This window comes from Zea mays, chromosome 2 (genome assembly GCF_902167145.1).
Source record: "Zea mays cultivar B73 chromosome 2, Zm-B73-REFERENCE-NAM-5.0, whole genome shotgun sequence".
In the NCBI taxonomy this organism is placed as follows: domain Eukaryota; kingdom Viridiplantae; phylum Streptophyta; class Magnoliopsida; order Poales; family Poaceae; genus Zea; species Zea mays.
Window position 1 is genome coordinate 204,149,285 of NC_050097.1, and position 71,526 is coordinate 204,220,810.

Genomic DNA, 71,526 nt, shown 5'->3' on the forward strand with positions numbered 1-71,526 from the left:
AGGTAGTCCTCCACTAGCTTTCCTAATTAATCAGCCAAGGGCGTCCCATTATACCCTTGTGGTAGCACTGTTTTCCCGGGTGGTCGCTCCATGTTCCAATTAACATAATGATCTTATCATGAATAGTAAATAACAACAGATAACAAAAGTATAATCATGAATAATGTATCTTCATACCCAAAACCACATAAAGCACTAGCAAGTACTACCCAAAAAGTTCAGTGGTAAACAAGGTATAAAGATAGACAAACTAGGGTAACCTATTGGGTCCCATCAAAATTAACCTATGCAGATCATTATGATTAATCAGAACATGGCTGGGTAAAAAGAAGTGATCAAGGGCACAACTTGCCTGGGACTTGAGATTCCAGTTACCAGGATGATCTTCAGGTGACTCGTGTCCTCACTGCTAAACGTAGCAATACATACAAACATGGTATGGATAAAAATTAACATCACACCAAACATAAGGACAAACCGAATAATAACAATCTACGCGAAGCTACGAGATCGCGGGATCGAGAACTACTAAGATCGGAGTTATGGTTAAGGAGTTATGATTTTATAAAAGATCTGTGTGATTTAAATATTAAACTATATTATAAATTGGTTAGTATAAATAATATGAGATAATAAAATAATTAACTCACTTTGATCTAAGTTTACAAATGGGCCATAGATCATATTTTAATAGATTATAATGATAAGCAGATTAACAAGGCTATCCAACATCAGTTAAATACAGAAATTATAAAATAATGAGATGTGGTATAATAAATGTTGTTATTGCATAGTAAATATTTATATGAGACTAACGCAACCTGAACGGATCAAATCGGAGTCAAAACGGAGGATTTATGAATTTCCTAAGGTTTTATGTACTTGATACGAGGTTAATTAAGAAATAAATTTTAATACCATTTTCATGTTAAGACAGAGACACAGGGTGATAAAAAACATTATTACAAAATTATAGAAACTGGAATGGATTAATTTGGAGTTCATATAATTTTTCTATGAATTAAACAAGTTTTACAATTATTTTTATACACAAAATCAATTTCTAAATCTATTTTTCCTGTTTTATTTAATACCTGGACGGCGCCTCAAATACTGGGAAGCACAGGGGCTAATCTACTAAAATTCCCGAGACCCAGTGTGACCCGAGGTGGACGGCGGGTTAATTCGGAATAAGCTGAGGGGCTCTTATGAAAAACCGACACCGCGAAGGGGTATGGATGGATCTTAGACGCCGGATTAGAAACCAAGGGCCCAGATGAACCCCCCAGTTACTGAGCTGGTAAGCGCTCAGAGCCGCCCGATCTATATCCGATGGCCCCGAGTTTAAAGTGACGTGATCTAATCTAACGCGTGAGATCACGATCTAACGGTCCAAGATTCAGGGCGCTCGGGATTTCGCTTGCATCTAATCCGTGACGTCCGCCAACAGATCAACGGTGGCAGCCCTTCTTCCCTAAGCGATGCTAGCCCGCGGTGCCGAGCTGGCCACGGCGGCGGAACTCACCAGCCCCACGCGGCCAACAACCCGGAGCCCCCAATTCTCCCAGAACCTAGCGCAACGCAACCCAGTGATGATTGCCAAATTCAGAGAGGATTCATACCGTTGTTCGAAGTGACGACCAATCCAAACCCTGGCGCAAGGCGGCGCGGAGGTCTTCTTTGAAGTCCGGCGACAAATTCTAGCAAGACCAGTGCATCACCTCGTCCGAGCTTGTCACGATTACATTCCTAACAGCGGGTTGAAACTCCCCAGGATGAGGTCGCGCCCCGAACAGCAGCCAGGACACGGATCCATGGCGACGGACGACGGTGAAGGCGGCGCAGAGGGCCCCCACACACACCTCTCTTCTCTCCCAACGGCGGCTGTTGTCTATGAGGCGAGATGGTCGAGGGGCGAAGGATTCCCGGCGTCCCATTTATACATGCACGGAAGTCCGATTGAGGCCACAATCGGGGGGTGTCGGGCGGACCGCGCGCGCGGTTGTTGCGGCGATTTCGTTGGGAGGACGAAGATGACGATGCGGCCCCACAAGTAAGTGTCGTGAACGAAACGCGAAGGGGGTTGGAGTGGCGACTGCTCAGCGGGGCCCACCTGGCGGTGTCCTGTAGCGCGCGCATGGAGCCAGCGAAAGGGGGAAGCAGCAGAGAGAGGTGGGCCGAGCGATCCGAATTCAGCCCAGGTATACAGGGTGAGTTTTTTTCTTTTCTTTTTCTTTTCCTATTTCTTATTTTCGAATTCCAATTGAATTCACATTTGAATCCGCGTTTGAATTTTCTATCCCAAACAAAATGCACAATCAGAATCCAACATGGTGCAATATTCATTATATATATATATATCCAATCATTTATCATTCTACATAAGAAATTGCTTTTGAATATGTAGCACCCATGTAATTATTTTAAGAATAATAGTTTATATTGTATGATCTCTAAAAAAAATGTTCTCACATTAATATTTGTAAACTTCAATAAAGGCTTATTTATATAATAATCTTTTTATTGAATTTTTGTTATAAAACTTTTATTTAAGGAGATGTGACTTCAAATGTTATGGGAATTCTAAGGAAAGAAAAGAAATTCTAATTCAAGATCTTTTAAAGAAAAATTACTATAATCTCAAAATGAGATTTAGGGTGTTACAGAAGCATACTCCCAATAACCGTCAACAAGCCATCGAATGCGTCTCTACTCATGCTGTACTGCGACTTGAACGCCATTACACGCCCAATGACATCCAGTTGAGAAACCTTTGTCTGGCCGTGAAGGGGTTTCGGTACCGCGTCGAACATGTCGTAGAACGCCTTTGCAGTCGGCTCTGGCTCGTCATCCATACATCCTCCCGTGTACTGTGCCTCCTGATAGTCGTTCAACATATCTGCTACCCCCGCATCCGCGCCATAATCCTCGACACGTTGTCTCAACACCTCCTCTCTCGTACGATGCGCTTCACCATGAAATATCCACCGAGTATAGCCCGGCATAAATCCATTCTTCCAAATATGTTCTACCATGGCCTTCTTTGGTTTTATTTTCCGATTGTCACATTTGCCGCACGGGCATGGGACTAGCTTCGCCCCTTTAGCAGCTTCGCCATATGCCCGTTCCACGAAATCATCGGTATTTCTAATCCATTCAGTGGTGACATCGTTCCTTCCTCTACGGCCCGTGTACATCCACTCACGGTCCTCCATCCTCTAACAGAAGCCTAGCAACAGAAAATTTCGGCAGCACCTCCCCTGCACGGGGAGGTTTCAAAATCCTGCAAATAAAACTATTAGCACGATGGCTGACATCCACGCATAATTCAACGGCACGATGGCCGGCAATCAACAATACTACATATTAACCTAATCATGCACGTATATAATTAACTTAATATTAAAACTAATCATTTCATATAAATCATACACATATAACATAAATCAAGCAATCACTATGTAGAGGCTGTGATAAAAATTTTAGAATGTTTGGAGAAAGTCATGAAACTTGTCCACGTGTCATGATATCATATGTAGAGGCTGTGATAAAAATTTTAGAATGTTTGGAGAAAGTTGTGAGACACTATGTGTAGAAACCTAAGAGGACTACACATGAAATCATAGAGTTTTAATATGAATCTCTTAGGTTTCTACACATAGTGTCTCACAACTTTCTCCAAACATTCTAAAATTTTTATCACAGCCTCTACATATGATATCATGACACGTGGACAAGTTTCATGATTTTCTGACTTTGTTTGTGTTTTATACAATTTTTAAACATGTGCATGCCAAGTTGACGGCCATGTTTAGTGAGCATGTTGCTCGAAGTTTCCGGTACGCTTCTGAAATCGGTCGTAACTTATGCTAAGTAACATGAATATCATTTTTTCATGCACGGTTTTCCAAGTTTCGAGTGACCTGCAGTTCAAATTTGAATTTTCCGAAGAATTTCAAAAAAACGAACTAAATCTACTAACGATTGAAAACTCTATTATAATTGTCCACAAATGATACATTTAGGTCTACATAGTGTAGGAATATACCACAAAAAGTTTGGGAGACAAAATCAAAAAAATAAAAATATACTTTGCCGAGTGTGTGAATAAGACACTCGACAAAGCTTCCTTTGCCGAGTGCCAGCTGCGTGGCACTCGGCAAAGAAGCATCTTTGCCGAGAGGCAACGGTTGGCACTCGGCAAATACTAACGGCCATCAGCTTTGGGACGACTGCTGACGGCTTTTTGCCGAGAGCTTCCTTTGCCGAGTGCTGTCCTATGCCGAGTGTTCAGCACTCGGTAAAGAGTCTCTGTGACGAGAGCCTGACTTTACCGAGTGCGGCTCTCGGCAAAGCCTTCTTTGCCGAGTGCCCGACAAAAGGCACTCGGCAAAGAATCCAACACTCGGCAAAGACTCGGATTCCGGTAGTGGGTGCCATATTTTGGGTGAGGGGTGAAGCTACGTTGTAGCTTATGGGTGCATATGTACCCCTAAAAATCTAAAAAACAGTTATAATAGTTAATTTTTACCATATATACATCACATACGTTTTATCCTCATGCACCTACAAAAGAGGTACATCCCTCCTATATTACTATAGCTTCCCCTGTTTTGGACTTCTATTTTCCAATTGTGCTTAAATGGTGCTAGCGGCTTTGCCATCCAACGAGTTTAAACAATTTCTTGCACGTTGTCACAAATATGCTACTTGCATGGCAGTCGTCACCTATACTCACATACGGCGGTGCTATGATTGCGTGGACTCCCTCCAAAACTTCAACACTTTTTTCGCAGTTTCGCTATAGCGCAAAATGGCCGAACTGACCTTAAGCACATGTCGGGCGAAGAGAGCACACCGTGAAAACTCCCGCCTCCAGCCGAAAATAACCTGAACCTCACCCATAAAACAACTGACAGGATGGGCCCACTGCTCCTAACTCATCCAAAACATCAAAGCAGCTCCCGTGGCCAAAGGAAGCGATCGCCCGGATCGATGACATGGCAAAAAAAAAAATTCGAGATCCCGCGCAAATGCCCACCGCCATTGCCTTTAAATGTCGCCCCACTTCCGTCCTTGCTTCCTCTCCACTCGCACGCTAACCCTACACACTCCCGTTTACGGGCACACCTCCAAACCCTCATCACGATCCGGCTCCAAGGTACTGCGATTTGGAAATCTCAATCAAATCCCTGTGAATTCGATGCTGTTGCCTGTTGGTGTGGGTTGTTGCTGATGGTTTTATTGGATTTGGTTCGGTAGGTCTCGAGATGAAGTCGAGGGCGAGGTCCAGCGGTGGCGACTCCAGGTACGATTCGGTTTGACCACCTATTTCATCCATTATCGTGGTTTTGTCCGGTTTTGATTTTGATGGGATTTGTTTGTTTTTGCCGAAGGCTCTCGGTGAGGAAGACTGTTGGGCCCATGCTTCGTTGCGCCGAAGGTCTTGCGTGAAGAAGCAGCTTCGGCTGAAATCGTCCCCAGGAAATGGCCGAAGGTTCCTTTTTATAGAGCTTCGGCGTTGCAAACCGACATAGAGATAGAATGACCTTTTTATCCATAGAGGTCTAAGATAATGTTGTAAACTTTTGTAAAGGGCATAATTGTAATTCGTCACAGGCTGCGTCCTGTGTCTATAAATAGATGAACAGTACCCCCGTACTGTTCACGCTGACTTGGCATTTGCTTTTGCGTCACGCTTGTACTTTTTACCTTCTCTCAGGACCGAAGGTACACTTGTAATTTGAAATCATTTCTATTTTTCCATGTTAATAAAATAGAAATGATTCTATGATGATGCTTATATTATATTTCATGCTTTATATGAGTCCTTCATCATTACTTGTTATGTTTACGAAGGTATGTCTCTTATGACCTTCGTCCGAAACTCATTATTTCCCGAAGGGACATAATGCTTCGAAGGACGAAGGACTTTAACACTTAACACTTTTTATGTTGCCTTGTTCTTAACTCTTAGCATTTGAGAACAAGTCCCCAACATTGGCGCCCACCTCCGGTGAACTCACTTCCACTTTTCTGAGCTGATGGCTTCGTTCAACAATCAAACTGGAGTTGCTTCGGACCCGAAGCTGGTGCTCCCGATCACAGGTGGCTCGTCCTCAGAGCCAGCTAACAAGAAGCAGAAGAAGGAAGCGCAGAGAAGAGTACAGCATGTTGGGGTGCAAGGACCCTTCATCAAATCAAGATGGTCTCACATTCCTATTACCTTCTCTCAAGAGGACCTTCAGCTCAAAGATTACCCACACAACGATGCCATGGTTATCTCTTGTGTTATCAAAGGATTTCTGGTTCACAATGTCTTGGTCGATACAGGCAGTGCAGCTGACATCATATTTGCTAAAGCCTTCAGACAGATGCAAGAGCCAGAAGATAAGATTCATGATGCTACACATCCTCTTTGTGGCTTCGGAGGAAGACAGATTGTAGCACTGGGCAAGATCACCATGTCAGTAACCTTCGGATTCATCAACAACACTAGAACTGAGCAAGTTGTGTTTGACATTGTTGACATGGAATATCCTTACAATGCAATTATTGGTCGTGGTACTCTTAATGCCTTCGAAGCAATCCTTCATCCTGCCTATCTTTGCATGAAGATACCTTCGGACCAAGGGCCTATTGCTATCCATGGAAGCCAGGAAGCTGCTAGAAGGGCCGAAGGAAGCTGGACCGACTCTAAGGCAATCCATAATATAGATGGAACTGAAGCTTGTGAACAGTACAAATTCAGAAGGGAGAAGACAGCTTCAGCAGATCAGCCGAAGACCATGCTATTGTGTGAGGACATAGCAGAGCAGAAGGTGCTGTTGGGCTCGCAATTATCTGAAGACCAGGAGAAAACTTTGATAAGGTTTTTATTCAGCAACAAAGATGTTTTTGCATGGTCGGCTAATGATCTCTGTGGAGTAAATCGGGATGTTATTGAACATTCGCTCAATGTTGACCCATCCTTCAGACCCCGAAAGCAGAGGCTTCGGAAAATGTCTGATGACAAGGCCGAAGGGGCTCGCAATGAAGTAAAAAGACTCCTCAGCGCAGGAGTTATCAGAGAAGTGAAGTATCCAGAGTGGCTAGCTAACACTGTTATGGTGAAGAAGGCCAATGGCAAGTGGAGAATGTGTATCGATTTCACAGATCTCAACAAGGCTTGTCCGAAGGACGAATTCCCGTTGCCAAGGATAGACTCTCTAGTCGATGCAGCAGCTTCTTCAGAGCTCATGAGTCTCTTGGACTGTTACTCAGGATATCATCAAATCTGGATGAAAAAGGAAGATGAGCCGAAAACTAGCTTCATAACTCCAAGTGGCACGTATTGCTATCTTCGGATGCCTGAGGGGCTCAAAAACGCTGGAGGAAGTTTCAGCAGAATGACTGCGAAGGTTCTTCAGTCTCAAATAGGCAGAAATGTGTTGACCTATGTTGATGACATTATCGTCAAAAGCACGAAGCAGGAAAATCATATTGTTGATCTGCAGGAGACCTTCGCCAGCTTCAGACAAGCTGGTTTGAAGCTGAATCCAGAGAAATGTGTCTTCGGAGTAAAGAAGGGTAAATTTCTTGGATGCTTGGTTTCAACAAAGGGAATCGAAGCTAATCCAAATAAAATCGAAGCTATACTTCGAATGGAGCCACCAACTACAAGAAAAGGGGCCCAAAGATTGACAGGAAGGCTGGCATCTCTCAACAAATTTATATCCAGATCAGCAGAAAGAAACTTACCATTTTTCGAGGTGCTGAAGTCAGCCGAAGTCTTTCAATGGGGCCCAAGTCAACAAAAAGCCTTCGAAGAGTTGAAGCAATACTTGATAGATCTCACAACATTAACTCCGCCAACGCCAGGGGCTCCTCTGTTGTTATATGTGGCAGCTTCGCACTCAGCAGTAAGTGCGGCGCTTGTCCAGGAGAAGCTTTATGGCCAGCTCAAGAAGCAAGTTCCAGTGTATTTTGTATCTGAGGTCCTTAGTGTCTCAAAGAAAAATTATACAGAGCTGGAGAAGGTATTATATGCCGTTTTAATGGCATCCAGGAAGCTTCGGCATTATTTTCAGGCATACAATATCATTGTTCCTTCTTCGCAGCCGTTGAAGGATATAATGAGAAATAGAGAAGCTACTGGACGGATTGGGAAATGGGCTGCAGAGCTCAACGAATTTTACATTGATTATGTGCATAGATCTTCGATCCAGTCTCAAGCATTGGCAGATTTCATTGCCGACTGGACGCCAGGGGCTCAGGATGAAGAAGCAAATAAAGATGCCGAAGTGTGGACAGTGTTTTGTGATGGCTCTTGGGGAATCTTCGGAGCAGGTGCAGCTGCTGTGTTGGTTTCACCATCCAAGGTCAAAACTTGTTATGCAGCAAGACTTGATTTCAGCTGCACGAACAATATTGCTGAGTACGAAGCCCTGCTTCTGGGCCTTCGGAAATTAAAGGCAATGGGAATCAGAAGGGCAATTCTTAAAACTGATTCCCAGGTGGTTTCGGGTCATGTTGACAAAAGTTGCAAGGCTAAAGATCCGAAGCTTGAAAAATATCTAGATACGGTCCGAAGGATCGAAGCATCCTTCGAAGGATTCTCTGTCAAGAATATTCCTCGAGGACAAAATGAGCATGCTGATTTGCTAGCTAAGTCTGCGGCACAGGGGCTGCCGTTACCTTCGGATGTGTTCTTCGAAACAATAAAGGCACCTTCAGTGGAGCTCCTTGAAAGAGCAGTCCTCAACATATCTCCTGTTTACAGCGAAGATTGGAGAACTGAAATAATCTCTTACCTTCAGGGTAAGTTCCTTTCAGATGACGAAGCTTACAATAAAAGAATAGAGGCAAGAGCTCGTCCGTATGTCATGATAGAAGGGGAATTATACAAACATGGAGTTTGCGCTCCGCTGCTCAAGTGCTTATCTAGAGCCGAAGGTATAGAGTTGATGAAAGAGATACATGCAGGCCTGTGTGGATCCCACATCGGATCCAGGCCATTACTTGGGAAAGTCTTCCGCCAAGGGTTTTATTGGCCAAAGGCAGCTTCGGATGCGGCGGAGTTAGTGCAAAAGTGCGAAGGTTGTCAGAAATGTGCAAGAGATCAAAAACAACCTTCGTCTTTGACACAGCTGATACAACCCATCTGGCCATTGCAAAGGTGGGGCCTTGACTTGTTGGGTCCATTACCACCGGCTCAAGGGAATCTAAAATATGTTATAGTGGCTGTGGAGTATTTTTCCAAGTGGGTTGAGGCGAAGCCATTGGCCACAATAACTTCGGCCAATGTCCAAAAGTTTTTCTGGCAGAATATTGTCTGTCGCTTCGGGGTACCGAAGGCAATCACTGTAGATAATGGAACGCAGTTTGACTCCGAAGCTTTCAGAAATTTCTGTGATCAAATTGGAACGAAGATCCATTTTGCATCAGTCAGGCATCCGGAGTCAAATGGGCTCGTTGAAAGGGCCAACGGCATTATAATGACAGGAATAATGAAGTTAATCTTCAATCAACCCAGGGGAAAGTGGCCAGATCAGTTAATCAAAGTGGTGTGGAGCCACAATACAACAACATCAAGGTCTACAGGCTTTACCCCATTCAAATTATTATTCGGTGACGAAGCAATAACTCCGGAGGAAGCAAAAGCTGGATCAATAAGAGTAGTAGCTTCGGCAGAATCAGGTCCCGAAGATGCTTGCCTTGTGGAAAAGGATGCTTTAGAAGGGATCAGGCTTCAGGCCGTGGAGAATATCAATAAATATCAGGCTGAAACAGTTAAATGGCGAGATAGAAAAGTCCGGCTAAAAAATATTGAGCCGGGACACTTGGTGCTTCGGAGAGTGGCTAACCCAGATACAGTGGGTAAGCTACAGTTGAAATGGGAAGGACCATTCTTAGTAGTATCTTCGTCAAGGTCTGGATCGTACAGATTGAAGGACATGGATGGCAACGAAATTCCAAGGTCTTGGAATGCGGATGAGCTTCGGCGATACTATGTATAACATGATGTAATTTTTTATGTTTTTTCTTTTCTTTTTCATGGCACCCTTTTCCTTTCCGAAGGGGGAGAAAGGTTTTTAATGGGGCCATCATGTGTAATTTCCTTTTTTAGTCTTATAAGAGCAAAATCCCCCAAAAAATGTAAATGTAACAGCTGAGAACGCACCATCGAGTGCAGAAACTGAAAAAGAAAAAAGAGAAGAAGCTCCAAAGACGTTCCTAAGGGAATGCAGAGCTTATACCGCCTAAGTAAAAGGCGAAGAAACTCCAAAGACGTTCCTAAGGGAATGCAGAGTTTATACCGTCTAAGTAAAAGACGAAGAAGCTCCAAAGACGTTCCTAAGGGAATGCAGAGCTTATACCGCCTAAGTAAAAGGCGAAGAAACTCCAAAGACGTTCCTAAGGGAATGCAGAGTTTATACCGTCTAAGTAAAAGACGAGGAAGCTCCAAAGTCGTTCCTAAGGGAATGCAGAGCTGATGTGTGGTTGATTCCAAGGAAATAATGGTTGAGTGTGGCTTCGGTTATATGCTTTGGACATTCATTCGCACATTACATCATAGCATTTGCATTCATAAGCATTCATTCATAGCATTTGTGTTCCTAAGTGGTTGCTTCGGCAAAAGGAAGAAGTGGTCTTTTATGTTCCGATATGTACAAAAAAGAAAAAGCTTCGGCAAGAGGAAGAAGCGGTCTTTTATGTTTCGTCATGTACAAAAAAGAAAAGCTTTGGCAAAAAGAAGAAATGGTCTTTTATGCTTCGTTGTGTACGAAAAGAAGGGAAGGTGTTTTTTCGCCTTCGGCTCAAAATACTGATTTCGTCCACATCAAAGCGTCTCAATAAAAGGGTAAGAATATATTACAAGGTATGAACAAAGTTCCTTGAGAATAGATTAATTGTATTTACAAAAAGTTGTTACAAATTCTCCTGAGTTTTTTCTAGTCTACTCCTATTAATCTTTGTCAGGTTTCTGCTTCGGCGGCATATCCTTTAAGTATCACCTTCAGCTTCGTCATCCTACATGAATCAAGGTATCCCGAGTAAAAATCAAGTGTGAAGGAGAAGGTAAGTACAAAGTATGATTTCTTACTGGTTCAAGATGACTTCGAGCTTCGTTCCCAGCCTTCTCTCGCCCGCCTTTTGTCCATATCATTTTTATGAATCTATTTGAGATGCTCCGAGCGAGGTCAGGAATGTCGTCGAGAATTGATGGAGACAGGGCGAAGTTGGGCCTGTTGACAATCTTTCCATGCTCGCAGCCAGCCTTCAGGAATGCTGCAGCAGTACCCCGAGAAGCTACCCAGGCACAGAAGTCACCGTGCCCAGCTATAACTTCGTCAAGTTCTTCAATTTCAGCTTCGATATGATCGAAGGCTTTTGGTAAATCTTCATCCGAAGGGGTAAATTTCCCGCTGCTGGCTCCAACTGAGTAAAAGATCTTCTTTAGTTGTTGGATACAATTGTTGCTAAAATTCAAACATTTATCCTGAAGGCTTGTTAATGATTTCTTCAAATTTGAGTTGGCTTGGACTTCGGCTTCAAGTTTCGAATCAAGTTCTAGCTTCTCTTGTTCAAATTGTTTTGATTGGCAGAGAAGCTTCGAATTCAATTCTGCTACTTTGGCTTCAGTCTCTGCCAGCAAGCCTTCGGTTGATTGAAGTTCGAAGTCTTTCTTTTCAATAATAGCTGATTGTTCTTTTATCTTGCTCTCTAAATTTTCAATTATAGCTTCGTGCTTCTTATCTTCTAGATCTTGCTGCATCCTCAAAGCTTTGCTTAGAAGCATGCTCTGCAAATAAACAACCTTCGTTAAAGAATATTGCCATTATTAAAAAACAATAGAAGTTAGAGAGAAGGATGTTTACCTTGAAATTTGAATAAAATAAGCTGCCGACGATATGTTGTCGTCGGTAGCGGCTGATGTCTGTCTCTAGTTTCGGAAAACCGATACTCTTTGATAGAGTACCGATGACCTTAGCCCCAGCTGAGTCCCGGATGCAGCCCAGTTTTTCATCATCAATGCCTCCAAATAGAAGAGCTCCTGGCTTGTATCCGCAAGATTTGGCGTATTCCTTAAGCTCTTCTTTTTCGGCCTTCGACAGTTTTTGTCCGACTAAATTTTGAAAAGAGTAGGCTTCGTCGTCCGAAGTGTCTTCGGCTATTTCTTTCCCTTTCCCAGGCACTGTGGCCATGGTTTCTTCAGCAGTGGTGGCAGCTTCTTCTGCAGCCATGTCTGTTAAAATTTTGTTGATGTCTTCAATAGTAGATTCTAAGTTTACATCTTCGGCTGTAGCGGCTTCGGTAGCCGCGACCTCCGAAGGTGCGACTTCGACATTTTCTGTGCCCTCAACAGCTGGTGTTTTCTGAATTGACGCCCTCGGTGGCGTCTTGTCAATAACTTCTGTTACGACAATAATTCTTTGCCTTTTCGCTTTGGCTATCTTCGTTTTTTCCGGCTCCGCCACCTTTTGAAAAAGCTTCGTCAGTCGAGGCCCTAATGGACTTAGCTTCGTGGGCATGGGTTCAGTCATTACCTTTAGAATTTCCTCCACGTCGCTAGTAGAAGGTGGTGTGGGGGTCCCCTCTTCTTCGGATAGTTTTCGCTTTGGAGTTGATATTTTTCTCTTGACAATTTTCTTCTTTTTTGGTGGTTGTTCTTCATCCTTGTTTAAAGCTTCGGCCGCTCTTTTTCTTCTCTGGCCCTCAGCACCCTTGTTCAGCTGCGCATAATCAGGATATTCGAAACCCAGTGCATCAAGCACTCGGTTCAGCCTTCGCTTCGGACGGGTGCCGAAGGCTGCTGTCATCAGTTGATCTTCTTTTTTCGAATAATTTCCAAGAATTTCATTACACATCACCTCAACTGTATCCAGCCACTCTTGGCAGGGCTTCTTAAAATATTTCTTGAATTTGAAGTGGTAAGGAAGCCGGACAAGATCCCCTTCCTTCTTCTCCCCCTTTAACTTTGGCATTTCCCATTTTTTCAGAGTAGGGAAGACTCTGAATGCTAAGAATTCTTGAACCAGATCCCTGGTACCAATATGCTCTGCAATGATTCTGAATTCATCCATTGCCCGTTGAGTTTGACCCTCTGGTGTCATGTTGCAGTGGGGTCGGGTTTCTCCGAAAGTTAGCTCGAGTGGACTTTGCACAAGCTTCTCCTTGTCCTCATCAACCTTGACATAGAACCATTCTGATTTCCAGCCTGCCGGCCATTTGCTTCGGTAGCTGATTACAGGAAACTTTGCGGTTTTCCGGTAGGCAAAATTGTAGCAACCGAAGTTTTCATGAAGCCCATCTTTTCTGGCCTTTGTTTGATAATGCAATTCATGAACTCGACAGAAACTGTCAGCAAAAGGCTCCACTGCTTGGCTTCGGAGGGCCCAAATATAAACGCTAAGCCTAACGATAGCGTTAGGAGTTAACTGGTGAAGGTAGATGCCAAACCTCTTCAATATCTCCGCAACAATCTCGTGAACAGGGAATCTTAGCCCAGCCTTTAAAAAGCTTTTGAAGATGACAACCTCGTCCTTCTCTGGCTTCGGGGTGGTCTCTTCTCCCCCGAAGCGAAGTAGCTTCTTCTGATCTTCACTGAAAAAACCTGCTTTCACCATCTTGGCGAGATCAACCTTTGAAACAGTCGATTTTCCGAAGTCTAGGTGGCTGGGTTTGCTGGGCATGGCAATACGGTAGTCATCTTCGGAGTCGGTTTCTTCAATGTTCCCTTCTCCTTCGGCAGCTGTCGGGTTTGCTTCGGCAGCAGGCATTTCTTCCGCAGTCACCAGTCCGGAGCGCTGCATCGCTTCGGAGATGGGCACAGTCTCCGAAGCTTCAGTTTCGTCCCCCTCACGCTCAACCCTAGCTGTAGAGCGAACTCTGGCCATTTAATTATGAACTTGTGAAACTTTGATACTTTTTTCTCCGAAGCAGGCTTCAAGATGGAGCTTCGTTCAAATCTGACAAACAAGCTTCGGTGATGGTTAAAAATTTTGGCAGCAAAACAGTGCAAATAGCAGTAAATGCTGTGGTAACTTCACACCTACTCGTCTGTTTATATAGTGCTGCAGGTAAGAAGGCGAAGCGGCAGGGTTTTTACACCAGGCGGGCAGTAACTTGTACTCGCTGCGCAGTGGACCGCAAAGACCAAACAGTGACTCTGCAAGGTGGGACCGACACGATCTCGGGAAATGAATCGTTTCTCGGCAACGAGCTCAGGGAAGGTGTTTTTTGGACCTTCGGCTTCCCGAAGCTTGAGAGGATTTTTTCACGGTTCAAGCTCGTTACGAAAAACGATCTAGCGCCGCGAAAGGGGCTACTGTTGGGCCCATGCTTCGTTGCGCCGAAGGTCTTGCGTGAAGAAGCAGCTTCGGCTGAAATCGTCCCCAGGAAATGGCCGAAGGTTCCTTTTTATAGAGCTTCGGCGTTGCAAACCGACATAGAGATAGAATGACCTTTTTATCCATAGAGGTCTAAGATAATGTTGTAAACTTTTGTAAAGGGCATAATTGTAATTCGTCACAGGCTGCGTCCTGTGTCTATAAATAGATGAACAGTACCCCCGTACTGTTCACGCTGACTTGGCATTTGCTTTTGCGTCACGCTTGTACTTTTTACCTTCTCTCAGGACCGAAGGTACACTTGTAATTTGAAATCATTTCTATTTTTCCATGTTAATAAAATAGAAATGATTCTATGATGATGCTTATATTATATTTCATGCTTTATATGAGTCCTTCATCATTACTTGTTATGTTTACGAAGGTATGTCTCTTATGACCTTCGTCCGAAACTCATTATTTCCCGAAGGGACATAATGCTTCGAAGGACGAAGGACTTTAACACTTAACACTTTTTATGTTGCCTTGTTCTTAACTCTTAGCATTTGAGAACAAGTCCCCAACAAAGACCAAGGTTGAGAAGGACCCAAACAAGCCCAAGAGGCCTCCGACCACGTTCTTCGTCTTCATGTGAGTTTCAGACCACGTAGCCTTCGTTCTCCCGTTATTTGGATTTTGTTCTGACCAGTTGGGTCTGTTTTTGCAGGGAGGAGTTCAGGAAGGACTACAAGGAGAAGCACCCCAATGTGAAGCAAGTCTCAGTGGTAAGTGTTGTTTCATCCATCATACCTTCATTGATTCGAATGTTAGTGATGCATGATTCCTTCATTGGATCTGAATGTTCGTGATTTGCTGATATGAAACTTCCGTTTCTGATGTTTGTTACTTTGTGGATGGCAGATTGGCAAGGCTGGTGGTGACATGTGGAAGTCCTTGTCTGATGCCGTGAGTTTGCTTGCTCCCCGTTCCTGTTTTAACCGTTTGAGACTGCAGTTAGTTGTGATGTGCTTTGTTGTTCTTACGGTGAATGTGCCGGTCTAGTTTCGTCTGGGTTGGCCCCCCTGCGTGGCCGCGTTTGTCTGTATATCAGCATATATCAAGTGGTTACTTGCCGCAGTGTTAGTCTAGATCTATCCAAATATCATCGTTCGTTGATTTCGAAATTGGGGCTGTTTTGCTCATGATCATGTTTTGGAATTGTAATTGGTGGCTATGTTAATTATCTAGACAATTGTTTAGACTTCAGTTCAGATTTGTGGACTTGCTGCTGCGTAATGCTATCCTCTGGCACTGGCGGTTTGGTTCAATAAGTTGTGCGGGCTTACTATTTTGTTGAATTCGATGTTGAAATCTGTTCGTTCCTAGAAGGGTTTTGTTCGACTTGCATATTCACTTCAACGCTCCGATGCAGTATACGTTTGTTCCCTTGCCGTCCTTTGACGTTGTGCAATTTCTGAATCGCAGGAGAAGGCTCCCTACGTATCTAAGGCCGAGAAGCTTAAGGTTGAGTACACAAAGAAGATGGACGCCTATAACAACAAGCAGGTGCAGTATGTTCTACATCTACTCCACTCACGTTGCTCGGCATTGCCTCGATAATTCGTCTGTGTGATGTGAGTCATGTGTCGTCTCTCGTTGCAGTCTGGAGGACCCACAGAGTCTGGTGATTCTGACAAGTCCAAGTCCGAGGTCAACGACGGGGACGAGGAGGTCAAAGCAAACCCTCCTGTGCCCTGCCCGACTCTTGTTTTCCACTGCTGGTTTTACTTTGTGGATCCCAAACCTTACTGGTCCCGTCCATTTGAAATTGGTTTTGCAGGGTGATGAGTGATGGATGACGGGTGAAACTCTGGGCTGCCCAAGTGCTTGCAGTCAGCAGGGAAATCTCATCGTCGTTGGGCCTAACCGGGCTTTGCTGCTCCGTAGCGTCTGGAAGCTGTCTGTCTTCTGAGCAGCCCATATAGCTTACAGGCCCATTAAACAATTCCAAGTCACAAATTCTCAGGCCTTATGCCCTCACGACAAGCTCATGGCACGAAGCCAACCTTATCCCTTCCATGTTTGTCCCTGTATTGAGAACCCGAGCAAGACGTAGAACCAACAACAACGAAGACAACAAGCAGCAGAGGTACGAAGACTCAAAACTTCGGTACAAACCGAACACCGAACTGATCAAACCGAAGCCAAAATCGTCGGTTGTTCATATTTGTTTCCACCGATCGGTTCCTATTTCTTCCCAAACCGAAGTTCTACTGCACCGAAGAACCGAACCGAACTGTCGGTTAAAACCGATTGCCCACCCCTAGTTATAAGCCTTGCCCTTGAGCTGTCGAACACCAGTTCTTGACAGTCAGCCAAATAGGGAAAGGGGGCAAGCAGACGAGAACATCAAGCACATCTTGACCTCCTGTGTGTTTGCTCGTGAAGTATGGGCTTTGATTTTTAATAGATTGGGGCTCGTCCCTTTGGCCCCACAACATACTGTTCTCGTTATTCTAACTGATGGTAAGCCCTGCACAGTCTACTTTGATTACGCCAGTCCTGGACAATCAACTGAAATCACCAAGTCCTCTATTGCTCCCTGCCAGGGTAAGCCCTGCACATTTATATCTTCTGTGTGTTTCTCGCGGTGGTTCTGTTCAATGAGCACCTATTTAATCAAATTTGCATTCACAAATACAAGTGAATGGTGACTACAAATAACGCTAACAGCAGATAGCCTAAGAAATATTTTCAATGTGCAAAGGATGTTGTCACACCATTGTCGGAGTCAGAGGCCATCGATCTAGTTAAGGATGTGTTTGCATCTGCAACTGAGAGAGACATCTACACTGTAAGCTGCATTTGCTCATTGCCAAAATATTGCGCCTGTTTCTCTTTTATATATATCTACTCTATTGATCCACAAACATGCAAAATATTTTTTCAATATTGTAGTCAAAGTACAGGCTATTTGTTCTTCCTAGGGTAGTGAGAGGATATGGGAACAATTGATCATGCAAATCCAAGCAAGTCATAAAACATGGACTGGACTGGATAAAATGGTACCTATGCAACATAGTGAAGGAGTGGGAAATCCAATAGAAAGCTTTTCCTTGATTTTTTCCTCTGATCTCGCAAAAAAGTAATAGTACTCGAACAAAGGAAATGACAAGCAGATCATTATTTCCTGAAGATGTATAACAGGAGTGCAACTTTGTCAGCCTTCTTGATCATAATACTTCATAAAAGTTCACGACTACAAAAAGGTGAAGTTATGACCCGAGAACCTCAAATATGTGATCAGCAATATTTTCATGGATCAAAGTTTGAAGTAGGGTGCAAGTATTTACATCAGATGATAGGAAATGAAATATCAAATCTAATGTCCCTGTCTGAACTTCTAGATTAGTAGATACAACCTATGAAAGTAAGAGGTTGAACCATAACAATTAATACTGACCAGGGGCAAATGCTAAATCTAAAACCAACACCTTGAACTTATAATAAAAAATTGAAGGCTCCAAATTCCGTACCTAATGAGGTTCTTAGACATGATCCTAGGCGCCTTGATGGCGACCCCGACGAGGCTGCTCCCTGCGATGAAGATACCCATGTAGATAGAGAGCAGAATAAAATCATATTGATAGGCTATAGATGTAACAAGTTAGTGCATCATGACTGATAATCATATCAAGTAGACCTTTTTCTATATAGATTATATTTCTTGAGCAAAAATCATGAATTATACTATGTTTTTAAGGTAGCCATGATTTGCACACCATGTAAAGGCTGATAGTGACAACATCAACAACAACATGTGTTCACACCTCATTTAGCCAGAAATCCTCATTGGTCTTGTAGTAATCAGATTGACAGTCCAGCTATGTGCGAACTCATGGGCCACAACCAAAGCACATGCAACATCCCCTTTGATGACCATGGAAGTTACCGAATTTGCAAAAATCATAAAGTAAAATTATAAAAGAATGCCACAATTCACAGAACAGCTTACAGTAACAGAGCAAGAAAGAAGATTAACTAATCAGTAATAACCAGAACCGAATTTGCAAATTACCTCATATAGGTTATTTTATTAAGTAAATTTCAATTTCTCCAAATTGAATGTATCCAAAAGACATGTAATAGTAAACTAAACCAGCATAGTTGAAGAGTAGTGACTGAAAGCATACGTAACTCAAGCTCAAAAGTTATATTTGAAGCAGGCTATGTTATAAAATTTGCCTATATGTAAGCTGGGTCATGGATGGGTGTTAGGTGAAGTTGCCTTCCACTCTATTCAGTTCAAAGAATTCTGGTAATAAGGCCATGGATTTAGTATCGCAGCAAGTAGTGAGATCCAAAGAATTCTGGTAATAAGGACTACAGATCCTATTTGGAAAGGTAGTGAGATCCAAATCCCATGGATTTAGTATCGCAGCAAGTATTCTGGTAATAAGGCCAAATGAAACTGTTTAAGGTCATCTTCACTTTTCGAGTAGTTGAAGCCTAGTAACCAATAATTGAAGATAAGTGAGAATTCATCAAGTGAAAAGCTATTGTGCATAAAACATGGATTCCCTTCACACAGAAAGGCCCCAGGAGTTTACCTTTTAGATAGCAGAAATATTTGTCTTGTGGGCTCATGCGTTCAGTTTCAGCTTGGACATATGTCTATGCTCAATGATGTCATTTATAATGTTGGGTTCCAATGAGGATACCTTATTGAGAGTACCTATAAGCAACACAGATTCCACAAAACAGGCAACCTCATTCTACAATCATGTGTCATAATTGTAACAAATCAAGAATAAAAGAATGCAATAGACTTCCAAGCATCTATGCAGAATGCTGCCTCTACTCTGCAATGTAACTTGTGGATAGACTTCCAAAATTAATTAGATAGTACATGTAGAAGCTGAATGCCTGAACCCAATCCATTCACTGTTCTTATTAGGTAGGCATACTATTTTTATCAGATAAAAACTCTCAGTTACAAGGCTAGAAGCAAAAAAACGAACATTTAAAAATATCACCAATTAGGGGTTCTGCCGTTACCTCCAGTAAACAAAATGAACAAACTACTGATAGTGTGGCACCTCTCCTTATGCACAGGGAACTCATTTGTTCATAAATGATGTAAAGCAATTTGAGACATCTCACCACCAGTGTGTAGCGATTTAGGTTGTAACTTGTAAGGACTACAGATCTATTTGGAAAGGTAGTGAGATCCAAATCCCATGGATTTAGTATAAAGTTTTGAACTAAATACTAAAATTTTCTAGAACATGCCTTCCCTTCAAACATGCCATTAATTACTATGTCAATTGTCAAGTGAGTAACAACACGGTAAACAGTGATTATGAATCAAGCTAGTAGATATATAGGGTGAACCAAGAACCGTCAAGTATGAGCATGTTTCCAGGGACAACCAAATATTATCAAATCCTTGTACAATAAAAACATACAAATCAGAAGCATAATTAAAATAAGAAAGTTCTAACTATTGTGGTCATCGTGCGCAATATAGGCGACATCCACCAAGCCCGGCCGACCAGCTTAGTTGGTTAGGGGACGAAGGTAATCAGGATTATAGGAGTTCATTTTTAAGTTTGTTAGAAGTGCACCAAAGTATATGGGGCACTTACCTTGCCGAAAACAAGCATCGAGAATAAATCTCCCAAGTAGGTGAGTTTCCCTTAGGCGGTGGTGACCGACGATCCTGCCATAACTGCTGGTGACAACACCGCACCACTTCCTCGCTTCCCCTGTGTTCCCATTCTCAATCCCAATCGCTCCTCCGATCTCCCCAATGTTCTCCTCGTTGCCCATGCTGCATCAATAACATAGATAAAGTACAACTACATCAATGCGTCAATATTTGCCACATTCAGGCGTTGACAACCAAAAATGAATTCATGTACACATTCTCTTCCACATTAGCATCGATAACACTCACCACTGAGTAACGCAAACCAATAGTTGATCCGAGCGCCTCAAACTGGTACGTCGCCCCTAAACAAAGTAATTGACTAACAAATTAAACTGACCTCGTTGGCGAGAGCATGTAAGCGAAAAGGCCTGCTCACCCTCGCGGTTGCTGAGCAGCTCTTGTAGAATGGGCAACACGAACGCGCCCATTCTCCTGACCCCCGTCTTCGCCAGCACGATCAAGTCCTTCTCTGCGAAAACCAGGGCGACCAACGAATTAAGAGTCGGCAGCTATACATTCTTGAATGCATCAGAGTTTCACCCAAAAAAAATATTTAACTATATCACTCAACATGAGTAGGGAAAAAAGTGTTTTATACGACTATAAAAGGTATAAAATAAATCCGAGTTATTTTTATGGGTAAAATAAATGAATAGAACACAAAGTTCCAACATTAGAAGGTTTGATGGTAGAAGTTGAAAATGTCCACGAAAAAACCATTAATGAAAAAGGAGCAAAGTGAGACTAAATAAAAAGAACATGAAAGATTGCAACGAGGATAGTCGGTTCAGATACATATCAAGTTGTACACAAAAAATAGCACTGAAACTAAATTACAGATGTCACATCATTTTTATTCCCTATATATATTGTGGCTATGCAAGTAATACAACAAGGACATTCCCAAAAACAGAATTAATGGGAAGGGCATATTGCAATGGTACACTATGCCAGCATGAAATGCAATTCCTTTCTGGAGCAGCAGTGTACACACAAAAATTTCTGTATCCTCTCAAATGGTAAGCTGCCAAAGTCATCACTTGTAGCACTGGTATAGACTGAAACCTTGGAGGTAAAATATTTCACATTTATTCTCTTAAACATTGATGACAGTGCCATGCTGATTACCAGAAAAATTCCTGCCAATGGTTATATAAGCTTTCTTTTTGCCATGGGTCAAAACCAACAGCCCCGAGCCCCCGACAAAGAAACTACAATAAGCAGATTTGGTTGAGAATTCTCCTGTAGTGGATGGTGATCAAATGTGTTCAGTAGGTCGTGTATTCCTGGGTGAAGATCAATTTCTGCTATAATATCCCATAGATCGATGGAGGTATTCCATCAGGCTGTAGCTGACAGCCCCCTGATGTACCATACCCCAAGCATTACCGTCCAATGCATCCTGCACCATTCTTCTTTTGATTGCTCTCTTTGCCACATGTGTGAACGATAGATTTCCCTGAAACCATTTATCACACCAAAAAAGTTTTCGGCTGTCATCACCAAACACAGAATAAGCTGAAATGCAGAACATGGACATAGAATTAGAGTGAACATGTAAATCTAGAGCAGCCCATGGCTGATCAGGTTGGATCTTTTTTAACCATAGCCACCTCATTCTTAGAGCCCAACCCAAAATTTCTAGGTCCAAAATTCCTAAACCACCAAGATCAAGTGGCCTTTGGACCCGACCCCAGTGTTTCATTCAACTAAATTTGGCAACTGATCCGTGAATACAGACTACTTCAAAGTTCAGAGTAACCTGTATCAAGTATGATGCATATGTGTGCTTTGAACCTTGTAGATAGTATTCCTTATGTTTCCATCCTGTTCAACTCAGTACCATACTAAGTTAGTAGTATGTGACAAGACTTGATTGGATAATTTGCTACCTATACTGCTGTGATTTATTGATTTACCATTTTTTTCTGTAATTGTCCAACATTGGTAGAATAGATATCATAGTTTCATGCACGTTTCATGGGCACTTTTGTTATCTATGTCAGTAGTGTCATCACAAATCTTCCTGAGCTCTTTCCTCGCTGCTTTGTTAACCTTGTCATTCAAAGCTCGGAATGACTGACCCCCAATTGGGATACCTAATATCTTGTGCACCACTTGAGGAGTGATAGGCAAAATATTCCTAGAAAATTCTATCCTCAGGGGGTCTTCTTTGTATTCTTCATTAAAAACATCCCTAAGGCTCTGTCGTCAAGCTTATCATTTTGTAAATGTAAAAACTGACCAAACCCAATCTTAGACAATCTCCTCTTGAAACTATCAGACAAGACACCTATTAATCTGAATATAACAGCTGGTGAGCACCTCATAGTTGAATAAAAACCCCTTTTTAATCTAGAAAACAAACTAAAAATGACTAACTATTAAAAAAAGATGTAGTGACTCGGCATTGATAACTGAACTCATAACAAGGAATGATCGGCACAAAAATAAACTGCAATAACTGAATACAATGAATTAGTAAATAAAAAATGAGAGAGCATACATCAGTTGTAAATCTCACTATTTTCCCTTCACCTGTAGTGGAGTTGGAAAATCACTGTCATCATCAGAAATTGGAACAACTGCTTTGCCTTTTGATTTGATTTTTGAAATTACTCTGCTGACAGGAACCTTCCTAACAACAGATCTAGTCTTCATTTGTATATCGGATGGCTTATCACTGCCAACTGTAGCCTAAAAACGTAAAAAAAAATAGAATAACTGACTACAAAAATTGTAATGTATAATATGTTATTAGAATGGTTGACTACACCTATTTTTGTCAAAAATACTCAACACACTTACAATGACTGACAACGACTAAGCATAGTTTACAATGACTAACTGCACAATTACAATGACTTAGCACACCAAAAAACATTCACAAATAACATTTATGAAGTCAAAAAACAAACTGATCATAAAAAAGTTCATGGTAAAAACCCTACACACAACAATGACTGACACACTAAAAAACAAATGTCTGAGTACAAAAAGGCATAAAAACACATACAAAAAACCTGCAAAAAATATGTAGTACTGCTATTCCAATTAGTTGTCACAATCTGCACACATTTCAACTGGAACCGAAGCACCAGAATGATTCCATTGAATAAAAAAACTTGCTAGGGTTCAAATTCTGAGACAGAACTGAAGCACTCACTGAATGCTCCCACCTCCTCGCTTGGATAGGATGCTGGAGATGGCCAACAAGAACAACCATTAGGCGCATTCTCACTGCAGGCTCAGCAAGCCACACTGCAAGACGACGCAGTGAGAGGTAATTACTGGACACACCTGAATAAGATCCAACTCGGTGTACTCACGCAGCGCGATCTCGCGGACGTTGTCCGGATCCTTGGAGAGGCAGCTTGGCCTCCCACACGAAGTCCGTGTCCGCGGCGCCGCAGAACGCGAGGTTGAGCCGCGCGAGCCGGCATATGTTCGGCGCGCCGAGGCGGAGCAGCACCTCCACGGTGCACAGCTCCGGGAGGTCACCCAGCCCGGCGCCGCGCGCCACCTTGCCGCCGGGCTCCGCGCCCGTGCCCATGCCGATCTCGGTGGAGGGCGGATGGGGGAATCTGTGGATCCCAGCGGAGGGCGAAGAAAACCTTGGAGAGCAGGGAAGCGGACGCAATTCGCGGATGGAGAAAATTGATCTGTTATTATTGTAGAGTGCACATGTAAGAGATAACTCAACATTTTGAAGACGTCAAACTATAAAAGCAGGCACATCTATTAGCCTGTTGGTACTCACAAAAAAAGTTAATCGTGAGATGCTAGAAATTTTGACATTCATAGAATAAATAAAGTCTAAATAAATGTGCCTTACTAACCATGGGATACATAAGAACATAGAATAGAATTGCAAGTGATCGAACTTGAGGATTCTAACCTTCCATTCCCGAGTGGAATAACAGCAGCATGCTGACGCGACATAGACTGATGGTCCAACATGAAGTCAGAAGCAAGAATCCGCCTCCCGAATAGATTCCTCATTTTTTGTAGATTGATCCTATCAAAGACCTCCCCATCTTTCACCACATCAAGATAGTAGACCCCTGAGCGTGGCTCAATCGCCTAGTCTGGAGGTTGCCACGTCGACTGCCCTCCACCGACCTGTGTCCCAACATGCCCGGGAGCATCACCATCTTGCCCAGCCACCCTTGAGCTAGTGCCTTTGCGGACTTTGGAGATTCTAACCTGGCAAAAAATTAGAATTTTGTGGCAGCGTCAATAGAGACAGTGCTTTAGTTGTTCCTGCAGCTGCAGGTGCCTTCTTGGTGCCTGTCTTGGACTTCACTGAGAAGGGCTCCAAGGCTTGTGCCTTCTCGAAGCGGTCAAGGCCCCCACGATACATCTTCCTACACCTCTAATCCACCAGCTCTTTGATTCTCGTCTTTACCACTCCAAATCTAGTCGCTTATGCACTTGTGTACTTTAATACTGCAGACAAACAAAGGATATTGTGCTTACTGTTGATCAAATAAAATAAATTAGAAACAGAAACAGAAAGGATTTGCAACCAAAATTAGGTGATGTTTGTATAATGGGATATGAGGGGCTAGACATAGGGATGGAAAGCTCACCCGTTGCTTGGTTCATAGGGAAGAAGGGGGAAAGGGAAATTTGGACCTCTTGTCCCACCAATTCTATCCCGTCAGGAGGGTGGATCATGCTGAGGTCTGAACTAAGGTACCTAACACAAAAAGATCAATAGCTGAAACTTGAAAGGACCATAGGATGGCAATACACACTCTGTTCCTGCCAAATCATTTGTGGAACTATTAGCTGTTGAGACAATGCGAACAGACCTGACTACTGATAAAGTCACTATTATGCACCCCAACATTATTTGTTTGTAATTGGCCTAAGAAAACATGTACCTAAATTATCTTCATTAATGCATAACCTCGAATTAATGTTTAATAGTTTAGAAATCCCAAAGTTATTAACGTGCCAAAATAGGTGAAATGCATGTAAGTGTAAAGGTATGTAATCCCATCCAACACAAGCATCAGAACTTAGCCCTCAATCCCTCATGATGTAGACAACCAAACATGGAGCCGCTTCAGTAAGATGCTCCTCATGCTAACATTAATAGGAACAGCTGAAACCCCATTCCAGCCTCTGCACACGAACGAACCAACGATAGCAAGGGGAGCAAGTAACATGGCAGACAGTAAGACAAGCAAGGAGCGAGAGAATGCCGTTGTACGTACTGCAAAGTGGCCAAGGTTGACGAGCGTCCATGCCAATGTTGGGGGCGCACCCAAAGACGGAGAGGGCGAGGATCCAGCAAAAGAAGATGATGTAGGCGGTCCAGACCTCGGGGTACATGAACTACTCAGTTTCCTGTTTAGATCCGGGGGCGGCACCACCTGCACGTACAGCTTTGCCATCGACACAGGGTGGGAGGGGGGCTCCGCCACGATGGCCGGGGAAGCGAGCGCCGGGGACCGGGGAGCGGCGGACGTGGCGAGCATCGCGGACGCAGGGCAGAGAGGGAGATGGATGGCGGCAGTTGCGCGGGGGCGGGCGGGGGCACGACCTTGCCTCTTGTGGACGCATCCCTTCCAGGGCGGCGAGCAACACGGACGCCAGGCGGGGAGGTGGGGCGGCGAACACGGTCGGTGGCTGTTGCGTGGGGAGGGGTGGATTTGGTGAAGCCGGGCGGATCGGAGACTGCGGGGGAGGAAGAGGATCGAACGAGGGTAACGGGGGTGGGGGGCACCGGGGCAGGGGCCATCCCTCGCATCTCCAACCTCCGGGGCAGGGATCGGGCGGTGGGGGGATCGAGCGGCTGGTGATCGAACGGTTGAAATTGCAGAACAATGGAATGGACGGTTGAGGTTGCAGGATGGCAGAACGGCAGAACGGCAGGAGGCAGACTACTATTACACTCTTAATAGGTAGTATAGATTAGCAAATGTTTACTGTAGCACCGTATGAATGAATTATAGACTAATTAGGTTTAATAGATCCATCTTGTCGTTTAGTCTTTATCTATATAATTAGTTTTGTAAATATAGTATAGAAACCAAACAGGCAGTACATCCTACAATGTGTAATAGTGATTTGTACTGCTTGCCTTTCACCCTGATGTAACCGTGTCGCTGGATGAGATACCTCTCTATCTTTGAAAGTTGGAATGGAGGTCAGGAGTAGGTCCCTAGCAATCGATGCGGAGATACTATCTGGAACTGAACGGGCTTGTCGCTGCATTTGCCGGTGCGACGCGTGATTTCGTGAACACCGAAGGATCTCTTTAGATTTGACGCATCGAACATGGATGATCTAAGGGGATGTATTAGTTTTTGACACGTGGCAGTGTTGCCAACTCGTTGAATCTTTTGGCGTCGCCAATCGCCAGAGCGCGAATCTACGCTCTGCAAACCGCTCGAGCTAAGGTGTCACAGCTGCAGAAAAGGCATCGCTGAAAGTAATGACGCCATCTGAACATTTTAAACATTTGATATATATATATATATATATATATATATATATATATATATATATATATATATATATATAATACTCGTAATTATTCTATATATAATAATCGTAATTATTATTTAAACATTTGATGTGATAGGAACTAAACTTTAGTCAGGTAGACCAAACATATATTGTTTATAGTTGGCAGTCCTCAATAATTTTCAGTTTGCTTCAGATTAAAGCTAGTTGTTTAGATTGTTGCAGCCGGATAATCGGCCATCGGCAGTGGGTGTAATGGTGTTGGCTAAAAATCGTCCATTGGCGGTGGATGTAGTGGTGTTGGCTAGAGGAAACACGTCCAGCGGCTTCACTTAGAAGTATAATAAGGCAACGTAGATATACTTATAAGAGATGTTATATCAAATTTATGATAGTGTGAAAGAAAAAAATAGAGAGAAAAAGAAAGCGGACTATTCACTAATAACCGGTTGAATTTGGACTACTTACAAACTTTAAAGAACTTTATGAAAGGAAAAAATGAATCAAATATTAAATGTATAGTTTATATAGAGTTATTATATGAATGGGTTTCTAGTCGGTTATGTGACATAGCAACATCATAAAGCCTGCTTAAACTTGCTCGAATGTATCACACCCATCTCAACTTCAGCTAATCACATTGGCACGGTTGAATTGAATTTTACATAGATTTTCATGGCAACCAGAATGTACAAACTTTACAACATGCCGTGGAAAACCCCGCTCGCCTGTCAGGTGACGGTGATGGGCGCCGTTTTACCTCTTTGTCATGAATGAATATCTAGTATATGTACAATTATAGAGCACACTGAGATTTCACTCGCTTCTCTACAAACTATACGAAACACACACCCTTTTATCTGATTCAAACCACTATGGCTACAGGCCTCGGCGTAGCTTTCTCAGTCGTTCGAGGCGCATGTGAGCACGCTCAAGGCTGGGCTCATGGTGCCCCAAGCCGTGCCAGGTCTCTGCCTTCCTTCCACTCAGCATTTGGAGCCTCGCCAGCTCATCGTGGAGGGATGCGATGTTCAAGATGGGGACAGTGGTTGGGCGACCATGAGCACACTGCAAGAGCAAAGACGGTAAAGCTTATCTCCATCTCTGTAACACAGAGTAACAGCAGAGGCAAGGACCAACGATTCAACAATCTTCTTACCTGGAAGCATAGAGATGTTGCTTTCAGTTCTTCAATAATCAGACAGCACTCAGATGGTAGCAAGGGGTCGCCAAACATGATCGCTCCTACAGTAAGCCACCAAGAAGCATCATAAAGCAATGTTTTATCGAAGCGAAAATATACAGAAATGCTTGCACCATGGACAATTAGAGAGAGAGAGAGAGAGAGAGAGGGGGGGGGGGGGGGGGGGGTGATAAGTAGTAACCTCTGCATGCTTTGAAGTTCAGAATACGGAGAACTGCTGGGGGCATATCTGACGATCCATCAGTCTCGTCAAGCTGGAAGAAACAGTAACAGGTACCATGACTAGAGGTAAATGAACTCTAACAAAATCTTCAAATACAACCTTTTTAATCGAAGGAGAGCTGTGTATCATTATATTATATAACTAGAAAAGATAAAGAACCCTGAATAAACCACACATATAGGAATGTACAGTACATGCTCGCCCGTGACAATTATAGAAACAAACACCACAAAAACTGCTAACTGCTAACCACTACCCATCGGAGACTAGGGCTGTCAAGAGGTAAAGCCCCGGAGTCCCAGCATATTCAGAGGTACAGCTCAACAGCAGATAGCAGCAAGGCTCCGGTGTCGCTAAGCTAGGTGCCAAGCCATTAAAGACACACTAGTCAGTTGCTCGTTCATTACCATGATTTTTATATATTATATGAGTAGGATCTGTTTTTTTCTCTCGAATCATGATCGAGAACTGTGTGTCATTTCATGAAGAGGAAAAAACCGAGTACAGCTCGAGGAAAGTATCCTCAAATACCATGCAGACTCAGAAATAAAAAATAAAATAACAACAGAACAACCCAATACAGACTCAGAAAATAAATAAAATAAAATAACAACAGAACAACCCAGATACAAGTCTAGCTGAGGGGACACCTAGGGGGCAAGACTACTAAGGAGCTCCTGCAGCCCCGAGGCCCCAGCTAAACACCACATATATCTGACCGAGGTCCAAGCCAAACACGATATAAATCCGGAGTCTAACTGTTGCCCCAAGTCTAGCCGAGTAGCCTTTGTTTTAATAAGGCATAAAAATATGGGTGGGTGTGAATGTGGAGCCAATAACAAAGGTTCAAATCCAGATTTATGCACAATTTTACTCTATTTATGCATTAAATGGGAAGTGTGACGCGGGACAACAGTTAAAACTTGTGCTTTATATTGCAGAGAAATTATTAGTATACACATAATTACAATATCAATCCTTTATACAATACAAATGAGTACAAGGTGCATTTGTTAGCAGATGGTAGCTTTGTGCGTAACAAACTAGATCACTAGGGTCCAAATCTCCATCCCACATATTTTTTTGCACGGGAATTTTTCTTGGTGCGTGAGGCAGAATGGGGACGATTTTTCTGGGCAGACGCCTCGCGCGCGCGAGGTGGGATGGGCCAGAGCACGCAGGGGAGAGTTTCGGAGGCGGGCAAACGCGCACAACGAAACTCACACTTAAATATAGTAGAGATTGGTTCCAATGTTTCCAAAGAGTACATACTCCACATAGCATTTTCATTCCAGAAGTATTGAGATTCTCGTAGAACTTTTTGTGCAAGTGGACGTGAATATTCTAGTAAAAAGTATAAGTTGTATATCATAAGATGGTGGCAGTTACCTGCCAAATAAACTCCATGAGATCTTTCCCAGTCAATTTGACACCGAAAATACATGGAACCTGTGTAGCATAGAAGCACATCACAGTTTTTATCTCTGCAAATATTTGGCATATTACAGATCAGGGTTAACCTTTTCAACTCGTTCTTGCCAGTAGTCTATGCATAATTTATGGATACTAAATAAGTTGCAGTGGGTTTTATAGTCTATTTGTCACTATAAAACATACAAAGATAATAAATAGAAATACAAATCTATAGACCATCATGTTGAGCAGATTAGGGAAAATCATGCACATAAACTGATAATAGACAGAAAAGTCACCATGTCCAGCAGATTAAGCAAAATATATACAATCAGCAATTTCAAACATGTTGAATGGTAGAGACAGAAGGGTGTTCCTTACAGCAACAAGAGTGACAAGACGGACTTGTCTCTTCAGAATGTTCATGTTCCTAAAACATACAAAATAAATGATCAAATGATAGTAGTATATTTGATCTATATAGATGAGGTGAATGACTTCCGCACTTAAAGAATAGTCAGAGAATGATGAAGCAATCCATAATAATGAAAAAAGAGAAACAAGTTAAACAATAAAGGAGGAAATAGTTTTTTTGGATCAATGGGAAGACAGAAACTTAAGTTTAAGGTAGAGACTAGAGAGGACACCAATCAGTGTACAACCACACCTTTCACCAACCGAGCTAAGCTAAATTCCTTCCACTAACAAGACAAACTTAACACTTCATTCAAGAAATTCTTCAGGCAAGTTATATACCATGTGAACAAATCATTCTCAGGTACTGTTAACATTGATGGACTAGCAAAACTTAAAAGAACAGGAAGTCCTAGATTTTTTTTAGAAAAAAGGATTTGGAATGTCTTAATAAAGGACACAGCTTGCCTTCAAAGAGAAAAAAGGACAATCATAACACATGCAAAACCTCATTAATAGAGCCCCCAAAGAAAATAAAAAAAGTCCCCCAAAAACCACTTGTTATGTTAGTCAAGCACGGAAGCACCTACTTTTTGAATGATTCAGATGAATTGCTCCCGCCGCTGATGATCCAGCCCCATTTCTGAATCTGCTCAGCATACTTCTGGAACAGTTGAAACCCAGTCTCAGGGAGAGACTGAAAAAAAAATTGGGGTGAATAAAATATTGAGTGCCGCATATTAGTATTGAAATAAGTTCATGAATGTTATACCACATACCAATTCCTCCTCAGAGTCCAAGTAACTAACTCCATGTCCTTCTGATAAAACCTGCAGATCACATCAGTGCATGAGTATGAAAAGGGTAAACAATGTTGAATAGCTGTTCTGGTCAATGTACTATCAACAACCTTGCTACGGAGCTCCTCTAAACGTATCCTTTCATCAGCTGCATGCTGTACACAACAGTAAAAAGGACATAACTTGTTAAATCTTTTTTGAAAATAAAACTATTTCATCAGAATTTCATATTTAGAAACTATTGTGCACTTAAAGATATCAAAATGCTAAGTATTTCCCTATAAATAGTTAAAACTGTTGAGAATTGCACTATATTTAATATGAGGGCACTAAGTCCAAATATATACACCAATACAAGATAGTTTAGAGCAAAGACTATATATATGAGACCGAATATAGAAAGGACACATGCCTAGCATAGACGTCTAACAAGGGCTCTATATATGAGATCAAATATAATAAGGACACATGCATTGACATCTAACACCCCCTCAAACTCAAGATTTGTGCATTCGTGAAGAAATCGGCCAACAAAAGCTCTAAAGACACATAGCAAAAATCAATCATATCATCTTGAATATGTGCACGCGTGTAAGATCATACTTGACTAGATCACGAACAATACTAATAGCACATGTACTGTCAGATAAAAGAGGAGTTGGCTTAAACAGAAACACCAAAATACTCAAGCAATCACCATAAGTAACCTACGTAGCCACAAGAGCCATAGCATGCAACTCAGCCTCTACACTCGAATGAGAAAATGTGACCCACTTCTTAGTCTTTCAAGCAATGAGAGAACCACCAAGAAAACGCCATTAGACAGAAAGGGATCGATGATCAGAGGAATCACTAGCCCAGATAGCATTACAATAAACCAGAAGTTGTAAAGAGTGAAAAGAAAAAGTGTCTAGATATAGTCTGTAACACCCCAAAACTCTATTTTGGGATTTAGAAAAAAAATTCTCCATTTTTTTTAATTAAAATGTCTGTTGACAAGGATTGTCTTACCTTTAAAACTATTTTCCTAAAATAGTTAACCGGTCATATTAAATTTTGGATAGTTCAAATTTAGGTTTGAATTTTAAACTGAAGATAAAATTTGAAACTCAAAAATGGAAAACAGAAAATAAATAGAAAGATCCTCCAAAATTTATTTGAAATAATTATTCTTTTCTGAATCATATATTTAGAAGCATTTATCTAAATGAATAGAATAATAAATAAATAAAGTGAAAACCTGCATGGCATGCTAGATTTTTGATTGTTGCATTTAGCAGAGTTTGAAATTTAGCAGAGTTTGAAATCTGAATCTGGTTTGAATTGAGTTTGACATTTGAAATTGAAATGGAAAAGAAAACAACAACACAATATCTCTCAGCCCCTTTCTTTTCCTTGCCCAGTCCTACTCCATTCCCTGGTCGTGGCCCATCCCTTCTCTCCTCGCACGGCCCACGCTTCTTGTTTCACTGACTCACGGGGCTGCGCCTCAGCTGCTCGTTCACCACCCGCGAGTTAGCCACACCCGCGCTCACCGTAGAGGCAGGCACTAATGAGTGGGACCGCTGAGACAAATGTGTCTTCCTTCTCGCGACCGACAGAAGCGGGCCCAGACATTTGAGATTGGGTATTCAAAAGTTTAAAAGATTAAAGAAATTAGTGCTTTAACGCTATTTTGTGTAATACATTATTGATAAATTACTACAGATCACCAAAAACTTGGGTATTCAATGAATACCCATGAAATCCCCCTGGGCCCGCCCCTGGCGACCGAGACAGATGCGTTCACCTAGGACTCGGCTGAACCCTCCCCGCACAAGACTCTACCCCGCTCGCGCCTCACACGGCTCTGTCGATCTCGCCTGCGCCTCGCGCGGCTCCATCGACCTCGCTTGCCACGCACGACCCCACGCCGTCCACCGAGGCGACCTCGTCACGCTTCGCAGATCCCGTTCACGTCTACCAACGGCGTGGTCAGGCCAATGCATCGACTGCCTCTAGCATCGATCCACCGGTGTATAACCCTATTGCCCTCCACCGGCACCCCGAACACGTCCACCCGATGGTTACCCAGCGAACCGATGGTGTCCTTTAGCATGTCGACCGCCACGCGCCATGGAGTACGAGGCCTTACAGGCAAACCACACCTAGGACCTAGTGCCACACCCTTCTGGGGCCAATGTGGTCATACGGAAATGTATCTTCAAGCAGAAGCTGAAGGCGGATGGCTCCTCGGACCGATACAAGACTCGTTGGGTCCTGCGGGGCTTCACCCAACGTCCCAGGGTGGACTATAACGAGACCTTTAGCCCCGTGGTGAAGCCTACTACCATCCGGACTGTTCTAACTCTAGCTCTCTCATGAGCCTGGACAGTACATCAACTTGACTTCAAGAACGCTTTCATCCATGGCACTCTAATGAAGACAATGTATTGCACTCAGTCGGTCGATTTTGTGGAGCCGGCTCACCCCGACATGGTCTACAACCTCAACCAGTCCCTCTACGGCCTCAAGTAGACTACCCGAGCTTGGTACTATCGCTTCCGTCATGGCCTAGATACGGCGTACCTCCTCCTCTACCTCGACATCGTCCTCACGACCTCCTCCTTTGAACTCCTGAGGCGCATCATCTCCTCGCTCTAGCAGGAGTTTGTGATGAAGGACCTAGGTGAGCTGTACCACAACCACTTCCTAAGGATCATCGTGGAGCGCCGGTCCCAGGGCTTGTTTCTCCACCAGCACCAGTACATTGTTGACATCCTCGAGCGTGCTGACATGGCCGACTCTAAACCTTGCACGACTCTGGTAGACACTCAGGGCAAGGCCTCCTTCGATGACAGCCCCCCAGTGGTCGATCCCACCGGCTACTGGAGTCTTGCCGGGGCCCTGCAGTACCTCATCTTCACCCGGCCCGACATCGCCTACGTCGTCCAGCACATGTGCCTCCATATACACGCCCCGTGAGAACCACATCTCACCGCTATGAAGCGGATCGTGCGGTATCTCCAGGGCACCATCGACTTCGACCTCCTTTGACGATTTGCGACCACCAACCTCGTCTACACCGACGTCGACTAGGTCGACTGCCCTGACATGCACCGATCCACCTCAGGCTACGCTGTGTTCCTCGGCGACAGCCTTGTCTCGTGGTCCTCGAAGCGGCAGCAGGTCGTTTACCACTCCAGCGTCGAGGCCAAGTACCGCGTTGTGGCTAACGGCGTAGCCGAGGCGGCGTGGCTTCGTCAGCTGCTTCAGGAGCTCCACAGTATGCTGACACAACGCACTCTTGTCTATTGCGACAACATCAGCGTCGTGTACCTCTCCACCAACCCCGTCCAGCACCAGCGCACGAAACATGTCGAGCTTGACCTCCACTTCGTCCGCGAGCGTGTCGCCATTGGAGATGTGAGAGTTCTTCATGTCACGACTACTTCTCAGTTCGCAGACGTATTCACCAAGGGCCTCCCTATGATGGTGTTTGAGGAGTTTCGGTCCAGTCTCAACACCTTCGTGGCTAGAGTTTCGACTGGGGGGGGGGGGGTAGATGTGCCAAGTACAATATGCGGGTGTTGTCTTTGTAACGGGCCTAGGCCCAACTACCTCTATTATTAATTCATCTCCCAATCCTGGTTAGGTTTAGGGTTTCTCTCATTCTAACAGTCCAAATACATCCAAGATCTTCTTGATCGTTCTGGAGTTATTGATATACGCACCGCTGTGACACCGATGGATATTCCCTTGCAACTTCGTTCGACTGATGGGGCACCTCTAGAGGATTCATCTCACTATCGACATATTGTGGGCAGTCTTGTTCACTAACAATCACCAGACCTGATATTGCTCATGGTGTTCATATTTTGAGTCAGTTGTATCTGCCCCGACCTCAGTTCATTATGGTCATTTACTTAGTGTGATGCGATATTTACGAAGGACAAGATCAAGATGTTTACTTTATGTTGATAGCCCTCTACAGCTTCATGCTTACTCTAATGCCACTTGGGCTAGTGATCCCGCTGAACGACGTTCTATTACTGGTTAGTGTATTCTTCTTGGATCTTCTCCTATTGCATGGAAATCCAAGAAGCAAAGAACCATCTGTCGATCTAGTAATGAAGCAGAAATTATTTGGCTGTGATGGCTATTGGCAGATCTTGGTGTCTCTTGTGACACTCCACCTCTTTTATGTGATAACATGGGTGCTATATAGATTTCCCAGAATCCTGTCAAGCATGAACTTACTAAACATATTGGTGTTGATGCATCATCCACTCGGTCTCATTGTCATCAAAAGACTATTGATCTTCAATATGTGCCTTCAGAATCTCAATTAGCTGATTTCTTCACCAAAGCCCAAAGCAAAGCACAACATCACTTTCACTTGATCAAACTCAACGCTTCAGATCTCCCACTTCCACCTTGAGTTTGAGGGGGTGTTAAGGCCCATTAAGCCCATCCTATTACTAAGGACTGCTGGCCTCTATATATACTATAGTCCCTACGACCAAATGATATTCATCTCTTAGTTTAAGGTTAGTAACACCCTGCAAATATGGAGAGGCTGCAACATGATGACTAAGTGAGACAGCTGTCACCATTGCACTAGACCTGCCTTATTCCAAAAAATAACAGGAATATATAATATGCTAGACAATGTTTTCAAAGCCCTAAAAAATTACGGTATCAATTATGAACCTGGTCCCTTGCTAAATGAGAAAACTTGAACCTGATCGACAAGGAGGATAGTTTCCCCAGATATGACGGGAATAAATTTCTTGTCCAGCTGCAACAAAACCCTTGCCTCCTCAAAGCAGTTCTTGTCAACGCATTCAGGAATTAGCGAGCTACAAGAGAGATGTAAGGCCCCAGAAGAAATGCTAAGTATATCATCATAGCATCCAAAAGGACCATGTGGCAAGTTCAAAGCCTACAAAGGGAGGTAAACCACTAAGAAGATAACAAGACGCATAGTAACAAGGACGTATGGAATTTCTCTATGTTAGTATCCCAAACTCAAATGCATGCTTAACTGTATGCTGGACAGGGTCATCTTGCCATTTAGTTATTTGAGCAGTGGAGTCCTCGATCTCATCAGAACATGCAACTTCAGACATTTTCACAGAACTGTTCAAGTATTGAAGGTAACGGGCTTACAAAGATATTTTCCCAAATGAGTGTATAGTAACGAGCTTAGAAAGATATGTTCAAGTATTGAATGTATATCCAGGAAACTAGGCAAGATGAGTATACCTAAAATTTAGGTCTGGAAATTCACTGCTATCAGTCTCAGGAATAGGCTGGGTTGAACTAATACATGGGATATCCACAGGTCCAGGTGCATTGTCTGAATTTGATTAGAAATGTGTAATGTTAGTTCTTATAAAAAAGCAATTCAAAAAGGGCCAAAGTTTGGATATACCTTCCGGGTTATTGACGCAGATATCTTTATCGCTATCTGTGCTTGGTTTGCTCAGTGGCACATTTAATCTAGAGAATTTCAGTTTCCCTCTATAAAATGGTGGAGCAGAATGACTTCTAAATCTACTACACTTCGAAGTCCTGAGTCTCTGATTTAGTCCAGAGTTGTGTTGATTCAACAGATCTTGAGTAAACAGGTTGTCATTTGCAATATTCAAAGAAGGAACATTCAAATGACAACCATTATCACCTGCTGTCTCAGGAGAAATATTGACTGACAACCTCATGTCAAATTTTGATTTCCAAGTTGTCAGGTCTTCTTCAAAACCAAGCTGGTCGGTTGAACCACACTTATCATTGAAGTAATTAAGCGACTGTATTTCATTGTTAAAGTTATCAAAATTTTTAGTTCCTTCAAATATAATAGATGAATCATTGCTAAATCTAACATTGCTGTCAATGTTTTCATAGTTCCAAGAACGAAAGCATTTATCTGATGTCCTGTTAAGGGTGTGCAAGGTCCTTGGATGACTGCAAGGTGTATCAGCCAACAAGGATGGGTGAGAAAAATGATTTAAAGTATCCTTGAAGGACGACCTATCTATCAAGTCACTGTTCCATAGAGCATGAATATCAGGGAAATTCATCTGGTTAATAGCATCAGCCTCTAGCCCTTCAACACATCCAGCTGCAGTCCCCAACTTCTTACTGGTGCTGGACTTTCTCAAAACTCGACAGGTGCCCTTGGAAGTGCTACCACCATCATGATAAAATCCATTATCGAGTAAGCAATCCCCATTTAACTTTTCAAACTTGTCATATAATCCATCCCAGCCTGAGGTTTGTGCCTTCAAGTTGGTTTTATTTTGCACAAAATCGGGTGTCATTCCATTTGGCTTATTGAGAGCCCTGAAGCAAGATTCTGGTATTTCAACTTCTGGACCAATCAGCTCAGTCTCTTGTTCGTGAGCAAAATAACCTTCAGTTGGCACATCTTCCAGCATTACAAGATTACCAGAATATGCATACTCATGGAATATACCTTCAGTCCTTTGCCTTTTCCAACAAGTTGGGTTAACACTTGAGATATCATCATTTAAATGGGAAGGGCCATCGTCTAACCACTTATAACTGCCATTTTCAGGATAATGCATTTGCTTATACCCTAACTTGTAATCAATACTGGCAACATTGTCATCCGGGCGGCATGAATTAGTGATCCTTCCAGAGAAACAGACATTCTGAATGGATGGCTCCATAACAAAAGAAAAGCAGTGTGAATTTCTTGTTGCTCTTGTGGAACTCATATCACTGTTGGTGTCTTTGACTGCATTCGTCTGCTGAGTGCTTTCGAAGTGAGCATACTCTTTTTCGTTCTGCACATTATGATCCTTCAGGAGGCCCTTATTCAATTTCACTGCAATAGCACCGTATGAGAAAAGCTAACAGATAAAAAGATACAAAACTGAAGTCTGTTCAACAAATCACCAACCATGATTTTTCTGAGGCACATGGGTACAATCAGCACAAACTCCATTTGCCAAGAAAAGGTTATAATGCATTCACACCAATAAATGTTCGTTTCACAAGACATAAGCAAAGAACATTGAGGTCACATTATCTAACCTTTTGGTGATTGCAGTTGATGCTTCTTCCAGTAGTTTGTGACAGATTGCTCAAAGAAAAGCAAGACAGTTCGCCAATCCTAGAAGTGGAAAAAACAACAGAGAATAATTAGCCAGCTACAGGGAGTAAACCATTAAGAGAAGAAACATTGTAATGCCATGTTTCCAAATGGGCACAAAGAAATTTTGCCTAAGACACAGTCCTACCCAAACAGGAACATTAGCTACATTTTTTAACAACAAAAAAATAGAAACCGACAAGAGAACCACCTATTTTAATAATTAGGAGAAGCTCTGGGTTGTAGAAGAGGTGGCTAAACTAAGCATTAGATACAAATGAAGCTTACTATAAACAAGGAAAGTCAAAATCATAGAACTTTAGTGAATCACCTTGAATTCCACAATGGTTTTTGTAGGCTCAAAATGTAGATCGTAGGTGGATCTAGGGCAGTAAAAGTTTAGTATAAAAGCAGGGTAGATATCAGCCTTCTGCCTCTTCCTGCTCTGAACATCAATTTCTGCATACCCCCTTGTAATGGGAGATCGAAAACTAGATGCCAGATTATTAAGCATATTATGAATTGGGTTCCTATTCACAAATCTTGAGTTGATATCTTTGAAAAGTCAAGGATGTCTCCAAGAATTTGAAGATAGCAAATAGCAAGTATATAACAGTGGGTTGGCGAGGAGGATACACAAGTATTGGGCATCCTGAAAAGGAGAATTGAACTAGCTGAAAACACATCATCAAACTTTAGCTTCAACAGGAAATAGCTTAAACAACGATTTTACCTTCGTACAAAACACATCTGCAGGCCCAGATATGTGACCTGAAAGAGTCCAGACCTGGTCAGAGGCAGTTATCTCATGGAGACATCTGGAGATATCATCCCCAAAAGTTTTTGATATAAGAGGCAAAGGGGATGAAGAAATTTCTGTGTATAGCAGCTCATCTTCGCTGCGTTAATGAAACAGGCATGTCAATATGTGACATAAAAGTAAATCTGTGGATGAATAAGCGCAATTTGAAGGACACACTTCTTCACATGATGTAGTTCTCTTTTCTCACTAAAAAGATATTATACAGCTACATATCAATCAAATAATATATTGAGCAATTCTCCAGATATTATTTGATTGATATGTAGCTGTATAATATCTTTTTAGTGAGAAAAGAGAACTACATCATGTGAAGAAGTGTGTCCTTCAAATTGCGCTTATTCATCCACAGATTTACTTTTATGTCACATATTGACATGCCTGTTTCATTAACGCAGCGAAGATGAGCTGCTATACACAGAAATTTCTTCATCCCCTTTGCCTCTTATATCAAAAACTTTTGGGGATGATATCTCCAGATGTCTCCATGAGATAACTGCCTCTGACCAGGTCTGGACTCTTTCAGGTCACATATCTGGGCCTGCAGATGTGTTTTGTACGAAGGTAAAATCGTTGTTTAAGCTATTTCCTGTTGAAGCTAAAGTTTGATGATGTGTTTTCAGCTAGTTCAATTCTCCTTTTCAGGATGCCCAATACTTGTGTATCCTCCTCGCCAACCCACTGTTATATACTTGCTATTTGCTATCTTCAAATTCTTGGAGACATCCTTGACTTTTCAAAGATATCAACTCAAGATTTGTGAATAGGAACCCAATTCATAATATGCTTAATAATCTGGCATCTAGTTTTCGATCTCCCATTACAAGGGGGTATGCAGAAATTGATGTTCAGAGCAGGAAGAGGCAGAAGGCTGATATCTACCCTGCTTTTATACTAAACTTTTACTGCCCTAGATCCACCTACGATCTACATTTTGAGCCTACAAAAACCATTGTGGAATTCAAGGTGATTCACTAAAGTTCTATGATTTTGACTTTCCTTGTTTATAGTAAGCTTCATTTGTATCTAATGCTTAGTTTAGCCACCTCTTCTACAACCCAGAGCTTCTCCTAATTATTAAAATAGGTGGTTCTCTTGTCGGTTTCTATTTTTTTGTTGTTAAAAAATGTAGCTAATGTTCCTGTTTGGGTAGGACTGTGTCTTAGGCAAAATTTCTTTGTGCCCATTTGGAAACATGGCATTACAATGTTTCTTCTCTTAATGGTTTACTCCCTGTAGCTGGCTAATTATTCTCTGTTGTTTTTTCCACTTCTAGGATTGGCGAACTGTCTTGCTTTTCTTTGAGCAATCTGTCACAAACTACTGGAAGAAGCATCAACTGCAATCACCAAAAGGTTAGATAATGTGACCTCAATGTTCTTTGCTTATGTCTTGTGAAACGAACATTTATTGGTGTGAATGCATTATAACCTTTTCTTGGCAAATGGAGTTTGTGCTGATTGTACCCATGTGCCTCAGAAAAATCATGGTTGGTGATTTGTTGAACAGACTTCAGTTTTGTATCTTTTTATCTGTTAGCTTTTCTCATACGGTGCTATTGCAGTGAAATTGAATAAGGGCCTCCTGAAGGATCATAATGTGCAGAACGAAAAAGAGTATGCTCACTTCGAAAGCACTCAGCAGACGAATGCAGTCAAAGACACCAACAGTGATATGAGTTCCACAAGAGCAACAAGAAATTCACACTGCTTTTCTTTTGTTATGGAGCCATCCATTCAGAATGTCTGTTTCTCTGGAAGGATCACTAATTCATGCCGCCCGGATGACAATGTTGCCAGTATTGATTACAAGTTAGGGTATAAGCAAATGCATTATCCTGAAAATGGCAGTTATAAGTGGTTAGACGATGGCCCTTCCCATTTAAATGATGATATCTCAAGTGTTAACCCAACTTGTTGGAAAAGGCAAAGGACTGAAGGTATATTCCATGAGTATGCATATTCTGGTAATCTTGTAATGCTGGAAGATGTGCCAACTGAAGGTTATTTTGCTCACGAACAAGAGACTGAGCTGATTGGTCCAGAAGTTGAAATACCAGAATCTTGCTTCAGGGCTCTCAATAAGCCAAATGGAATGACGCCCGATTTTGTGCAAAATAAAACCAACTTGAAGGCACAAACCTCAGGCTGGGATGGATTATATGACAAGTTTGAAAAGTTAAATGGGGATTGCTTACTCGATAATGGATTTTATCATGATGGTGGTAGCACTTCCAAGGGCACCTGTCGAGTTTTGAGAAAGTCCAGCACCAGTAAGAAGTTGGGGACTGCAGCTGGATGTGTTGAAGGGCTAGAGGCTGATGCTATTAACCAGATGAATTTCCCTGATATTCATGCTCTATGGAACAGTGACTTGATAGATAGGTCGTCCTTCAAGGATACTTTAAATCATTTTTCTCACCCATCCTTGTTGGCTGATACACCTTGCAGTCATCCAAGGACCTTGCACACCCTTAACAGGACATCAGATAAATGCTTTCGTTCTTGGAACTATGAAAACATTGACAGCAATGTTAGATTTAGCAATGATTCATCTATTATATTTGAAGGAACTAAAAATTTTGATAACTTTAACAATGAAATACAGTCGCTTAATTACTTCAATGATAAGTGTGGTTCAACCGACCAGCTTGGTTTTGAAGAAGACCTGACAACTTGGAAATCAAAATTTGACATGAGGTTGTCAGTCAATATTTCTCCTGAGACAGCAGGTGATAATGGTTGTCATTTGAATGTTCCTTCTTTGAATATTGCAAATGACAACCTGTTTACTCAAGATCTGTTGAATCAACACAACTCTGGACTAAATCAGAGACTCAGGACTTCGAAGTGTAGTAGATTTAGAAGTCATTCTGCTCCACCATTTTATAGAGGGAAACTGAAATTCTCTAGATTAAATGTGCCACTGAGCAAACCAAGCACAGATAGCGATAAAGATATCTGCGTCAATAACCCGGAAGGTATATCCAAACTTTGGCCCTTTTTGAATTGCTTTTTTATAAGAACTAACATTACACATTTCTAATCAAATTCAGACAATGCACCTGGACCTGTGGATATCCCATGTATTAGTTCAACCCAGCCTATTCCTGAGACTGATAGCAGTGAATTTCCAGACCTAAATTTTAGGTATACTCATCTTGCCTAGTTTCCTGGATATACATTCAATACTTGAACATATCTTTCTAAGCTCGTTACTATACACTCATTTGGGAAAATATCTTTGTAAGCCCGTTACCTTCAATACTTGAACAGTTCTGTGAAAATGTCTGAAGTTGCATGTTCTGATGAGATCGAGGACTCCACTGCTCAAATAACTAAATGGCAAGATGACCCTGTCCAGCATACAGTTAAGCATGCATTTGAGTTTGGGATACTTGTTAGAAAATACTGGTGCTTAGGATCGTTTCCTAAGTCCCTAGAATACCAATCCGTGTCTAAAGTATCTCGATGATGAGTAGATCTATTCTACTGAGGGATACATGTATACATACCGTCGTTGTTGTTCCTAGCCATCATTGCGGCGGCGTCTTGCAGCGAAGACCCGCCTCCTCCTTCCTGTCGATCTCCCTGCTGGTGTCGAGGAGATTGGTTCCCGTCGTTGATCGGTGGTGGATCAGCTCCTCCAATGTTGCCTACAGGGGGAATCTCAGATCCCGATGGGATAACGGGGATCTGAGACATAGTCACAGCGATTCCAGTCACTCCGAGCGCCTAGGGGATCGGTTCCTCTCAAAGTGTCGATTAGGGTTTGTGATCGAGCGATTAGCGTTGGCTAAACCCGTCGGCCCCCTTAATCTATTTATATGGCGTCGTGTGACCGGGGGCTGCAACCAACGGTTAGGATAGCCCCCCCGATCAGGGGCGCGGTTAGACGGTTAGGATTAACCCTACCCCGGTTACTGTTAACCGGCTAGTGTAGAGGACACATCCTAACAATCTCCCCTTTGTTCTCTACATATCTCACACTCAAACTTTTATTAATTCCGTCCTTTAACAAGTTTACACATAGAGACCAATGCGTGACAATGATCTATTAAGTATCACCGCACTCATTGACTACAACATGCTCCCCTGCTTCAGAACGAAAGATTTTACTAGGTTGCAATCTGTAGCCCCTGTGATTCTAGATCATAGGTACTCCCTTAATCCCATGCCGGCTGCGTGCTTACTAAACACGCTGGGTGGAAGACCTTTTGTGAGCGGATCCGCAAGCATCTGATGGGTTCTTATATGCTCAACTTGAATGGTGTGATCCAGAATCTTCTCCTTAACAATATAACACTTAATGTCAATGTACTTGGCGGAGCCACTTGACTTATTGTTATGGGAGAAAAATACCGCTGGCTCGTTGTCGCAGTAAATTCTCAGTGGTCGCTCTATGCTATCAACCACTCTTAATCCGGGTACGAATTTCTTTATCCATATCGCCTGTCCAGTTGCCTCATACGTAGCTACAAACTCAGCGTGCATTGTCGACGATGCTCTCGCTGTCTGTTTGCAACTCTTCCAAGAAATAGCTCCCCCAGAGAGCATAAAGACATACCCTGAAGTGGACTTCAGTGTATCTCTACACCCTCCCCAGTCGGCATCTGCATAGCCAACTATTTGTAGGGAATTAGATCTTCTGTACGTAAGCATGAGACCTTTAGTACCTTGAAGGTACCTTAGAGCCTTCTTGACTGCTTTCCAGTGTTCTATGCCTGGATTCTTCTGATAGCGTCCAAGCATCCCGGTGGTAAAAGCTAAGTCAGGGCGAGTACATACTTGAGCATACATAATGCTTCCGATAGCTGAAGCATATGGTACTGACTTCATCTTGTTTTTCAAAAGGTTAAAGACAGCGACCAACTCTGGTGAAGGAAAAGACCTGCCCGCGCAAGGCCAGGGAACTAGCGCCAGATTCAAGAACAAGAAATAAATAAAAAAAACAGAAAGAGAGAAAGATAACTAGCGGTCAGATGCTAGAAAGAAAGAAAAACAGAAACAAAGGAGACGGGGCGAACGGCCAAAAGGAACAGGGAGAAAAGGATAGCTCGGTCGGCTCAAGCTCCTGGAGACCGGTTCTTGGGTGAGCGGTCTGGAACTTAGAAACAGAGATTAGAAAGGGCATGAACAGAAACAGAGAAAGGATGTGAAGGGCGCAGTCGGCCACACTTCCTGCGGTCGGCCAGGAGTTCTTGGCGGCTGCCTGTTGGAGCGGCAGGAGAAGTAGGAGAGAAAATGAATTAGGGTTTACTGCCTCTCCGACAATCTCGGTATTTATAAACCTAGCTACAGTAGCTCGTGCATTCCTGGCCGTTGATTTAATCCAAGGACACAGAATTAGCCTGGAAGCACCCACCTGCGCGTGGGCCAGAACGGCGGCCCAGGCCCAGGTTGCGGCCTGGGCGCGCGCCTCTCCCTCCCACCAGCTCGGCTGGGCCAAATGGCCAGAAAAGAAATTTTTTTTTTCCAGCGATTTTTTTTTATCCTGGAAATCAGAATTAGTAAAAGAAAAAAAAAATAAATTAGAAAAATAGCTAGAAAATTCAGAAAAGTACAGAAATATTTTTTCCAGTTATAGAAAATTTCAGAGATATTTTTGGACTATTTTATTCCGCTGCGTACTTTGGTACTTTTATTTATATTTTATGCAATTTTTTTTCAATTAATTATGAAACCAACGTGGATTAATTATTGTTTAAATTGCATAGAATTCAGAAATTTTTTTGTGGTGATTGAATATTTTGACCAACGTTGAATATTGTTACCACAAATTTAATACAAGTTTATGTTTTCTAAATCATCCAACGATGGTTTAGAAATTTTGTGATCAGAAATTTTCATAGATATGGCATGGTTATTATTTGACCAACGTTGAATATTTAATTCATGCATGTTCTATGATTCAGTATTCAGTATTCATTTCAGATGTCCTAAATATTTTCTGTTTTAATTTTGCAAAGGTGCTCATACCGCCATGCTGATTAGCCAGATTGCTCAGATGAAACCGCTAGATGGTAGTAATTACCATTCTTGGCGGGAGGATATAGACATGATAACCACAGTGGGTGAGATAGATTACGCACTGAGGTTTGATAAACCAGTTGAGCCCACAGTGGGCACTCCCAACTATGACCACAGGTGGATGCAATACAGCATCGACAAGGTCAAGTGGGAGAGATCAAATGACAAATGTATGATTATTCTTAAGAGGAGCATCAAGGAGCCTCTTAAGAGTTCCATACCAGAGTGCGAGACTGCCAAAGAATACCTTGAGAGGGTAGCCTCTCATCACCAAGGGTCTTCTAAGGCTTATGCTTGCTCTCTAATGACAGAATTTGTCAATGCAAAATACGATGGAAATGGTGTCAGACCATTCATTCAGAAAATGATATCCATCGTAGCTAAGATAAACAAGTACCTCGGGTCTCCTTTACACGAGGAATTTGTAGTATTTATGATAATGAAGTCTCTGCCCAAGGAGTTTGAGACTTTTCACATACAGTACAACACTAGTGTCACTGATAAGTGGAATATAGACCAACTCTTGGCACAGTGTGTCCAGGAGGAAGAGAGGTTAAAGCAGACTGGAGACTCTATCAACCTCATCAAAGGCAATATCCCCAGACAGAACAAGAACTCAAAGAAAAAGTTCAAGAAGCAAGGTAAACAGAATAACCAGGCTTCGTCGAGCAATAATAATCAACCAAGACAAGGAGGCAGTTTCTCAGTTCCCCCTGATACCTGCCTCTATTGCAAGAAGACAGGTCATTACAAGAGAAAGTGTCCTGAATTCCTGCAGTATCTACTAGAGAGTGGTAAGGACCAAGTTACTTTTGTAAATGAGTCTTTATACTTAGAATATCCCAGTTATTCTTGGTGGATTGACTCAGGTGCAACTGTTCATGTTGCAAACTCTCTACAGGGACTCCGTACAAGCCAAAGGCTCCCAAAGGGCCGAAGAACAATTAGAGTGGCAAATGGAGTTGAAGCAGCAGTCGAGGCCATTGGAGATATACATCTTAAATTAGTTAATGGTTTTGTACTGTTGTTGAGAGACGTACTTTATGTACCTTCCTTACGAAGGAACCTTATTTCGGTTTCTAGATTAGATGATCAACACATTCATTGCCATTTTGGTGATAGACAGTGTGTCATTCAGTTTGATAATAAAGATGTTGGTCTCGCCATCCGACGAGATATGCTTTATTTACTTTCGCAAAGTGATGTTGTTAATGTATTAGATATACCAGAAAATGATCCAGCCAACAGTGGCAGGAAAAGAAAACGAAGTGATGGAGAAACCTCGTCGAAATTATGGCACTATCGTTTGGGCCATATTTCGAGGGGGAGAATAGAAAGTCTTGTTAAGGAACAGATTCTCCATCCCCTAGATTTCACAGACTTAGAGCAATGCAGAGATTGCATTAAGGGTAAATTCGCGAAGCAGATTAAGAAATATGCTAAGCATAGTACGAGAGTGTTAGAAAATACTGGTGCTTAGGATCGTTTCCTAAGTCCCTAGAATACCAATCCGTGTCTAAAGTATCTCGATGATGAGTAGATCTATTCTACTGAGGGATACATGTATACATACCGTCGTTGTTGTTCCTAGCCATCATTGCGGCGGCGTCTTGCAGCGAAGACCCGCCTCCTCCTTCCTGTCGATCTCCCTGCTGGTGTCGAGGAGATTGGTTCCCGTCGTTGATCGGCGGTGGATCAGCTCCTCCAATGTTGCCTACAGGGGGAATCTCAGATCCCGATGGGATAACGGGGATCTGAGACATAGTCACAGCGATTCCAGTCACTCCGAGCGCCTAGGGGATCGGTTCCTCTCAAAGTGTCGATTAGGGTTTGTGATCGAGCGATTAGCGTTGGCTAAACCCGTCGGCCCCCTTAATCTATTTATATGGCGTCGTGTGACCGGGGGCTGCAACCAACGGTTAGGATAGCCCCCCCGATCAGGGGCGCGGTTAGACGGTTAGGATTAACCCTACCCCGGTTACTGTTAACCGGCTAGTGTAGAGGACACATCCTAACAATACTAACATAGAGAAATTCCATACGTCCTTGTTACTATGCGTCTTGTTATCTTCTTAGTGGTTTACCTCCCTTTGTAGGCTTTGAACTTGCCACATGGTCCTTTTGGATGCTATGATGATATACTTAGCATTTCTTCTGGGGCCTTACATCTCTCTTGTAGCTCGCTAATTCCTGAATGCGTTGACAAGAACTGCTTTGAGGAGGCAAGGGTTTTGTTGCAGCTGGACAAGAAATTTATTCCCGTCATATCTGGGGAAACTATCCTCCTTGTCGATCAGGTTCAAGTTTTCTCATTTAGCAAGGGACCAGGTTCATAATTGATACCGTAATTTTTTAGGGCTTTGAAAACATTGTCTAGCATATTATATATTCCTGTTATTTTTTGGAATAAGGCAGGTCTAGTGCAATGGTGACAGCTGTCTCACTTAGTCATCATGTTGCAGCCTCTCCATATTTGCAGGGTGTTACTAACCTTAAACTAAGAGATGAATATCATTTGGTCGTAGGGACTATAGTATATATAGAGGCCAGCAGTCCTTAGTAATAGGATGGGCTTAATGGGCCTTAACACCCCCTCAAACTCAAGGTGGAAGTGGGAGATTTGAAGCGTTGAGTTTGATCAAGTGAAAGTGATGTTGTGCTTTGCTTTGGGCTTTGGTGAAGAAATCAGCTAATTGAGATTCTGAAGGCACATATTGAAGATCAATAGTCTTTTGATGACAATGAGACCGAGTGGATGATGCATCAACACCAATATGTTTAGTAAGTTCATGCTTGACAGGATTCTGGGAAATCTATATAGCACCCATGTTATCACATAAAAGAGGTGGAGTGTCACAAGAGACACCAAGATCTGCCAATAGCCATCACAGCCAAATAATTTCTGCTTCATTACTAGATCGACAGATGGTTCTTTGCTTCTTGGATTTCCATGCAATAGGAGAAGATCCAAGAAGAATACACTAACCAGTAATAGAACGTCGTTCAGCGGGATCACTAGCCCAAGTGGCATTAGAGTAAGCATGAAGCTGTAGAGGGCTATCAACATAAAGTAAACATCTTGATCTTGTCCTTCGTAAATATCGCATCACACTAAGTAAATGACCATAATGAACTGAGGTCGGGGCAGATACAACTGACTCAAAATATGAACACCATGAGCAATATCAGGTCTGGTGATTGTTAGGTGAACAAGACTGCCCACAATATGTCGATAGTGAGATGAATCCTCTAGAGGTGCCCCATCAGTCGAACGAAGTTGCAAGGGAATATCCATCGGTGTCACAGCGGTGCGTATATCAATAACTCCAGAACGATCAAGAAGATCTTGGATGTATTTGGACTGTTAGAATGAGAGAAACCCTAAACCTAACCAGGATTGGGAGATGAATTAATAATAGAGGTAGTTGGGCCTAGGCCCGTTACAAAGACAACACCCGCATATTGTACTTGGCACATCTACCCCCCCCCCAGTCGAAACTCTAGCCACGAAGGTGTTGAGACTGGACCGAAACTCCTCAAACACCATCATAGGGAGGCCCTTGGTGAATACGTCTGCGAACTGAGAAGTAGTCGTGACATGAAGAACTCTCACATCTCCAATGGCGACACGCTCGCGGACGAAGTGGAGGTCAAGCTCGACATGTTTCGTGCGCTGGTGCTGGACGGGGTTGGTGGAGAGGTACACGACGTTGATGTTGTCGCAATAGACAAGAGTGCGTTGTGTCAGCATACTGTGGAGCTCCTGAAGCAGCTGACGAAGCCACGCCGCCTCGGCTACGCCGTTAGCCACAACGCGGTACTTGGCCTCGATGCTGGAGTGGTAAACGACCTGCTGCCGCTTCGAGGACCACGAGACAAGGCTGTCGCCGAGGAACACAGCGTAGCCTGAGGTGGATCGGTGCATGTCAGGGCAGTCGACCTAGTCGACGTCGGTGTAGACGAGGTTGGTGGTCGCAAATCGTCAAAGGAGGTCGAAGTCGATGGTGCCCTGGAGATACCGCACGATCCGCTTCATAGCGGTGAGATGTGGTTCTCACGGGGCGTGTATATGGAGGCACATGTGCTGGACGACGTAGGCGATGTCGGGCCGGGTGAAGATGAGGTACTGCAGGGCCCCGGCAAGACTCCAGTAGCCGGTGGGATCGACCACTGGGGGGCTGTCATCGAAGGAGGCCTTGCCCTGAGTGTCTACCGGAGTCGTGCAAGGTTTAGAGTCGGCCATGTCAGCACGCTCGAGGATGTCAACAATGTACTGGTGCTGGTGGAGAAACAAGCCCTGGGACCGGCGCTCCACGATGATCCTTAGGAAGTGGTTGTGGTACAGCTCACCTAGGTCCTTCATCACAAACTCCTGCTAGAGCGAGGAGATGATGCGCCTCAGGAGTTCAAAGGAGGAGGTCGTGAGGACGATGTCGAGGTAGAGGAGGAGGTACGCCGTATCTAGGCCATGACGGAAGCGATAGTACCAAGCTCGGGTAGTCTACTTGAGGCCGTAGAGGGACTGGTTGAGGTTGTAGACCATGTCGGGGTGAGCCGGCTCCACAAAATCGACCGACTGAGTGCAATACATTGTCTTCATTAGAGTGCCATGGATGAAAGCGTTCTTGAAGTCAAGTTGATGTACTGTCCAGGCTCATGAGAGAGCTAGAGTTAGAACAGTCCGGATGGTAGTAGGCTTCACCACGGGGCTAAAGGTCTCGTTATAGTCCACCCTGGGACGTTGGGTGAAGCCCCGCAGGACCCAACGAGTCTTGTATCGGTCCGAGGAGCCATCCGCCTTCAGCTTCTGCTTGAAGATACATTTCCGTATGACCACATTGGCCCCAGAAGGGTGTGGCACTAGGTCCTAGGTGTGGTTTGCCTGTAAGGCCTCGTACTCCATGGCGTGTGGCGGTCGACATGCTAAAGGACACCATCGGTTCGCTGGGTAACCATCGGGTGGACGTGTTCGGGGTGCCGGTGGAGGGCAATAGGGTTATACACCGGTGGATCGATGCTAGAGGCAGTCGATGCATTGGCCTGACCACGCCGTTGGTAGACGTGAACGGGATCTGCGAAGCGTGACGAGGTCACCTCGGTGGACGACGTGGGGTCGTGCGTGGCAAGCGAGGTCGATGGAGCCGCGCGAGGCGCAGGCGAGATCGACAGAGCCGTGTGAGGCGCGAGCGGGGTAGAGTCTTGTGCGGGGAGGGTTCAGCCGAGTCCTAGGTGAACGCATCTGTCTCGGTCGCCAGGGGCGGGCCCAGGGGGATTTCATGGGTATTCATTGAATACCCAAGTTTTTGGTGATCTGTAGTAATTTATCAATAATGTATTACACAAAATAGCGTTAAAGCACTAATTTCTTTAATCTTTTAAACTTTTGAATACCCAATCTCAAATGTCTGGGCCCGCTTCTGTCGGTCGCGAGAAGGAAGACACATTTGTCTCAGCGGTCCCACTCATCAGTGCCTGCCTCTACGGTGAGCGCGGGTGTGGCTAACTCGCGGGTGGTGAACGAGCAGCTGAGGCGCAGCCCCGTGAGTCAGTGAAACAAGAAGCGTGGGCCGTGCGAGGAGAGAAGGGATGGGCCACGACCAGGGAATGGAGTAGGACTGGGCAAGGAAAAGAAAGGGGCTGAGAGATATTGTGTTGTTGTTTTCTTTTCCATTTCAATTTCAAATGTCAAACTCAATTCAAACCAGATTCAGATTTCAAACTGCTAAATTTCAAACTCTGCTAAATGCAACAATCAAAAATCTAGCATGCCATGCAGGTTTTCACTTTATTTATTTATTATTCTATTCATTTAGATAAATGCTTCTAAATATATGATTCAGAAAAGAATAATTATTTCAAATAAATTTTGGAGGATCTTTCTATTTATTTTCTGTTTTCCATTTTTGAGTTTCAAATTTTATCTTCAGTTTAAAATTCAAACCTAAATTTGAACTATCCAAAATTTAATATGACCGGTTAACTATTTTAGGAAAATAGTTTTAAAGGTAAGACAATCCTTGTCAACAGACATTTTAATTAAAAAAAAATGGAGAATTTTTTTTTCTAAATCCCAAAATAGAGTTTTGGGGTGTTACAGACTATATCTAGACACTTTTTCTTTTCACTCTTTACAACTTCTGGTTTATTGTAATGCTATCTGGGCTAGTGATTCCTCTGATCATCGATCCCTTTCTGTCTAATGGCGTTTTCTTGGTGGTTCTCTCATTGCTTGAAAGACTAAGAAGTGGGTCACATTTTCTCATTCGAGTGTAGAGGCTGAGTTGCATGCTATGGCTCTTGTGGCTACGTAGGTTACTTATGGTGATTGCTTGAGTATTTTGGTGTTTCTGTTTAAGCCAACTCCTCTTTTATCTGACAGTACATGTGCTATTAGTATTGTTCGTGATCTAGTCAAGTATGATCTTACACGCGTGCACATATTCAAGATGATATGATTGATTTTTGCTATGTGTCTTTAGAGCTTTTGTTGGCCGATTTCTTCACGAATGCACAAATCTTGAGTTTGAGGGGGTGTTAGATGTCAATGCATGTGTCCTTATTATATTTGATCTCATATATAGAGCCCTTGTTAGACGTCTATGCTAGGCATGTGTCCTTTCTATATTCGGTCTCATATATATAGTCTTTGCTCTAAACTATCTTGTATTGGTGTATATATTTGGACTTAGTGCCCTCATATTAAATATAGTGCAATTCTCAACAGTTTTAACTATTTATAGGGAAATACTTAGCATTTTGATATCTTTAAGTGCACAATAGTTTCTAAATATGAAATTCTGATGAAATAGTTTTATTTTCAAAAAAGATTTAACAAGTTATGTCCTTTTTACTGTTGTGTACAGCATGCAGCTGATGAAAGGATACGTTTAGAGGAGCTCCGTAGCAAGGTTGTTGATAGTACATTGACCAGAACAGCTATTCAACATTGTTTACCCTTTTCATACTCATGCACTGATGTGATCTGCAGGTTTTATCAGAAGGACATGGAGTTAGTTACTTGGACTCTGAGGAGGAATTGGTATGTGGTATAACATTCATGAACTTATTTCAATACTAATATGTGGCACTCAATATTTTATTCACCCCAATTTTTTTTCAGTCTCTCCCTGAGACTGGGTTTCAACTGTTCCAGAAGTATGCTGAGCAGATTCAGAAATGGGGCTGGATCATCAGCGGCGGGAGCAATTCATCTGAATCATTCAAAAAGTAGGTGCTTCCGTGCTTGACTAAGGCCCTGTTTCAATCCCGTGAGATAAACTTTAGCAGCTTTTTTTAGCCACTTTTAGCCATTTATAATCTAAACATGAGAGCTAATGGTGATAATTGAAACTAAACTTTAGCACTTCAATTTATATAGCTAAAGTTTAGCCGGAAGCTAAAGTTTATCCCGTGAGATTGAAACGGGGCCTAACATAACAAGTGGTTTTTGGGGGACTTTTTTTATTTTCTTTGGGGGCTCTATTAATGAGGTTTTGCATGTGTTATGATTGTCCTTTTTTCTCTTTGAAGGCAAGCTGTGTCCTTTATTAAGACATTCCAAATCCTTTTTTCTAAAAAAAATCTAGGACTTCCTGTTCTTTTAAGTTTTGCTAGTCCATCAATGTTAACAGTACCTGAGAATGATTTGTTCACATGGTATATAACTTGCCTGAAGAATTTCTTGAATGAAGTGTTAAGTTTGTCTTGTTAGTGGAAGGAATTTAGCTTAGCTCGGTTGGTGAAAGGTGTGGTTGTACACTGATTGGTGTCCTCTCTAGTCTCTACCTTAAACTTAAGTTTCTGTCTTCCCATTGATCCAAAAAAACTATTTCCTCCTTTATTGTTTAACTTGTTTCTCTTTTTTCATTATTATGGATTGCTTCATCATTCTCTGACTATTCTTTAAGTGCGGAAGTCATTCACCTCATCTATATAGATCAAATATACTACTATCATTTGATCATTTATTTTGTATGTTTTAGGAACATGAACATTCTGAAGAGACAAGTCCGTCTTGTCACTCTTGTTGCTGTAAGGAACACCCTTCTGTCTCTACCATTCAACATGTTTGAAATTGCTGATTGTATATATTTTGCTTAATCTGCTGGACATGGTGACTTTTCTGTCTATTATCAGTTTATGTGCATGATTTTCCCTAATCTGCTCAACATGATGGTCTATAGATTTGTATTTCTATTTATTATCTTTGTATGTTTTATAGTGACAAATAGACTATAAAACCCACTGCAACTTATTTAGTATCCATAAATTATGCATAGACTACTGGCAAGAACGAGTTGAAAAGGTTAACCCTGATCTGTAATATGCCAAATATTTGCAGAGATAAAAACTGTGATGTGCTTCTATGCTACACAGGTTCCATGTATTTTCGGTGTCAAATTGACTGGGAAAGATCTCATGGAGTTTATTTGGCAGGTAACTGCCACCATCTTATGATATACAACTTATACTTTTTACTAGAATATTCACGTCCACTTGCACAAAAAGTTCTACGAGAATCTCAATACTTCTGGAATGAAAATGCTATGTGGAGTATGTACTCTTTGGAAACATTGGAACCAATCTCTACTATATTTAAGTGTGAGTTTCGTTGTGCGCGTTTGCCCGCCTCCGAAACTCTCCCCTGCGTGCTCTGGCCCATCCCACCTCGCGCGCGCGAGGCGTCTGCCCAGAAAAATCGTCCCCATTCTGCCTCACGCACCAAGAAAAATTCCCGTGCAAAAAAATATGTGGGATGGAGATTTGGACCCTAGTGATCTAGTTTGTTACGCACAAAGCTACCATCTGCTAACAAATGCACCTTGTACTCATTTGTATTGTATAAAGGATTGATATTGTAATTATGTGTATACTAATAATTTCTCTGCAATATAAAGCACAAGTTTTAACTGTTGTCCCGCGTCACACTTCCCATTTAATGCATAAATAGAGTAAAATTGTGCATAAATCTGGATTTGAACCTTTGTTATTGGCTCCACATTCACACCCACCCATATTTTTATGCCTTATTAAAACAAAGGCTACTCGGCTAGACTTGGGGCAACAGTTAGACTCCGGATTTATATCGTGTTTGGCTTGGACCTCGGTCAGATATATGTGGTGTTTAGCTGGGGCCTCGGGGCTGCAGGAGCTCCTTAGTAGTCTTGCCCCCTAGGTGTCCCCTCAGCTAGACTTGTATCTGGGTTGTTCTGTTGTTATTTTATTTTATTTATTTTCTGAGTCTGTATTGGGTTGTTCTGTTGTTATTTTATTTTTTATTTCTGAGTCTGCATGGTATTTGAGGATACTTTCCTCGAGCTGTACTCGGTTTTTTCCTCTTCATGAAATGACACACAGTTCTCGATCATGATTCGAGAGAAAAAAACAGATCCTACTCATATAATATATAAAAATCATGGTAATGAACGAGCAACTGACTAGTGTGTCTTTAATGGCTTGGCACCTAGCTTAGCGACACCGGAGCCTTGCTGCTATCTGCTGTTGAGCTGTACCTCTGAATATGCTGGGACTCCGGGGCTTTACCTCTTGACAGCCCTAGTCTCCGATGGGTAGTGGTTAGCAGTTAGCAGTTTTTGTGGTGTTTGTTTCTATAATTGTCACGGGCGAGCATGTACTGTACATTCCTATATGTGTGGTTTATTCAGGGTTCTTTATCTTTTCTAGTTATATAATATAATGATACACAGCTCTCCTTCGATTAAAAAGGTTGTATTTGAAGATTTTGTTAGAGTTCATTTACCTCTAGTCATGGTACCTGTTACTGTTTCTTCCAGCTTGACGAGACTGATGGATCGTCAGATATGCCCCCAGCAGTTCTCCGTATTCTGAACTTCAAAGCATGCAGAGGTTACTACTTATCACCCCCCCCCCCCCCCCCCCCCCCCCCCCCCCTCTCTCTCTCTCTCTCTCTCTCTAATTGTCCATGGTGCAAGCATTTCTGTATATTTTCGCTTCGATAAAACATTGCTTTATGATGCTTCTTGGTGGCTTACTGTAGGAGCGATCATGTTTGGCGACCCCTTGCTACCATCTGAGTGCTGTCTGATTATTGAAGAACTGAAAGCAACATCTCTATGCTTCCAGGTAAGAAGATTGTTGAATCGTTGGTCCTTGCCTCTGCTGTTACTCTGTGTTACAGAGATGGAGATAAGCTTTACCGTCTTTGCTCTTGCAGTGTGCTCATGGTCGCCCAACCACTGTCCCCATCTTGAACATCGCATCCCTCCACGATGAGCTGGCGAGGCTCCAAATGCTGAGTGGAAGGAAGGCAGAGACCTGGCACGGCTTGGGGCACCATGAGCCCAGCCTTGAGCGTGCTCACATGCGCCTCGAACGACTGAGAAAGCTACGCCGAGGCCTGTAGCCATAGTGGTTTGAATCAGATAAAAGGGTGTGTGTTTCGTATAGTTTGTAGAGAAGCGAGTGAAATCTCAGTGTGCTCTATAATTGTACATATACTAGATATTCATTCATGACAAAGAGGTAAAACGGCGCCCATCACCGTCACCTGACAGGCGAGCGGGGTTTTCCACGGCATGTTGTAAAGTTTGTACATTCTGGTTGCCATGAAAATCTATGTAAAATTCAATTCAACCGTGCCAATGTGATTAGCTGAAGTTGAGATGGGTGTGATACATTCGAGCAAGTTTAAGCAGGCTTTATGATGTTGCTATGTCACATAACCGACTAGAAACCCATTCATATAATAACTCTATATAAACTATACATTTAATATTTGATTCATTTTTTCCTTTCATAAAGTTCTTTAAAGTTTGTAAGTAGTCCAAATTCAACCGGTTATTAGTGAATAGTCCGCTTTCTTTTTCTCTCTATTTTTTTCTTTCACACTATCATAAATTTGATATAACATCTCTTATAAGTATATCTACGTTGCCTTATTATACTTCTAAGTGAAGCCGCTGGACGTGTTTCCTCTAGCCAACACCACTACATCCACCGCCAATGGACGATTTTTAGCCAACACCATTACACCCACTGCCGATGGCCGATTATCCGGCTGCAACAATCTAAACAACTAGCTTTAATCTGAAGCAAACTGAAAATTATTGAGGACTGCCAACTATAAACAATATATGTTTGGTCTACCTGACTAAAGTTTAGTTCCTATCACATCAAATGTTTAAATAATAATTACGATTATTATATATAGAATAATTACGAGTATTATATATATATATATATATATATATATATATATATATCAAATGTTTAAAATGTTCAGATGGCGTCATTACTTTCAGCGATGCCTTTTCTGCAGCTGTGACACCTTAGCTCGAGCGGTTTGCAGAGCGTAGATTCGCGCTCTGGCGATTGGCGACGCCAAAAGATTCAACGAGTTGGCAACACTGCCACGTGTCAAAAACTAATACATCCCCTTAGATCATCCATGTTCGATGCGTCAAATCTAAAGAGATCCTTCGGTGTTCACGAAATCACGCGTCGCACCGGCAAATGCAGCGACAAGCCCGTTCAGTTCCAGATAGTATCTCCGCATCGATTGCTAGGGACCTACTCCTGACCTCCATTCCAACTTTCAAAGATAGAGAGGTATCTCATCCAGCGACACGGTTACATCAGGGTGAAAGGCAAGCAGTACAAATCACTATTACACATTGTAGGATGTACTGCCTGTTTGGTTTCTATACTATATTTACAAAACTAATTATATAGATAAAGACTAAACGACAAGATGGATCTATTAAACCTAATTAGTCTATAATTCATTCATACGGTGCTACAGTAAACATTTGCTAATCTATACTACCTATTAAGAGTGTAATAGTAGTCTGCCTCCTGCCGTTCTGCCGTTCTGCCATCCTGCAACCTCAACCGTCCATTCCATTGTTCTGCAATTTCAACCGTTCGATCACCAGCCGCTCGATCCCCCCACAGCCCGATCCCTGCCCCGGAGGTTGGAGATGCGAGGGATGGCCCCTGCCCCGGTGCCCCCCACCCCCGTTACCCTCGTTCGATCCTCTTCCTCCCCCGCAGTCTCCGATCCGCCCGGCTTCACCAAATCCACCCCTCCCCACGCAACAGCCACCGACCGTGTTCGCCGCCCCACCTCCCCGCCTGGCGTCCGTGTTGCTCGCCGCCCTGGAAGGGATGCGTCCACAAGAGGCAAGGTCGTGCCCCCGCCCGCCCCCGCGCAACTGCCGCCATCCATCTCCCTCTCTGCCCTGCGTCCGCGATGCTCGCCACGTCCGCCGCTCCCCGGTCCCCGGCGCTCGCTTCCCCGGCCATCGTGGCGGAGCCCCCCTCCCACCCTGTGTCGATGGCAAAGCTGTACGTGCAGGTGGTGCCGCCCCCGGATCTAAACAGGAAACTGAGTAGTTCATGTACCCCGAGGTCTGGACCGCCTACATCATCTTCTTTTGCTGGATCCTCGCCCTCTCCGTCTTTGGGTGCGCCCCCAACATTGGCATGGACGCTCGTCAACCTTGGCCACTTTGCAGTACGTACAACGGCATTCTCTCGCTCCTTGCTTGTCTTACTGTCTGCCATGTTACTTGCTCCCCTTGCTATCGTTGGTTCGTTCGTGTGCAGAGGCTGGAATGGGGTTTCAGCTGTTCCTATTAATGTTAGCATGAGGAGCATCTTACTGAAGCGGCTCCATGTTTGGTTGTCTACATCATGAGGGATTGAGGGCTAAGTTCTGATGCTTGTGTTGGATGGGATTACATACCTTTACACTTACATGCATTTCACCTATTTTGGCACGTTAATAACTTTGGGATTTCTAAACTATTAAACATTAATTCGAGGTTATGCATTAATGAAGATAATTTAGGTACATGTTTTCTTAGGCCAATTACAAACAAATAATGTTGGGGTGCATAATAGTGACTTTATCAGTAGTCAGGTCTGTTCGCATTGTCTCAACAGCTAATAGTTCCACAAATGATTTGGCAGGAACAGAGTGTGTATTGCCATCCTATGGTCCTTTCAAGTTTCAGCTATTGATCTTTTTGTGTTAGGTACCTTAGTTCAGACCTCAGCATGATCCACCCTCCTGACGGGATAGAATTGGTGGGACAAGAGGTCCAAATTTCCCTTTCCCCCTTCTTCCCTATGAACCAAGCAACGGGTGAGCTTTCCATCCCTATGTCTAGCCCCTCATATCCCATTATACAAACATCACCTAATTTTGGTTGCAAATCCTTTCTGTTTCTGTTTCTAATTTATTTTATTTGATCAACAGTAAGCACAATATCCTTTGTTTGTCTGCAGTATTAAAGTACACAAGTGCATAAGCGACTAGATTTGGAGTGGTAAAGACGAGAATCAAAGAGCTGGTGGATTAGAGGTGTAGGAAGATGTATCGTGGGGGCCTTGACCGCTTCGAGAAGGCACAAGCCTTGGAGCCCTTCTCAGTGAAGTCCAAGACAGGCACCAAGAAGGCACCTGCAGCTGCAGGAACAACTAAAGCACTGTCTCTATTGACGCTGCCACAAAATTCTAATTTTTTGCTAGGTTAGAATCTCCAAAGTCCGCAAAGGCACTAGCTCAAGGGTGGCTGGGCAAGATGGTGATGCTCCCGGGCATGTTGGGACACAGGTCGGTGGAGGGCAGTCGACGTGGCAACCTCCAGACTAGGCGATTGAGCCACGCTCAGGGGTCTACTATCTTGATGTGGTGAAAGATGGGGAGGTCTTTGATAGGATCAATCTACAAAAAATGAGGAATCTATTCGGGAGGCGGATTCTTGCTTCTGACTTCATGTTGGACCATCAGTCTATGTCGCGTCAGCATGCTGCTGTTATTCCACTCGGGAATGGAAGGTTAGAATCCTCAAGTTCGATCACTTGCAATTCTATTCTATGTTCTTATGTATCCCATGGTTAGTAAGGCACATTTATTTAGACTTTATTTATTCTATGAATGTCAAAATTTCTAGCATCTCACGATTAACTTTTTTTGTGAGTACCAACAGGCTAATAGATGTGCCTGCTTTTATAGTTTGACGTCTTCAAAATGTTGAGTTATCTCTTACATGTGCACTCTACAATAATAACAGATCAATTTTCTCCATCCGCGAATTGCGTCCGCTTCCCTGCTCTCCAAGGTTTTCTTCGCCCTCCGCTGAGATCCACAGATTCCCCATCCGCCCTCCACCGAGATCGGCATGGGCACGGGCGCGGAGCCCGGCGGCAAGGTGGCGCGCGGCGCCGGGCTGGGTGACCTCCCGGAGCTGTGCACCGTGGAGGTGCTGCTCCGCCTCGGCGCGCCGAACATATGCCGGCTCGCGCGGCTCAACCTCGCGTTCTGCGGCGCCGCGGACACGGACTTCGTGTGGGAGGCCAAGCTGCCTCTCCAAGGATCCGGACAACGTCCGCGAGATCGCGCTGCGTGAGTACACCGAGTTGGATCTTATTCAGGTGTGTCCAGTAATTACCTCTCACTGCGTCGTCTTGCAGTGTGGCTTGCTGAGCCTGCAGTGAGAATGCGCCTAATGGTTGTTCTTGTTGGCCATCTCCAGCGTCCTATCCAAGCGAGGAGGTGGGAGCATTCAGTGAGTGCTTCAGTTCTGTCTCAGAATTTGAACCCTAGCAAGTTTTTTTATTCAATGGAATCATTCTGGTGCTTCGGTTCCAGTTGAAATGTGTGCAGATTGTGACAACTAATTGGAATAGCAGTACTACATATTTTTTGCAGGTTTTTTGTATGTGTTTTTATGCCTTTTTGTACTCAGACATTTGTTTTTTAGTGTGTCAGTCATTGTTGTGTGTAGGGTTTTTACCATGAACTTTTTTATGATCAGTTTGTTTTTTGACTTCATAAATGTTATTTGTGAATGTTTTTTGGTGTGCTAAGTCATTGTAATTGTGCAGTTAGTCATTGTAAACTATGCTTAGTCGTTGTCAGTCATTGTAAGTGTGTTGAGTATTTTTGACAAAAATAGGTGTAGTCAACCATTCTAATAACATATTATACATTACAATTTTTGTAGTCAGTTATTCTATTTTTTTTACGTTTTTAGGCTACAGTTGGCAGTGATAAGCCATCCGATATACAAATGAAGACTAGATCTGTTGTTAGGAAGGTTCCTGTCAGCAGAGTAATTTCAAAAATCAAATCAAAAGGCAAAGCAGTTGTTCCAATTTCTGATGATGACAGTGATTTTCCAACTCCACTACAGGTGAAGGGAAAATAGTGAGATTTACAACTGATGTATGCTCTCTCATTTTTTATTTACTAATTCATTGTATTCAGTTATTGCAGTTTATTTTGGTGCCGATCATTCCTTGTTATGAGTTCAGTTATCAATGCCGAGTCACTACATCTTTTTTTAATAGTTAGTCATTTTTAGTTTGTTTTCTAGATTAAAAAGGGGTTTTTATTCAACTATGAGGTGCTCACCAGCTGTTATATTCAGATTAATAGGTGTCTTGTCTGATAGTTTCAAGAGGAGATTGTCTAAGATTGGGTTTGGTCAGTTTTTACATTTACAAAATGATAAGCTTGACGACAGAGCCTTAGGGATGTTTTTAATGAAGAATACAAAGAAGACCCCCTGAGGATAGAATTTTCTAGGAATATTTTGCCTATCACTCCTCAAGTGGTGCACAAGATATTAGGTATCCCAATTGGGGGTCAGTCATTCCGAGCTTTGAATGACAAGGTTAACAAAGCAGCGAGGAAAGAGCTCAGGAAGATTTGTGATGACACTACTGACATAGATAACAAAAGTGCCCATGAAACGTGCATGAAACTATGATATCTATTCTACCAATGTTGGACAATTACAGAAAAAAATGGTAAATCAATAAATCACAGCAGTATAGGTAGCAAATTATCCAATCAAGTCTTGTCACATACTACTAACTTAGTATGGTACTGAGTTGAACAGGATGGAAACATAAGGAATACTATCTACAAGGTTCAAAGCACACATATGCATCATACTTGATACAGGTTACTCTGAACTTTGAAGTAGTCTGTATTCACGGATCAGTTGCCAAATTTAGTTGAATGAAACACTGGGGTCGGGTCCAAAGGCCACTTGATCTTGGTGGTTTAGGAATTTTGGACCTAGAAATTTTGGGTTGGGCTCTAAGAATGAGGTGGCTATGGTTAAAAAAGATCCAACCTGATCAGCCATGGGCTGCTCTAGATTTACATGTTCACTCTAATTCTATGTCCATGTTCTGCATTTCAGCTTATTCTGTGTTTGGTGATGACAGCCGAAAACTTTTTTGGTGTGATAAATGGTTTCAGGGAAATCTATCGTTCACACATGTGGCAAAGAGAGCAATCAAAAGAAGAATGGTGCAGGATGCATTGGACGGTAATGCTTGGGGTATGGTACATCAGGGGGCTGTCAGCTACAGCCTGATGGAATACCTCCATCGATCTATGGGATATTATAGCAGAAATTGATCTTCACCCAGGAATACACGACCTACTGAACACATTTGATCACCATCCACTACAGGAGAATTCTCAACCAAATCTGCTTATTGTAGTTTCTTTGTCGGGGGCTCGGGGCTGTTGGTTTTGACCCATGGCAAAAAGAAAGCTTATATAACCATTGGCAGGAATTTTTCTGGTAATCAGCATGGCACTGTCATCAATGTTTAAGAGAATAAATGTGAAATATTTTACCTCCAAGGTTTCAGTCTATACCAGTGCTACAAGTGATGACTTTGGCAGCTTACCATTTGAGAGGATACAGAAATTTTTGTGTGTACACTGCTGCTCCAGAAAGGAATTGCATTTCATGCTGGCATAGTGTACCATTGCAATATGCCCTTCCCATTAATTCTGTTTTTGGGAATGTCCTTGTTGTATTACTTGCATAGCCACAATATATATAGGGAATAAAAATGATGTGACATCTGTAATTTAGTTTCAGTGCTATTTTTTGTGTACAACTTGATATGTATCTGAACCGACTATCCTCGTTGCAATCTTTCATGTTCTTTTTATTTAGTCTCACTTTGCTCCTTTTTCATTAATGGTTTTTTCGTGGACATTTTCAACTTCTACCATCAAACCTTCTAATGTTGGAACTTTGTGTTCTATTCATTTATTTTACCCATAAAAATAACTCGGATTTATTTTATACCTTTTATAGTCGTATAAAACACTTTTTTCCCTACTCATGTTGAGTGATATAGTTAAATATTTTTTTTGGGTGAAACTCTGATGCATTCAAGAATGTATAGCTGCCGACTCTTAATTCGTTGGTCGCCCTGGTTTTCGCAGAGAAGGACTTGATCGTGCTGGCGAAGACGGGGGTCAGGAGAATGGGCGCGTTCGTGTTGCCCATTCTACAAGAGCTGCTCAGCAACCGCGAGGGTGAGCAGGCCTTTTCGCTTACATGCTCTCGCCAACGAGGTCAGTTTAATTTGTTAGTCAATTACTTTGTTTAGGGGCGACGTACCAGTTTGAGGCGCTCGGATCAACTATTGGTTTGCGTTACTCAGTGGTGAGTGTTATCGATGCTAATGTGGAAGAGAATGTGTACATGAATTCATTTTTGGTTGTCAACGCCTGAATGTGGCAAATATTGACGCATTGATGTAGTTGTACTTTATCTATGTTATTGATGCAGCATGGGCAACGAGGAGAACATTGGGGAGATCGGAGGAGCGATTGGGATTGAGAATGGGAACACAGGGGAAGCGAGGAAGTGGTGCGGTGTTGTCACCAGCAGTTATGGCAGGATCGTCGGTCACCACCGCCTAAGGGAAACTCACCTACTTGGGAGATTTATTCTCGATGCTTGTTTTCGGCAAGGTAAGTGCCCCATATACTTTGGTGCACTTCTAACAAACTTAAAAATGAACTCCTATAATCCTGATTACCTTCGTCCCCTAACCAACTAAGCTGGTCGGCCGGGCTTGGTGGATGTCGCCTATATTGCGCACGATGACCACAATAGTTAGAACTTTCTTATTTTAATTATGCTTCTGATTTGTATGTTTTTATTGTACAAGGATTTGATAATATTTGGTTGTCCCTGGAAACATGCTCATACTTGACGGTTCTTGGTTCACCCTATATATCTACTAGCTTGATTCATAATCACTGTTTACCGTGTTGTTACTCACTTGACAATTAACATAGTAATTAATGGCATGTTTGAAGGGAAGGCATGTTCTAGAAAATTTTAGTATTTAGTTCAAAACTTTATACTAAATCCATGGGATTTGGATCTCACTACCTTTCCAAATAGATCTGTAGTCCTTACAAGTTACAACCTAAATCGCTACACACTGGTGGTGAGATGTCTCAAATTGCTTTACATCATTTATGAACAAATGAGTTCCCTGTGCATAAGGAGAGGTGCCACACTATCAGTAGTTTGTTCATTTTGTTTACTGGAGGTAACGGCAGAACCCCTAATTGGTGATATTTTTAAATGTTCGTTTTTTTGCTTCTAGCCTTGTAACTGAGAGTTTTTATCTGATAAAAATAGTATGCCTACCTAATAAGAACAGTGAATGGATTGGGTTCAGGCATTCAGCTTCTACATGTACTATCTAATTAATTTTGGAAGTCTATCCACAAGTTACATTGCAGAGTAGAGGCAGCATTCTGCATAGATGCTTGGAAGTCTATTGCATTCTTTTATTCTTGATTTGTTACAATTATGACACATGATTGTAGAATGAGGTTGCCTGTTTTGTGGAATCTGTGTTGCTTATAGGTACTCTCAATAAGGTATCCTCATTGGAACCCAACATTATAAATGACATCATTGAGCATAGACATATGTCCAAGCTGAAACTGAATGCATGAGCCCACAAGACAAATATTTCTGCTATCTAAAAGGTAAACTCCTGGGGCCTTTCTGTGTGAAGGGAATCCATGTTTTATGCACAATAGCTTTTCACTTGATGAATTCTCACTTATCTTCAATTATTGGTTACTAGGCTTCAACTACTCGAAAAGTGAAGATGACCTTAAACAGTTTCATTTGGCCTTATTACCAGAATACTTGCTGCGATACTAAATCCATGGGATTTGGATCTCACTACCTTTCCAAATAGGATCTGTAGTCCTTATTACCAGAATTCTTTGGATCTCACTACTTGCTGCGATACTAAATCCATGGCCTTATTACCAGAATTCTTTGAACTGAATAGAGTGGAAGGCAACTTCACCTAACACCCATCCATGACCCAGCTTACATATAGGCAAATTTTATAACATAGCCTGCTTCAAATATAACTTTTGAGCTTGAGTTACGTATGCTTTCAGTCACTACTCTTCAACTATGCTGGTTTAGTTTACTATTACGTGTCTTTTGGATACATTCAATTTGGAGAAATTGAAATTTACTTAATAAAATAACCTATATGAGGTAATTTGCAAATTCGGTTCTGGTTATTACTGATTAGTTAATCTTCTTTCTTGCTCTGTTACTGTAAGCTGTTCTGTGAATTGTGGCATTCTTTTATAATTTTACTTTATGATTTTTGCAAATTCGGTAACTTCCATGGTCATCAAAGGGGATGTTGCATGTGCTTTGGTTGTGGCCCATGAGTTCGCACATAGCTGGACTGTCAATCTGATTACTACAAGACCAATGAGGATTTCTGGCTAAATGAGGCGTGAACACATGTTGTTGTTGATGTTGTCACTATCAGCCTTTACATGGTGTGCAAATCATGGCTACCTTAAAAACATAGTATAATTCATGATTTTTGCTCAAGAAATATAATCTATATAGAAAAAGGTCTACTTGATATGATTATCAGTCATGATGCACTAACTTGTTACATCTATAGCCTATCAATATGATTTTATTCTGCTCTCTATCTACATGGGTATCTTCATCGCAGGGAGCAGCCTCGTCGGGGTCGCCATCAAGGCGCCTAGGATCATGTCTAAGAACCTCATTAGGTACGGAATTTGGAGCCTTCAATTTTTTATTATAAGTTCAAGGTGTTGGTTTTAGATTTAGCATTTGCCCCTGGTCAGTATTAATTGTTATGGTTCAACCTCTTACTTTCATAGGTTGTATCTACTAATCTAGAAGTTCAGACAGGGACATTAGATTTGATATTTCATTTCCTATCATCTGATGTAAATACTTGCACCCTACTTCAAACTTTGATCCATGAAAATATTGCTGATCACATATTTGAGGTTCTCGGGTCATAACTTCACCTTTTTGTAGTCGTGAACTTTTATGAAGTATTATGATCAAGAAGGCTGACAAAGTTACACTCCTGTTATACATCTTCAGGAAATAATGATCTGCTTGTCATTTCCTTTGTTCGAGTACTATTACTTTTTTGCGAGATCAGAGGAAAAAATCAAGGAAAAGCTTTCTATTGGATTTCCCACTCCTTCACTATGTTGCATAGGTACCATTTTATCCAGTCCAGTCCATGTTTTATGACTTGCTTGGATTTGCATGATCAATTGTTCCCATATCCTCTCACTGCCCTAGGAAGAACAAATAGCCTGTACTTTGACTACAATATTGAAAAAATATTTTGCATGTTTGTGGATCAATAGAGTAGATATATATAAAAGAGAAACAGGCGCAATATTTTGGCAATGAGCAAATGCAGCTTACAGTGTAGATGTCTCTCTCAGTTGCAGATGCAAACACATCCTTAACTAGATCGATGGCCTCTGACTCCGACAATGGTGTGACAACATCCTTTGCACATTGAAAATATTTCTTAGGCTATCTGCTGTTAGCGTTATTTGTAGTCACCATTCACTTGTATTTGTGAATGCAAATTTGATTAAATAGGTGCTCATTGAACAGAACCACCGCGAGAAACACACAGAAGATATAAATGTGCAGGGCTTACCCTGGCAGGGAGCAATAGAGGACTTGGTGATTTCAGTTGATTGTCCAGGACTGGCATAATCAAAGTAGACTGTGCAGGGCTTACCATCAGTTAGAATAACGAGAACAGTATGTTGTGGGGCCAAAGGGACGAGCCCCAATCTATTAAAAATCAAAGCCCATACTTCACGAGCAAACACACAGGAGGTCAAGATGTGCTTGATGTTCTCGTCTGCTTGCCCCCTTTCCCTATTTGGCTGACTGTCAAGAACTGGTGTTCGACAGCTCAAGGGCAAGGCTTATAACTAGGGGTGGGCAATCGGTTTTAACCGACAGTTCGGTTCGGTTCTTCGGTGCAGTAGAACTTCGGTTTGGGAAGAAATAGGAACCGATCGGTGGAAACAAATATGAACAACCGACGATTTTGGCTTCGGTTTGATCGGTTCGGTGTTCGGTTTGTACCAAAGTTTTGAGTCTTCGTACCTCTGCTGCTTGTTGTCTTCGTTGTTGTTGGTTCTGCGTCTTGCTCGGGTTCTCAATACAGGGACAAACATGGAAGGGATAAGGTTGGCTTCGTGCCATGAGCTTGTCGTGAGGGCATAAGGCCTGAGAATTTGTGACTTGGAATTGTTTAATGGGCCTGTAAGCTATATGGGCTGCTCAGAAGTTAAACGCGCACAACAGACAATAGTCCTAATCGGTTCCTCGGTATATCGGTTTTCAGCACATATAAACCGAAGTCAAGCTGAACCCTTCGGTTCGTAAAATTTGAGAACCGACACCGAACCGAACAACTAAAAAAACCGATATTTCGGTTCGGTTCGGTTCAGTTCAGTTCGGTGATCGGTTTTCGGTCTAAAAGTGCCCAGCCCTATAAAAGCATGACCGAACTTGGACACTTCAACTTGTAAATTGATGATGACACTATATTCAAAAACCAAAAAAGTACTAGTTGAGTATTATGTATTTCTGTCAAATAATATGGAGTATTTCTGTCAAAAAACAACAATTAATTGAGTATTTCTATCAAATTGAGCAATACTTACAAGGCATTCATGTTTTTTAAGTAGCAAATTGACTTTCGTACCTTTTCTTATATGAATTGATTAAAATTAACAAACAACGATTAAAATGGGGTGAAATAATTAATCAAAACTTCAATCATAAGCTTACAGTTTGGCAGAGCCAGAATCTATCTAAGTGTAGGGCCAAATACCTAGATATAAAAACTAAAAAATATTTATACCAACTAAAAAAGTTTAAATCGTGCAAATACAAAGATAATGACACATATGAACTTTATATAAACACAATAATTACAACGTAAAATTGACTTAAAGAAGTGGATACCTAATTCAAAAAATAAAAGATCTTCACCTCAATAATCAATTCAACAATGGTTTGAGTTGCTTTCGTCAATAATAGGAAGACTTCTTGAAATTGAATGATATTACATTATTACATATATAATCAAAGAAAGTAAACTATAAAGTATAGAAATGTAAGAACTAAATGTACCACTCTTATTCCTTTACTATTATATTTGGCTCTTAAGTCTTATTCATTTTGATTGAAAATTTAGAATAGAATATTTTTCTATACTGAAATTTGCTTGCTGAAATTTGTACGTTGAAGGCTGAAGCTTTGATTTCTCACCAATTGGTTGGAGCTTGGCCTGGGCTCGCGCGCTCCTGCGTGGTTGCGTCGTTGACTCGTTGTTGTCCAGCGGCCGGCGGCCGGGCCTCGCGCTTTGCCGGTTCGTCCGCGCGGCCGCGCCCGCCTGCAGCGAGCACGTGGAGGAGACGAGGAGGTCACCCGTCACCCGCGCCCGCCTGCCGTGAACTTGTGGAGGAGCCGAGGAGGTCGACCGCGGCACCGCGCCCGCCGCGCCTGGTCGAGGGAGTGGCCACCGGGCCACAGGCTCGCGCTCGCCTGCTCTGCTTTGCCGCTGCCCGACGCCCCGACCTCGTGCCGTGGCGCGCTCGCCTGTGCTTGCCCGGGTGCGCCTGCTGCCAGCTCCTGAAGGAGATCGACTGATCGAGGGAGCAGACACGGAGGGACTCGATGAGGGTTGGACCGTTGGAGCCTGGAGGCAGCCGGTGCCTGCAGCGTGTTCATGGGCTGAGGCCTGAGGCCGCCGGTGCCCATTCATGGGCTGATACCTATAGCGGTTATTTGGCCCAAAAGTAGGGCCTGGGCCCTAGGCCTGATTCCGCCACTGGTTTCCATAAGCTCCTAAGCAAAACACTGCAGTCTACAGCAGTGGTCAGTGGATAGAGAAGGGATAGACAGTTGGCGACTTGCCGTGCGGCAGTGGCCTGGATGCCGGGAGCGTCGTCGTGCTCCGAGAAGCCGGCAGGCAGCAAAGGAAGGCGGCCTAGGCGCCTGGCTAGGGATAGATTTGAGGGAGGGGAGCAGGAAGCGCCGAGGGGGCGGATTTGGGCCTTTTGGGGCCGGGCGGGAAGCGCCGAGGAGGACGGGACGAGAACGGGACTGGCGGAGGACGCTGGAAAGCGACGAACTCGGAAATTCTTGGAATATTTACCGGACCGATTAGTTTGGAACCTTATGATTTTCATTTTTCCAAGGAAAACTAGTTTATTTTCTCCGTTTGAATCCCTTCATTTTATAAGAATTGAAATTCACTCAATAAAGTAACTTATTTAGCTTGGAATTTGACATTCCATAACTTTCCAAAGTTTAGATATAAACTTATCTCAAATTCATGGAGTAGGGATAGGAAATGATTTTATGCATTATTATAATTTGTTTCTACTCTGTAACTTACATGACACTTTTCGTCTCACACCTTTATATTAAAAATGTAGCACATAAATATCTCCGATATCTTGCTAATAATAGTATACAAATATATTTTACTTAAATTAATTGATATATGCCAAAATTACTATTATTAAAATGGAATTCAATTCTAATGATCCAAACGGGGCATCAGGAAAATATAAATCCCTTAAGAAAACGTAGTTTCCAAACAAGCCCTTACTGGTAAATCACTCGCGCTCTGCGCGAGTATTTGACCAATGTAATTTTGTAGTACTGAAAATATATTTTGAGCATTGACTTATTAAAAATATATAATCACATCGGGTCATTATAACAAACCTTAACTCTTTTTATCATTGTGTCTATGGTGATAGTAGGACGGAGTTGAGCTTGTATCTAGACTGAGTTATGGTTACGACAACATTTACCAAGCAAAATATAGTACCTATTCAGTCGTAAATATAGTTGCATAGAACAGATAATTGTGCCTTGATATTGCTAAGAAACCTGGTTTTGTTTTCAATTCGAGATTCGATTTGGTTCAACATTATCGATTGATAGATGTACTCCCTGACTCCCTCTGTTCCAAATAGTAGTCGTTTTAGCTCTCGTTTTTTATGTCTATATACAGATAGATGATGATAAATCTAGACGCAAATATAAAATACATACATACATCAACGATTGTATGAATCTATTAATTATCTAAAATGAATTTTAATTTAGGATGTAGAGAGTATAATGAAAATATGGTGGGCGTGTTCCTTACTTGGTTGCACTCTTGGTAATTGTGTTGAATGTAAATTGAATCATCACCATCTATGGGTTTGAATGTTGTTTTTCTCGAGCAACTCTGAAAACGGTTCATGTCATTGATCTCATTTCCTTTGATGATTGCTCTCGAGATTTGCTGATATTTTAGCGTAAATAACATTACAATAACGGTTTGTTTAATTGCCAGAAAAGTATGCAAAATATTTGACTGTATTCATAATAGAGAGAGAAGTCTTAAAAGGATCTAAGATTGTTTTTATGCACTGGCTTATTGGCAGCGCTGGCTGATTTGTCTTTGCACTGGAGCTGTGGCGGTCCCCTATCGATCGGTGAAGAACTCGCTAAGGGACAGTGACAGGTGCATGCTTGGCATCTCATTGCTAGATCTACCAGATCGGGCTGAAATGACCTAACATCACATTGCCGTTGGAGCGGCTCGAGCTCACTGCCCATTGTCGTGGAAGGCGGCGGCGGCCTCGCCGCGGGAGTTGCTACACGATCACGGTGCGCTGCTGACCTTCATCACGAGCGGCCATGACCATGACCTTGAGGTGCCGGACCCGCTGCTGGTCGAGTGGCTCCGTGAGAAGGGCCAGATATTGATGTTCAGATCGGAGCTTGCGCCGCTAGAGTGACGCCCCACAGAGAAGTTTTATGAGGATAGGCACAAAGCGGGCTAGGGGCAGAAACAGGCCGGCCAGCCTATTTTGGTGAAGTACAGAAGAGTGTGCCTTGTGGTGAGAGCCAGAAAGAAGGATGGGTCTATCTGATTCGGAGAGAATGTTCGTTCCAAATAGTTTGAGTTCTTTTTTTTTTCTTTTTTGAAAAACATTTCAACCGAATACTAAATCAAATGGCGCCATGTGTTGCTCATCAACTCGCTTCCTCTGCACTCCTGCTCTCACCGGTCAAAAGGTATACTTCCTCCTGCGGCGTAGCATCGAAAAGCTCCTGCGCGTGGACGAAGTAATTGGTAACTAGGGCAGCTACTCTTCCAGGCGCCGCACTGGCCTCAGGAAGATGGGGGAGGAGCAACAGGACATGGCGCGCGAAGCGGCGTAGCGTGTCTCGTGCACGCGTCGGCCAGCGGTGGCATACTTCGTGGCGGCGGCAGCGAATGCAGGGACGCGCCGTCGGTGAAGAAGCAAAAGGAGAATAAAAAAACGCAGAACCTAGTCTGAACTAGGATGCAGCTATAACTATACACGTGGACCGATTTGGCTCAGCACATGTCCACAAAAGCACGGCCCACAAAAACACATATTTAATTATGGGTCGTGCCGTGCCAGCACATGTGCTCTGTTATCGGCCCACAACACGGCCCATAATTAGTTATGTGTGTCAGGCCGATCCAAATAGCCTAAAATGTCTTAATGTGTCTGTCGGTGTTTCGGACCCCGGGGACCCTCAACCGGACCGACTAGTGAATTTTGATGCGTCGTGCCCCAGTCTAGATGAGTTGATGCAAAATAGAACACAAGCGAAGGAACGAGGCTTATATTATCTTGCACCGGGGGTGCTTGCAGTAGGGGTTACAAGCGTCGCGAGAGAGAGAGAGAGAGGAGCCGGTCCTAGGGTGAGGTGTATGAGTTAGCCTCCACCACGTCTCTCCTACTCTGCCTGCCTCTGCTCGCCCCTCTCCGTACGTCGCATGTTCGTACGTTCCGTCTCCCCCCGTTGGAAGGCCCTGGACATCCCCTTTTATAGATACAAGGAGATGCCCAGCTGTACAATGGGGATGTAGCTATGAGCTAACGTGGCTGGCGGTGAATTGCCTTGAGCCCTGTACATGTACTAATGTGACCGTCAGAGAAGTGCTTTGAGTCCTGTAGAAGCATAGCTGGCGGTGCGGCATGAATCCTGCTGACATTTCCTTGCTTTCGTAGGGGGTTGAGAGCAACCGACGTCATGGGCACACGCGAGGAACCATCATTACCTGTTACCGGAGTAACCCAGATGGGACACCGGTCTTGTTCCTTCATAGCCTGAGGCAGCTAGCTAGGGGTAGGGTAATGATGTATCTCTTGTAGCGTAGTCGGTCCGAGGCCGAGGTCGGGCGAGGTTGTGACTCCTCCGAGGCCGAGGCTGAGGTCGGGCGAGGCGGAGTCCTTCTTCTGAGGCCGAGGCTGAGGCCGAGCGAGGCGGAGTCCTTCTCCCGAGGCCGAGGTCGGGCAAGGCGGAGTCCTTCTCCCGAGGCCGAGGCTGAGGCCGAGGTCTGGGGTCGAGCGAGGCGGAGCTCCCTGTTGCGCCCGAGGCCAAACTCGGGAAAGGCCGTGACTGTTGTTAGTCTTTCCCTGGTGGCTGGCACAGTTGCCGGAGCGGGGTGAACAGTGCTGTTTCCTTGTCAGAACGGTCAGTAAAGGGGCGAAGTGACTGCGGTCACTTCGACCTTGCCGACTGAGGCGCGCGTGTCAGGATAAGGTGTCAGGCGATCCCCGCATTGAATGTGCATGCGATACGGTTGGTTGGTAAGGCGATTCGGTCGAGGTCGCTGCACGGCAAAGTTCGCCCGAGCCTAGCCTTGGGTGAGACGGGGGTGTGTCTGCTGACTGAGGGGACCCTCGGACGAGGCGTGAATTCGTCCGGGACTACTGTCCTTGCCCGAGGCTGGGCTCGGATGAGGTCGCGTCCCTTGGTAGACGAGGCCTTGACTTGAACCGC

The 71,526-nt window shown here is 43.0% G+C and overlaps 4 protein-coding genes and 1 long non-coding RNA gene across 5 annotated transcripts; 4 read left to right on the forward strand and 1 right to left on the reverse strand.

The window, feature by feature from the left end:
• Positions 1–5,083: 5,083 nt before the first annotated feature.
• LOC109944070 (uncharacterized) lies at positions 5,084–5,415 on the forward strand. Its single transcript, XR_002267330.2, has 3 exons — positions 5,084–5,161; positions 5,263–5,308; positions 5,397–5,415. It is a non-coding gene; the product is annotated as an uncharacterized lncRNA (long non-coding RNA).
• A 9,465-nt stretch (positions 5,416–14,880) lies between these two features.
• On the forward strand, positions 14,881–16,277 carry LOC109944069 (HMG1/2-like protein; the record flags this gene model as incomplete). The annotated part of the gene is made up of 6 exons (XM_023301757.2): positions 14,881–14,963; positions 15,040–15,097; positions 15,234–15,278; positions 15,798–15,878; positions 15,975–16,043; positions 16,153–16,277. Coding segments are annotated over 6 exons (348 nt in total), but the record flags the coding sequence as incomplete, so codon positions are not given.
• Positions 16,278–27,149: 10,872 nt separating this feature from the next.
• LOC109944383 (uncharacterized) lies at positions 27,150–38,554 on the reverse strand. Its single transcript, XM_020549126.2, has 16 exons — positions 38,392–38,554; positions 38,295–38,310; positions 37,990–38,213; positions 37,601–37,679; positions 35,976–37,391; positions 35,807–35,900; positions 35,587–35,680; positions 35,283–35,483; positions 30,670–30,714; positions 30,539–30,589; positions 30,350–30,456; positions 29,727–29,775; positions 29,322–29,381; positions 27,891–27,963; positions 27,665–27,750; positions 27,150–27,573 (listed from the first exon to the last, which is right to left on the reverse strand). The coding sequence occupies exons 3-16, from the start codon at positions 38,170–38,172 to the stop codon at positions 27,385–27,387; spliced, it is 2,727 nt and encodes a 908-aa protein (XP_020404715.2). The 5' UTR covers positions 38,173–38,213; positions 38,295–38,310; positions 38,392–38,554; the 3' UTR covers positions 27,150–27,384.
• Positions 38,555–38,879: 325 nt separating this feature from the next.
• Positions 38,880–55,126, forward strand: LOC109944384 (uncharacterized). Its single transcript, XM_035965442.1, has 16 exons — positions 38,880–39,042; positions 39,124–39,139; positions 39,221–39,444; positions 39,755–39,833; positions 40,043–41,458; positions 41,534–41,627; positions 41,754–41,847; positions 46,604–46,804; positions 51,371–51,415; positions 51,496–51,546; positions 51,628–51,734; positions 52,490–52,538; positions 52,884–52,943; positions 54,302–54,374; positions 54,526–54,611; positions 54,703–55,126. Exons 3-16 carry the CDS (start codon positions 39,262–39,264, stop codon positions 54,889–54,891), a joined length of 2,727 nt encoding a protein of 908 aa, XP_035821335.1. The 5' UTR covers positions 38,880–39,042; positions 39,124–39,139; positions 39,221–39,261; the 3' UTR covers positions 54,892–55,126.
• On the forward strand, positions 44,416–45,696 carry LOC118476412 (uncharacterized). The gene is made up of 2 exons (XM_035965443.1): positions 44,416–45,301; positions 45,409–45,696. Exons 1-2 carry the CDS (start codon positions 44,461–44,463, stop codon positions 45,453–45,455), a joined length of 888 nt encoding a protein of 295 aa, XP_035821336.1. The 5' UTR covers positions 44,416–44,460; the 3' UTR covers positions 45,456–45,696.
• Positions 55,127–71,526: the final 16,400 nt, after the last annotated feature.

Excerpts from the sequence above, each read along its gene's own strand:
- LOC109944383 (XM_020549126.2), bottom strand. The coding sequence starts at position 38,172 with ATGCTTAATAATCTGGCATCTAGTTTTCGATCTCCCATTACAAGGGGG. Across the intron at positions 30,715-35,282 it reads CTATCCTCCTTGTCGATCAG|CATGCAGCTGATGAAAGGAT; the intron begins GTTCAAGTTTTC and ends TGTTGTGTACAG. Across the intron at positions 30,590-30,669 it reads TAGAGGAGCTCCGTAGCAAG|GTTTTATCAGAAGGACATGG; the intron begins GTTGTTGATAGT and ends TGTGATCTGCAG.
- LOC118476412 (XM_035965443.1), top strand. The coding sequence starts at position 44,461 with ATGCTGATTAGCCAGATTGCTCAGATGAAACCGCTAGATGGTAGTAAT. Across the intron at positions 45,302-45,408 it reads GCAGTATCTACTAGAGAGTG|GGACTCCGTACAAGCCAAAG; the intron begins GTAAGGACCAAG and ends AACTCTCTACAG.
- LOC109944384 (XM_035965442.1), top strand. The coding sequence starts at position 39,262 with ATGCTTAATAATCTGGCATCTAGTTTTCGATCTCCCATTACAAGGGGG. Across the intron at positions 51,735-52,489 it reads TCATCTGAATCATTCAAAAA|GAACATGAACATTCTGAAGA; the intron begins GTAGGTGCTTCC and ends TGTATGTTTTAG. Across the intron at positions 54,612-54,702 it reads CAACATCTCTATGCTTCCAG|TGTGCTCATGGTCGCCCAAC; the intron begins GTAAGAAGATTG and ends TTGCTCTTGCAG.